Source organism: Globicephala melas, chromosome 10 (genome assembly GCF_963455315.2).
Source record: "Globicephala melas chromosome 10, mGloMel1.2, whole genome shotgun sequence".
In the NCBI taxonomy this organism is placed as follows: domain Eukaryota; kingdom Metazoa; phylum Chordata; class Mammalia; order Artiodactyla; family Delphinidae; genus Globicephala; species Globicephala melas.
Window position 1 is genome coordinate 68,437,563 of NC_083323.1, and position 72,089 is coordinate 68,509,651.

Here is a 72,089-nt window from a genome sequence, read left to right on the forward strand (position 1 = left end):
TTGGCTTCCATGTAGATAATGCTGCTATGACATTGGGGTCCATGTGTCTTTTCAAATTAGTGTTTTGTTCTCTTCAGTTATATACACAGAAGTTGTAGGAATTGCTAGATCATATGGCAGTTCTATTTTTAGTTTTTTGAGCAAACTTCCTACTGTTTTTCATATTGGCTGCACTAACTTACATTTCCACCAAAAGTGAACAAAGATTCCCTTTTCTCCACATCTTCGCCAACATTTGTTATTTGTGGGTTTTTTTTTTTTTTGGCGGTACGCGGGCCTCTCACAGTTGTGTCATCTCCTGTTGCGGAGCACAGGCTCTGGATGCGCAGGCTTAGCGGCCATGGCTCACAGGCCCAGCCACTTGGCGGCATGTGGGATCTTCCCGGACCGGGGCACGAACCCGTGTCCCCTGCATCGGCAGGCGGACTCTCAACCACTGTGCCACCAGGGAAGCTCTTGTGGTTTTTTGATGATAACCATTTTGACAGGTGTAAGATGATATCTCTTTGTGGTTTTAATTTGCATTTCTCTGATAATTAGCAATATTGAGCACCTTCTCATGTGCCTGTTGGCCATCTGTATGTCTCCTTTGGAAAAATGTCTATTCAGATCTTCTGCCCATTTTTAAATTGGTTTTATTTTTTTTTGATGTTGAGCTGTATAAGCTGTTTATATATTTTAGATATTAATCCCTTATTGGTCATATTAGTTGCAAACATTTTCTCCCATTCAATAGGCTGTTTTTTCATTTTATTGATGATCTCCTTTGCTGTGAAAAAGCTTTTAATTAGGTCCTATTTGTTTATTTTTGCTTTTTTTCCTTTTTCCTTAGGAGACAGATCCAAAAAATTATTGTCACAATTTATGTCAAAGTGTTCTGCCTATGTTCTCTTCTAGAAGTTTTATGGTTTCATGTCTCACTTTTAAGTCTTTAACCCATTTTGAGTTTATTTTTGTATATGATGTGAGGAATGGTTGTAACTCATTCTCTTTTTTTTTTTTTTTTGCGGTACATAGGCCTCTCTCTGTTGTGGCCTCTCCCGTTGCGGAGCACAGGCTGCGGACGCACAAGTTCAGTGGCCATGGCTCATGGACCCAGCCGCTCCACGGCATGTGGGATCTTCCCAGACTGGGGCACGAACCCGTGTCCCCTCCATCGGCAGGTGGACTCTCAACCACTGCGCCACCAGGGAAGCCCTAACTCATTCTTTTACATTTAGTTTTTTAGTTTTCTCAGCACCACCTATTGAAGAGGCTGTCTTCTCCATTGTATATTCTTGCTTTTATTATTGAAGTTTAATTGTCCATAAGTGTGGGATTTTTTCTGGGTTCTCTATTCCATTCCATTGATCTATGTGTCTGTTCTTGTGCAGAACCATATTGTTTTGATTACTGTAGCTTTGTAGTATATAGTCTGATGTCAGGGAGTGTGATACCTTCAGCTTCTTTCTTTTTGCTCAAGATAACTTTGGCAATTGGGGTCTTTGATGATTCCACATAAATTTTAGGATTATTTGTTCTAGTTCTGTGAAAAATGTCATGAGTATTGCATTAAATGTGTAGACTTCTTTGGATAGTATGACCATTTTAACAATATTAATTCTTCCAATCCAAGAGCAAGGGCTATCTTTTCACTTCTTTGTATCATCTTCAATTTCATTCATCAATGTTTTATAATTTTCAGAGTATAAGTATTTCACCTCTTTGGTTAAGTTTATTCCTAGATATTTTGTTCTTTTTGGTAAGAGTTTAAATGAGATTTTTGTTGTTTTGCTTTTGCTTTTGGATAGTTCATTAATACTGTATAGCAAAGAAACAGGTTTCTGTATATTAATCTTGTATCCTGTAACTTTACTGAATTCCTTTATTAGTTCTAAACAGTTTTTTGGTGGAGACTTTAGGGTTTTCTGTATATACATAGTATCATATCATCTGCAAATAGTGACAGTTTTATTTCTTCCCTTCTAATTTAGATGTCTTTTATTTCTTTTTCTTGTCTGATTACTATGGATGGGACTTATAATATTAGGTTAAATAGAAGTGGTGGGCATAGAAATGTGGACATCCTTGTCTTGTTCCTGTTTTTAGAAGAAGAGCTTTGAGTTTTGCACTGTTGAGTATGATGTTAGTTCTGTGTATGTCATAAATGACTTTTATTATGTTGTGATATGTTTCCTTTGTAACAACTTTGATGAGAGCTTATCATAAATGGATGCTGAATTTTGTCAAATGCTTTTTCTGTGTCTATTGAGATGATTGTGTGATTTTCATCCTTCCTTTTGTTAATGTGGTGTATCACATTGATGTGCAAATATTGAGCCATCCTTGCACCCCTGGAATAGATCCCACTCGATCAAAATGTATGATCCTTTTTCCATACTGTTGAAATCAGTTTGCTAATATTCTGCTTAGGATTTTTACACCTGTATTCATCAAAGGTATTGGCCAGCAATTTTCTTTTTTTGTAGTGTCTTTGTCTGGTTTTTGTATCAGGGTAAAGGTGGCCTCATAGAATGAATTTGCAAATTATTCTTCCTCTTCAATTTTTTTGGAATAGTTTGAGAAGGGTAGGTATTATTTCTTTATATGTTTGGTAGAATTCCCCAATAAAGCTGTCTGGTCGTGAACTTTTATTTGCTGGGAGTTTTTAAATTACAAATTCAATTTTACTACTAGTGATTGGTCTGTTCAGATTGTCTGTTTCTTCCTGATTCAGTCTTGGCAGATTGTATGTTTCTAGAAATTTGTCCATTTCTTATAGGTTGTCCAATTTGTTGGCTTATATCTGTTCATAGTATTCTCATAATTTTTTGCATCTCTGTGCTACTGATTGTTATTTTTCCTCTTTCATTTCTTATTTTATTTGAGTCCCCTCTCTTTTCTTCTTAATGAGCCTGGCTAAAGGTTTATCATTTTTTTTTTTATCTTTTAAAAATCAGCTTTTTGTTTCATTAATCTAATCTATTGTGTTCTTTTGGTCTTTATTTTATTTATTTCCTCTCTGATCTTTATTACTTCCTTCCTTCTGCCTATTGGGCTTTGTTTGTTCTTCTTTTTCCACTTCTTTTAAATGTTAAGTTAGGTTGCTTATTTGAGATTTTCGTTTGTTTGTTTCTTGAGGTAGACCTCTATAGCTATAAACTTCCATCTTAGAACTGCTTTTGCTATATCCCATAGATTTCGGAAAGTTGTGTTTCCATTTTCATTTGTCTTGGGGTATTTTCTGATTTCTTCTTTGATTTCTTTATTGACCCACTGATTTTTTAGGGGCATGTTGTTTAGTCTCCACGTTTGGTTTTTTCCCCATTTTTTTCTTTCTGTAGTTGATTTCTAGTTTCATACTGTTGTGGTCAGAAAAAAATTATAAATTTTGAGACTTGTTTTGTGGTCTAGTATGTTATCTATCCTGGAGAATGTTCCATGTGCACTTGAAAAGAATGTGTATTCTGCCGTTTTTGGATGTAATGTCCTGTAGATATCTATTAAGTCCAATAATCATTTGGACTTATCATTTGTATCATTTAAGACCACACTGTTTCCTTATTGATTTTATGTCTGAATTAAGTGAGGTATCAAAGTCCCCTATTATTATTGTATTATTGTCAATTTCTCCCTTTATGTCTGTTAATATTTGCTTTATATATTTAGGTGCTCCTATATTGGGTGCATATATGTTAATGAATGTAATATCTTCTTCTTGTATTGATCCCTTTATCATTATATAATGCCTTTCTTTGTCTTTTGTTATAACCTTTGTTTTAAAGTCTATTTTGTTTGATATGAGTATTGCTACTCCAGCTTTCTTGTTTCCATTTGCATGAAATATTTTTTTCCATCCCCTCATGTTCAGCCTGCATGTGTCTTTACCTCTGACATGCGTGTCTTGTAAGCAATATATAGATCGATCTTGGTTTTTTCTTTTAATTCAATCAGCCTATATCTTTAGATTGGAGCATTTAGTTCATTGACATTTAAAGTAATTATTGATAGGTATGTAGTTATTGCCATTTCACTACTTGTTTTCTTGTTTGTTTTTGTAGTTCTTCTGTGTTTTTTTCTTTTTTTTGTTTTTTTCTTTGTGGTTTCATGATTTTCTATAGTGTCATGCTTGTGTTCCCTTATCTCCAGTTTTTGTGTATCTTTTGTAGGTTTTTGATTTGTGGTTACCGTGGGGTTTATATATGTTGACCTATAACTATATCTACTTGTTTTAAACAGGTAGTTCTGCAAGTTCAAGTGCATTCTAAGAGATCTACATTTTATACTCCCCTCCTCCACATTTTGCATTGTTTTATGTCATATTTTACAACATCTTGTTTATCTCTTTACTGTTTAATGTACTTATAGTTGATTTTACCATTTTTTGTCTTTTGATATTCATACTTGCTTATTTATGTGGTTGATCCTCAGCCTTTACTATGTATTTGTCTTCAGTAGTGGGATTTTTTTCCTTTGCTCTAGATTCTTATCTCTTGTTTTAACCTTTTCTTTCCCACTTAGAGAAGTTCCTTTTCTTCTTTTAGGGTAGGTTTAGTTGATGAACTCTTTTAGTTTTTGATTGTCTGAGAATTTCTTTCTCTTTTCTTAAATTCTAAATGATAATCCTGCCTGGTAGAGTATCCTAGGTTCCAGGTTTTCCCTTTCAGCACTTTGAATATATCATGCCACTCCCTTTGGCCTGCAAAGTTTCTGCAAAGAAGTCAGCTGATAGCCTTGTGGTGGTTTCCTTGAATATGACTCTTTGTTTTTTTCTTGCTGCCTTTAGAATTCTCTCTTTAAATTTTGCCATTTTAATTATGATATGTCTTGGTGTGGGTCTGGGTTCATCTTGTTTGGGACCTTCTGTGCCTCCTGTACATGAATATGTTTCCTTCTTCAAGTTTGGGAAGTTTTCATCCATAATTTTATCAAGTACATTTTCAACCTTCATCTCTCCCTCTTCTCCTTCTGAGACCCCTATAATGTGAATGTTGGTTTGCTTAATGTCCCACAGGTCCCTTAAAATGTTCTCATTTTTAAAATTTGTTTTCCTTTCTCTGATCTGATTGGGTTATTTCCATTATTTTATCTTTCAGATCACTTATGTGTTCTATATTACCTAGTCTGCTATTAATTCCTTCTAGTGTGTTTTTCATGTCAGTTTTTGTATTCTTCAGTTCTGACTGGATCTTTTAAAAAATATTTTCTAGTTCCTTGTTAAAATTATCACTGTGTTCATCTATTCTTTTCCTTAATTCAGTTAGCATTCTTACTACTAATGCTTTGAATTCTTTATCTGGTAAACTGTTTACTTCTTTTTTATTAGTTGTTTTTTCAGGAGTTCTCTTGCTCTTTCAATTGAGACAAATTTCTCTGTCTTCTCATTTTGCTTAACTTTCTCTTCTTTGTGAAATTAAGTGAAACAGTTTCTTATGACAGTCTGAAGTTGTGTCCTTATCTGGGAGCATCCTTATACAGTCTCTGTGTGCCCAGTGGCTTCAGTGGGAGAGCTGGATTTAACATGAACGCAAGTCACATTTTTCTTCACGGTGTGCTGCCAGCTATCGCCTTGGTGGGCGGTAGGTCTGGAGAAGCAGGGGCTAAGGTCAGAGGCAGGTATGAGCTGGAGCTTTTCCTCTTCTCAGTGGCCATGACTGCCCTATTGGGGGCAGAGGTGGGTCTCAAGGTTCTGAAGCAGAAGCCATGAGGTTTGGGTCTGAACCAGGTCTGTTCCCTTTAAGAGTGTGTTCTCCCCCACCAGATTTGGCATCTTCATCCCAGAGGGGAGCAGTGCTGAAGCAAGAGGGGCTGGTGTGCGCACTCTTTGTGTGTCATGACACGGACTGTCGTGGTTCTCAGTCAGCCATCTGGAATGTTTCTGATGCACTGTCCATGTAATTGCCAGTAATGGTTTCCCCCATGCTGCTCAGATAACACTTTGGGTTTGACCTGCTTCTGTGTCTCACAGTCATGCTCCCAAGTGGAGCTCGAGCATTCACTTGGCTCGGGAGAGGCCCACCCTGGGAAGTTGTGGGAAACCTACCAGCCACTAATGCAATTTTCAATCTGCCCCCTCCACCCTTCTTTGGGAGCAAGCAAGGATATGTGCCCTCTTCATGAGTGGAGTCCTGGCTTCCCATATTCCTCCTGTTAGTTCCACAAGCTCTCTAACCCACCAACCAGGCTCATCTTCCTTGTGTCAGACCACAGAGCTGGGGATCCCAATATTTGTCTCAAACTGTTGCAACCCCAAGAAGAATCTCTACCTGTATAATCTCCCTTTTCCTCTGAGTCCTCTCCCAGGGGCACAGGTCTTGATCCAATGGCTTTTCTTCCCCTCCTACACAATTCCATGTGGATTTTCTTACAGCTTTGGTTGTACAGGAGTCTTTTTGCCAGTCTACTGTTAAGTTTTCAATGAGAATTGTTCCACGTGTAGATGTATTTCCAATGTGTTTGTGAGGGGAGTTTTGTGTCTTCCTAGTCCACCATCTTAATTGACATACTTCCTTCCCTATGTATTTTAGATGTAATTTTCAAATTCTATAATATAGCTTTCTGGGAGTCTGGCTGGAATTAAATTGAATCCATAGATCATAATAGAGATAAATGGCATCATAACAATATCAAGTCTTCCAATCCATGTACATGATCTATCCATTTATTTAGATCTTTAACTTGTCTCCATGATATTTTATCATGTACTGTATACAGGTCTTGCACATATTCTGTTAAATTATTCCTACACATTTCATATTATTGATGCTGTTCTAAAGGGTATTTAAAATTTGTAATTTCCAATTTTTGCTAGTACCTAGAAATAAAAAGGGTTTTATATTAATTTTACATTCTATGAACTTGCTAAACTCTCTTACTATTACTAATGGGTTTCTTTTGGTGATTTCCTTAGGATTTTCTACATAGATGATTATATTGTTTTTGAACAAAAATAGTTTTACTTCTACTTTCCAACCCATCTAGGAATTCCAGTACAATATTGAGTGAAAAGGCTAAGAGCTAACTTCCTTGATTTGTTCCTGATTATAGAAAAAAACCATTAAGTATGATGCTGTGGATTTATGTTTGATGGCATTTATCAAGTTGAGGAAGTTCCTTGTATTCTTAGTTTACTGAGATTTTGTATCATGAATGAGTGCTGAATTTTGCAAAAAGGTTTTCCTACATTTACTTAGAAAATAATATATATATATATATATATTTTCTTCTTCTTTAGTTTGTTAAAATGTTAAATTGCATTGATTCTTTATCAACCTATAAAACTATCCCTGGGATGAACCCTACTTAGTAATGTTAAAACTTATTCTGGATTCTATTTGCAACATTTTCTTAAGAATTTTGCAGTTAAATTCAAAAAGTGTATTGGCCTGTAGCTTTCTTTTCTGTAATGTCTTTGAATGCTATTGGTATCAGGGTATTTTGGCCTTGTAGTTTGAGTAAGGAAGTGTTCCTTCCTCTCTTAGTTTCTCATAGGATCATTTGAAGAAAACAAATTCTACTAGTACTATAGATTTAGAAATAAACAATATAAGGTGAGATTGGAATTCTGTGTTTTATAATGTTTTACAATATACACACTATAATATTTCATATAGAAGATATATATGCCATAATGTAAAATTACAGACAAACATTAAATCAATAAAACATGTTATCTAAATATTTTTGTTATTGTGAATTCTACAGAAGTGAATTATAAGTCAAAACAACAGGAAAGAGAAGCTCTCTTGTGTAAACAATTTAATAAAAATATTTTGAAAGCAAAGCTTATGTTACATCAACGAAGAATAGTAATGGGTAGGGTGTGGACAGGGAGAAAAATATATGTTGGATTTCTCATCTTATATAGGGTAGAATTAACCCAAACCTTTTCATTCCTGGCTTTCAAATTTATAAAAAACAAGATTTAAAAATGTTTTTATAGGACTTAAATTTTATTACTAGTAGAACTAGAAGAAGTTTATATAACTACCAAATTTCTGCAGAGTTTGAAGGAAAATATAAATGGTCCACATGTTGTGTGTATGTATTTGTATGTGTGAGTGTGTATGCATCCACACATACATACCAATGAGTAAAAAAAGAAAACTCAAGATGAGACCTACAATTAGAATTTGAGAGAAAATCAATTTTATTCCTCAATTAAATAAAAACATATTCATTTTTTTCAAAGAACAACAACAACAACAACAACAGCTGTTTGGGTGGGCCAAAAAGTTCGCTCGGGATTTTCTGTGCCATCATATGGAAAAACTCGAACGAACTTTTTGGCCAATCCAATATATGCTTCTTAAGCAGATTTTCTAAAGACAAAGTGTCAGAGAATGTTAAACAACAACAATCAGAACAATGATGGATGCTCAAGAATTATCAAGCAAGGACAAATAAATGAAAAACATGTGGAAGTTGGAATGTAAAGCAAAAAACTTAAGCAGGACTAGAGAGACATCAATAAAATGTATACACATAAATGAAAAAAGAACAATGACATGTATTAACAGAATGAATAAGTTAACTTCAGGATAAAGGAAAACAAACAGCAAAAAACCTTAGAAAAAAATTAACCAAACAGAGTTGTGTGAGTGACATTACACACCCATTTCAGCTTTTAACAAGTTAAACTGGCTTAAAAATAAATGAGTACAGAAATTTTAAGTTATATAGTTACTAAAGTTAAACCAAGGTGTTTATGAATATATATATGCCAACATATTTATATAAAACATATAGTATCACAAATCATAGCCTATTACTTACTTAAATATTTTAAACTTTCCATTGAATACTGTCATAAACCTCCATGTACCCGTCATTCATCTTCAGTAACTGTTAACTCCTAGCCTATATCACGTCATCCCACTCTGGATTATTTTAAAGCAAATCCAAGGCATCATACCATCCAACTACTAACATTCACTTTTTATCTCTTGTACATAATTTCAATAACATTATTACGTTAAAAATGGACAATTATTTACTAAATATGATCAAATATATTTTTAGTGATGAAATTTCCCCAATTGTCTCATAAAATTAAAAGAATCTATTTGTTAAATTTAGGAGGATTGCAAGTCAAAAAGAAACAGCTACAATCAGAATACCAACTGTACAGTCAAACACACGAGAAAAATTCTAGAAGAAAATACATCAAAATGGTAACAATATTTTTCTGTGTTTTAAATGGAAACTTTTAAAATTGTCTTTTTTCATCATCTAATAATTTTCTAAATTTTCTAGTAAATATTCAAAAGACCATTGCAGTCACTCATTATCATGATTAAACTAATGATGTGTTTATTAAATAAGATCAGCTTAATCTGGTTAAGAATGGTAATCAAGTTGTTAGCTAACTGTTGGTTGCCTTTTTTTAGTACATTAATTTCTGAAGGATTTGTCTATGTGTAAAATACAAAAAAAAAGAGGGATTATTAATTTAAAAAAAGCACATTCTTTTTAATATTATTTTGTCCCTAAATGGAATTTTAAAGCATTGTCCCCGTTAGCCATCATGCTCATTAAGCTTCCAAAAGTAACTCTCCTTAACCAAATGCATTGCATTTTCAGATTTATTACAAAGCTGAGTCCAGAAAGAGTTAAAGTGGTGTTAGTAAAAAGTATGTATATTTGTATTACTATGCTATTTATATCCAAGAAGCTCATTACAGGAAATCGTCTGGATACTCAGTGGTATGTTTGAACCATAGGTCTGTTTCATGTCTTGTCCCTGTTAAGCTGATGTTTCTGCATGAAACTAACTGCACTTAAACTCTTATATTTATTTTTCTGTCTCTGGGCCCTGGCTGAGGCTTCTTAAGATAGTTAGAAGATCTTCTATATGGACTTTCTAGAGGTAGCTCTTGTTTCTGTGGTATTAAGAGGCAGAGTGATTTGGCAGATAGCAAAATTCAAATATGTGTAGGCTGTCCCTTGCCTCCTCTTCCTCTCTGTGCATCACACACACACACACACACACACACACACACACACACCACATACACCTCTTCCTTGTTCTCTGAGGATCTCTGATAACTCCAAGGATCTGAGGACATTTCATTTTATATTGGCCTCAAAGTTTAGGCAGAGGAGAAATACTTCAGGTAGGAAAATAGAGACATACTCTGCATATTCCAACCTGCTTTCTAGATACCTAATTTTCTCACGATACTACTCTGTTGTTGGTAATCTAATGTGTTGTCTTCCCAGGTGTTTACAAATGTAAGATTTGGATTTGAATTTTCATTGCGAAGAAGACATTTAATAAAACTTCAGTTCTAGAATTTGATATTCAGTTACAAACAAGTGGGGGAAGGAGGTTGGGTTGTCATTGGTATGTTTCGGGCCAGTAGGAGAAGAAATTTCCGTAGTTCCCCCTAAATCGTGCAATATCAGCAGTAGTACATTCTTCTGGTCCCGGGTAGGACAGCATGTTAGCTGGCCTATCCTCTGGAACAATGCTCTCTATCTCCAGTACATGCACTCACCCAAAGATAGGCACCTAGTGTTCAATAGAGTTTTGAACAAAAAGGTCTGGGTGACTTTCCATAGCCTGCCTAAGCAATTGCTTATGTGTATGATTTAAGGGGCACCGATAGATTGAAGACCCCTAATCGCTCTCTAGCCTGCCTTGGTGTCTATAATAAGCACCATTAGAGTAACTTCTTTGAGTTATGGCAGTTCAGCCCTAATGGGAGGAATAACATTAACCTTTTAGAACCAGTTTAAATGTTTGTATTGCTTAGTTTAAAAGATTAGTTGACAGTCATCTAGAATGAATGGAGCACAAAACACATATGTTTCTGGGGAGAAGGAGGGAGTTTGGGAAATTGTGTGTTATCAGAAGTGTCATTGCAAAGAAAAGCCCTGCCCAACCTGGACAGCATGAAGGTGGTGGCTTTCTTGAGAGAGTGTTGTCTAATTAATTAGTTACCTCACCTTCTTCTGGCAAATTCAATTCAGTGTTGTGTTTCTCTCCAAAAAATGTTTAAGCTTTGGTCAAATTGTTCTAGTCCCATTCTCCTGATGCCTTACATTTGGTTTCTCAGTTATGTTTCTCTAACATAGTTTGTGTTCTGGTGATTTTAAACCTCAGAATATAGTTTGAACATAGAACAAAGTAAATGTCTCGGGTTGTACAGATTGTAAATATTTCCACATAAAAAATGAGATGCTTTTATGTTTTGAGTTCAAGTTATACGTAAGTTGTATAATAAGATGTAATAACCTGAATGTATAACATCCTCGTTCATACAACCGAGCTCTAAAGTCTGATGTATACAGAATACAGGTCTTAGATGAGCATAACCTCTATGTTGGCTTGTTTCTGGAATATGATTATCTCCAGTCTGTGTACCTTGAATCTGACACTCAAATAAAACCCAAAAAGAGGAGTGTGGTGAGAGAAGAAAGTTAACTCCCCTGAAATCATTGCCTCAATTTTTCTCTGAGTGCTATTTAATGCATATTCACCAAATACGTAAACCTACAACAGACCTTTGAAACAATGATTTCTAGTTTAATATGGAAAGTCAGAAATGCTGGTTCATGGCTCCAATTCCCAATTCTAACTCTTTCCCTTGAGTTCTAATCGAAACTTCTATGAATGTACATTTTAAAGACCAAAACTGGCGTCCCCCCTAGGAAGTAAAGAGGAAACAACGTGTCAAAAATCCAGGGTAAATCGACAGTAATTGTATTGTTTTTGCAGCCCATGATTATATCCAATCTTCATGATTCTGAATAGAAAAGACAGCCACAAAGGCAACATGACTCTGAGATACCGACTGTCTGCACCCGACTCTGAAAATACAGGCAGAGCCCAGCTCACACAGACTTTAATCTGGGTCATTTAAAAAAATTTGGTCTTTATCTAAAGCACAGTGAGAATCTATTGAAGAGTTTTAAATAGGAGAGAGATTTTACACTTTTAAATAATCACAAGGGCTTCAGTGTAGAGAGTAGTTTGTAAAACAGCAAGACTGTGTTCAAGACTAGGAAGGATGACAGCACTGGAGATGGGAAAAATGGAGAGTTTTAGGAAATAATCTAGGAGGAAGTAAAATGGGGAAGCCTTGAAGATTGATTGACTGTAAGTGGGTGGCAGAATTGGAGAAGTAAAAGAAGAAAATAATAAACACATGCTTAGCTGTAAGAGAATTATTTAATTTTATCCAGCATCTCTTTCTATTTAAAAGCAACAAAAATGGAAAAAAAGTCTATTAAGTAAGGAACAGAAGGAAGCTTCCTTCTAGTCATAGACAATATCAGTCTTAAAATAATAAACAAGCTCATATAGTATATAGTTTGACACAATGTAGTTTCAATTCTAAGATGCCTATTATTTCAGGATTTAATGTTTCTGAAATCAAGTGTGTTCTACAATTACAACTTTAACAATTTCCTGGTCATCAATCAGAAGACTACGTCATGTGCTATCTACGCTGTATAGAATTGCTCAGTCTCTCATTTCTCTCTTATTTCCTTTTCTACCTTAGAGAGATAAAACCCCCTTTCTAAAGTCAAATATTCCCCTGTTAGTCTCCCAAGGCTATTTTCTTTCCATTGTATTTTCATTCTTCTGTTTAATAAAGTCAGACAGACGTAGATTCAAATTCCACATGCCCTCCTTATCAGTTATGTCACCTTGATCAGATAATGTAACCTATCAGAATTTCAGTTTCATCATCTTAAAGTGGGGATGAATGAACACTTATATTCCAGAGTTGTTTTGGTTTTAGGAGGGCTTCATATGTGAAACATCTTACATTATAACTGATGAATTATAGCTGTTCAATAAATTATAGTTATTATTATTTCGCCAAGGTGCCCCTCTTTCATGATATGCTACAAAGAAGTGAATGATGTTAAATTATATTAAAATCAACTTAATGCGTACCAAACTCTACTCATATCATCACCCCCTCATTTTTTCCATGGCATCTTTATTTCCTGATTACTTTATTCCAATTCATGTTGTAGATGTTCCGTCATTCTTTGAATTCTCCCATCTCACTAGAATTCTAACATCTGCTCTGTTGCTGTCTTATTGCTTCTATCTCTAAAATTTGCTTATATTTGTCTCTGTCTTTCCATTTTCATTTATTTTTATTCGCATCTCCATCAACTCTTAACCATCAGCAACTTAAAATCACTGCAGTAGCCACCTAGACTGTGTAACCCACTTCTACTCTCTCATTATCACCTGCCAACATCTGTCCTTCCGCCCATGGCCATGATGCTGTATACTGTCTCAAAAAATTTTGGAAGTTTCCCAATAAATAGTCACACTCACCATTTAAGCTCTTCCATGTCCTGTTTACATTCAATCCTTACAATCTTACATCACATTATTCTCCTGCAAGGTGTTCGTAGCTCAACATTAGACTACCTGCTGCTACACAAATATTCTGAATTTTCTTTTGTTTGAAAATTCATATTTTCCTTCTGCCTGGACATCTCATTAAAATCAATGAATGAAATCCTCTTAAGGTTTAGCTAAAATGCTTATTCTTCCAGGATGCTTTTTCCTTCATTCAGCCCATTTGACCAACTATAAAGAAGTCTGCCTATTCTGAAACTCCATAGCACTTTAAACCTCAAGTGTACCCCTTAGCCTATAAGAACTTGCAGTATAACTTTACAATTTATGGAATATCTCTCTGACTCAGGGTTATTATGAAATCTGTAAGTGCCCTGGGAAGCTAATCATTTTGTTCTTGTTCAAGAAGACACTTTCTAGGTATGTTTTTACCATTTATTTGGAGAAGGGAATGAAAGTTGCATGGGAAATGAACAGAAGTAAACCACTATCATTCAAGATGTTCTCTAAAAATTCAGCCTTGGATCCCCACATCATATCTCACTTTGTAAGCAAATCCAATGCACTTGTTTTAAAATTAACATTAATAGTAACCTATTATTTAAGCAAGCGCCTTAAGAATGTTCCTCACCCTACACCCAGTCTGTCCTATCAAAAGTTTCTTCTGCCACTTATAAGGACTTCTGATATACACATTGTCTTCATTTTATTATATGTATTATGCCCCAATGAAGTTTTAGTACCCTATTTAGACTTGTATCCTAGGCAAATTACTTGACTATCTTATTTATACTTATACTATACTATACTTATACTATACTTATACTATACTCTGATCTCTGGGGAACTTTCAGGTGCTGAAAACAATCTTTGTAAAAAAAGATCCCAACTCTTTGAAGCAAAATAAATTATGTCATAAGTAATTGCATGTTTTTAGTTCATACTAAATCAATACCTGTTTTGTGGGGAAAATGAGAATTCAGTGGACATCTGAAGAAGTATCTGATGATAATGAATGATGGAGGGGAAAACCAATTTAACTCTGAGTACCAATTTATTGCCTCTTTTAACAATTGTAGGCCAACCTGACACATCTTCTCTCCTCACTGATAGTTACCATTTCAGTTTTTATTATTTTATTGTGACATTTAAATTTCTGGACATGAACTGTTAATAATGTCAATGTTACATGTAAGTGATAAACTACTCTGAAGGATTTTTAACACGCACACATACAAGATGTTTATTTTAATTGGTGTACTGCAGTATTTGTAGTGAGATACAAAGATGAAAACAGTTCAGATTAATGACTCTCTCATCTCTCATTTTGACAGCCCCTTTTTCAAAGCATTAGTATTACCCACTTAGAAAGTGGATCGATGCCAATGTTTAGAGCATTACTTCTTCCTTCAGCGCACCAGATGGTACTAAAAATTCAAAATATTTTCTACAACAGCTGTATCTTTAACAACAAAATTAATACTAGCCAAAATACCACTGCTATGTGAAGAGAATAATGATCAGGCTCTTAAGTTTAATATAACTAGCTCCATTCTAGGGAATAGTAAGAAACAAAAGCAACGAAAACCAAAAACATAATCTGATCAACTCTTGCTAGATGTCAATCAGGTGTGCTGTCTGGTATCAAAAACCTGAAGTGTAATCTGAGTACATTTATCACGGAACAGCTGCTCCTCTCGGAATGTGAATTACACCTTCCTCTGGAGCAACCATTAATCCATTGACACATTTTCAGCACTAAGTTTTCCCAGAGAGCATCATAATTTTATTTGATCTCTTTCTTTCTTCATTTGAGGAAATAAATCTTTTAAGGAGGATTTGACTAGAAGTTAATCTTGAAATTCTTTTTTTTATATACAGCAGGTTCTTATTAGTCATCAATTTTATACACATCAGTGTATACATGTCAATACCAATCGCCCAATTCATCACACCACCACCCCCACCGCCCCACGGCTTTCCCCCCTTGGTGTCCACACGTTTGTTCTCTACATCTGTGTCTCAGTTTCTGCCCTGAATACCGGTTCATCTGTACCATTTTTCTAGGTTCCACGTATATGCGTTAATACACGATATTTGTTTTTCTCTTTCTGACTTACTTCACTCTGTAATGACAGTCTCTAGATCCATCCACATCTCAACAAATGACACAATTTCGTTCCTTTTTATGGCTGAGTAATATTCCATTGTATATACGTACCACATCTTCTTCATCCATTCATCTGTCGATGGGCATTTAGGTTGCTTCCATGACCTGGCTATTGTAAATAGTGCTGCAATGAACATTGGGGTGCACGTGTCTTTTTGAATTGTGATTTTCTCTGGGTATATGCCCAGTAGTAGGATTGCTGGATCATACAGTATTTCTATTTTTAGTTTTTTAAGGAACCTCCATACTGTTCTCCATAGTGGCTGTATCAATTTACATTCCCACCAACAGTGCAAGAGGGTTTCCTTTTCTCCACACCCTCTCCAGCATTTGATGTTTGTAGATTTCCTGATGATACCCACTCTAACCGGTATGAGGTGATACCTCACTGTAGCTTTGATTTGCATTTCTCTAATAATTAGTGATGTTGAACAGCTTTTCATGTGCTTCTTGGCCATCTGTATGTTTTCTTTGGAGAAATGTCTATTTAGGTCTCCTGCCCATTTTTGGATTGGGTTGTTTGTTTTTTTAATATCGAGCTGCATGAGCTGTTTATATATTTTGGAGATTAATCCTTTGTCCGTTGATTCATTTGCAAATATTTTCTCCCATTCTGAGGGTTGTCTTTTCGTCTTGTTTATGGTTTCCTTTGCTGTGCAAAAGCTTTGAAGTTTCATTAGTTCCCATTTTTTCATTTTTGTTTTTATTTCCAGTTCTCTAGGAGGTGGCTCAAAAAAGATCTTGCTGTGATTTATGTCAAAGAATGTTCTTCCTATGTTTTCCTCTAAGAGTTTTATAGGTTTGGTCTTACATTTAGGTCTCTAATCCATTTTGAGTTTATTTTTGTGTATGGTGTTAGGGAGTGCTCTAATTTCATTCTTTTACATGTAGCTGTCCAGTCTTCCCAGCACGACTTATTGAAGAGACTGTCTTTTCTCTATTGTATATCCTTGCCTCCTTTGTCATAGATTAGTTGACCATAGGTGCGTGGGTTTATCTCTGGGCTTTCTATCTTGTTCCATTGATCTATGTTTCTGTTTTTGTGCCAGTACCATATTGTCTTGATTACTGTAGCTTTGTAGTATAGTCTGAAGTCAGGGAGTCTGATTCCTACCACTGCGTTTTTTCCCTCAAGACTGCTTTTGTTATTCGGGGTCTTTTGTGTCTCCATACAAATTTTAAGATCTTTTGTTCTAGTTGTCTAAAAAATGCCATTGGTAATTTGATAGGGATTGCATTGAATCTGTAGTTTACTTTGGGTAGTATAGTCATTTCCACAATATTGATTCTTCCAATCCAAAAACATGGTATATCTCTCCATCTGTTGGTATTATCTTTAATTCTTTCATCAGTGTCTTATAGTTTTCTGCATGCAGGTCTTTTGTCTCCCTAGGTAGGTTTAGTCCTAGGTATTTTATTCTTTTTGTTGCAATGGTATATGGGAGTGTTTTCTTCATTTAACTTTCAGATTTTTCATTATTAGTGTATAGGAATGCAAGAGATTTCTGTGCATTAATTTTGTATCCTGCCAACTTTACAAAATTCATTGGTTAGCTCTAGTAGTTTTCTGGTGGCATCTTTAGGATTCTCTATGTACAGTATCATGTCATCTTCAAACAGTGACAGTTTTACTCCTTCTTTTCCAATTTGTATTCCTTTTATTTCATTTTCTTCTCTGATTGCTGAAGCTAGGACTTCCAAAACTACGTTGAATAATAGCGGTGAGAGTGGACAGCCTTGTCTTGTTCCTGATATTAGAGGAAATGCCTTCAGTTTTTTATCATTGAGAGTGATGTTTGCTGTGGGTTTGTCATAAGTGCCCTTTATTATGTTGAGGGAGGTTCCCTCTATGCCCACTTTCTGGAGAGTTTTTATCATAAATGGGTGATGAATTTTGTCAAAAGCTTTTTCTGCATCTATTGAAATGACCATATGGTTTTTCTCCTTCAATTTGTTAATATGGTGTATCACACTGATTGATTTTCATATATTGAAAAATCCTTGCATCCCTGGGATAAATCCCACTTGATCATGGTGTATGATCCTTTTAATGTGTTGTTGGATTCTCTTTGCTAGTATTTTATTGAGGATTTTTGCATCTATATTCATCAGTAATATCAGTCTGTAATTTTCTTTTTTTTGTAGTATCTTTGTCTGGTTTTGGAATTAGAGTGATGGTGGCCTCATAGAATGAGTTTGGGAGTGTTCCTTCCTCTGATAATTTTTGTAAGAGTTTGAGAAGAATGGGTGTTTAGCTCTTCTCTAAGTGTTTGATCGAATTCATCTGTGAAGCCATCTGGTCCTGGACTTTTGTTTGTTGGAAGATTTCTAATCACAGTTTCAATTTTATTGCTTGTGATTGGTCTGTTCATATTTTCTATTTCTTCCTGGTTCAGTCTTGGAAGGTTATACCTTTCTAAGAATTTGTCCATTTCTTCCAGGTTGTCCATTTTATTGGCATAGAGTTGCTTATAGTAGTCTCTTAGGATGCTTCGTATTTCTGCGGTGTCTGTTGTAACTTCTCCTCTTTCATTTCTAATTTTATTGATTTGAGTCCCCTCTCTCTTTTTCTTGATAAGTCTGGCTAATGGTTTATCAATTTTGTTTAACTTCTCAAAGAACCAGCTTTTAGTTTTATTGATCTTTGCTATTGTTTTCTTTGTTTCTAATCATTTATTTCTGCTCTGATCTTTATGATTTCTTTCCTTCTGCTAACTTTGGGTTTTGTTTTTTCTTCTTTCTCTAGTTCCTTTATGTGTAAGGTTAGATTATTTTTTGAGATTTTTCTTGTTTCTTGAGGTACACTTGTATAGCTATAAACTTCCCTCTTAGAACTGCTTTTTCTGCAATCCATAGGTTTTGGATTGTCATTTGTCTCCAGGTATTTTTTTATTTCCTCTTTGATTTCTTCAGTGATCTCTTGGTCATTTAGTAATGTAGTGTTTAGCCTCCATGTGTTTGTGTTTTTAACGTTTTTTCCCCTGTAATTCATTTCTAATCTCATAGCATTGTGGTCAGAAAAGATACTTAATATGATTTCAATTTTCTTAAATTTACTGAGGCTTGATTTGTGACCCAAGATGTGATCTATCCTGGAGAACATTCCATGCTCACTTGGCAAGAAAGTGTAATCTGCTGTTTTTGGATGGAACGTACTATAAGGATCAATTAAATCTATCTGGTCTGTTTTGTCATTTAAAGCTTCTGTTTCCTTTTTTATTTTCATTTTGGATGATCTCTCCATTGGTGTAAATGAGGTGTTAAAGTCCCCCACTAGCACTGTGTTACTGTCGATTTCCTCTTTTACAGCTGTTAGCAGTTTCCTTATGTATTGAGGTGCTCCTCTGTTGGGTGCATATATATTTATAATTGTTATATCTTCTCCCTGGATTGATCCCTTGATCATTATGTAGTGTCCTTCCTTGTCTCTTGTAACATTCTTTATTTTAAAGTCTATTTTGTCTGCTATGAGAATTGCTACTCCAGCTTTCTTTTGATTTCCATTTGCATGGAATATCTTTTTCCATCCCCTAACTTTCAGTCTGTATGTGTCCCTGGGTCTGAAGTCAGTCTCTTGTAGACAGCATATATATAGGTCTTGTTTTTGTATCCATTCAGCAAGCCTGTGTCTTTTGGTTGGAGCATTTAATCCATTCACGTTTAAGTAATTATCGATATGTATGTTCCTATGACCATTTTCTTAATTGTTTCAGGTTTGTTTTTGCAGGTCCTTTTCTTCTCTTGTGTTTCCCACTTAGAGAAGTTCGTTTAGCATTTGTTGTAGAGTTGGTTTGGTGATGCTGAATTCTCTTAGCTTTTGCTTGTCTGTAAAGCTTTTTATTTCTCCATCGAATCTGAGTGAGATCCTTGGCGGGTAGAGTAATCTTGGTTGTAGATTCTTCCCTTTCATCACTTTAAATATATCATGCCACTCCCTTCTGGCTTGTAGAGTTTCTGCTGAGAAATCAGCTGTTAACCTTATGGGAATTCCCTTGTATGTTATTTGTTGTTTTTCCCTTGCTGCTTTCAATAATATTTTTTGTTTTTAATTTTGCCAGTTTGATTACTATGTGTCTCAGTGTGTTTCTCCTTGTGTTTATCCTGTATGGGACTCTCCATGCTTCCTGGACTTGGGTGGCTATTTCCTTTTCTATGTTAAGAAAATTTTCCACTATAATCTCTTCAAATATTTTCTTGGGTCCTCTCTCTCTCTCTTCTCCTTCTGCAACCCCTAAAATGCAAATGTTGTTGCATTTAATGTGTCTTCATTTCTTTTCATTCTTTTTTCTTTATTTTGTTCTGCAGCAGTGAATTACACCATTGTGTCTTCCAGATCACTTATCCATTCTTCTGCCTCAGTTTTTCTGCTGTTGATTCCTTCTAGTGTAGTTTTCATTTCAGTTATTGTATAGTTTATCTCTGTTTGTTTGTTCTCTAATTCTTCCAGGTCTTTGTTAAACATTTCTTGCATCTTCTCAATCTTTTGCCTCCATTCTTTTTACGAGATCATGGATCATATTCACTATCATTATTCTGAATGCTTTTTCTGGAAGGTTGCCTATCTCCACTTCATTTAGTTGTTTTTCTGGGATTTTGTCTTGTTCCTTCATCTGCCTTTTTATCTTGTCTATCTTTCTGTGAATGTAGTTTTTGTTCCACAAGCTGCAGGATTGTAGTTCTTCTTTCTTCTGCTGTCTGTCCTCTGGTGGATAAGCCTATCTAAGAGGCTTGCACAGGTTTCCCGCTGGGAGGGACTGGTGGTGGGTAGAGTTGTGTCTTGAAATTCTTTAAGTTGCAATAATATTATCTTTTTTATTATAAGATATAAAAGATCTTGTGAAGAATATGAGGACTTTAAGTCTGGTTTAAAATAGGGCTTGACATATATAACTTAAATCCAACAGTCTGATGAACCTATGCATCTGATTTGTGCATACCCACAAAAATATTAAACAGGTTATTAGTTAGAAAGTCATAGAAACAGAAGATAGAGATGATGATGAGTATTAGTCTGAGTGTAAAAGGAATTAACTTAAAGTATTAATAAACACCTATAGGAAGATGAAATAATAGTAATAAGGATTTTATTCTTTTCATTCATTTAAGTGAGTAAAATAACACACTAGGTAAGTATTTTATATAGTTTTAAGAAAATAAAGAATGCAAAAGTAATGTTAGGTTGATACTATTAACTTTTCAAGAGAAATTTTGCTTCAACATAAGACTAATTATTAGTTTATTTAGTGATCTGCCCTTATGATTTTAAGATATATATGTCTCTCCTGAAGTCAAAGCACAATTGTTATGGTGAAATAGATTATTTTAAAACTAACTTCTATCCAATAGAATCTAAAGAGAGAAAGTTTACTGAGGGACTACTTAAAGTATAGATTAGGAAAATGTCATTTGCACTTTTGTCATTAAGAATCAGAGAGATCAAACTCCCTCAGGTATGCTTTGAATGATAATTAAAAGGCAGTCAGGTGCTCACTTCAACAGCAGATATCCTAAAACTGGAATGATGCAGAGAAGATTAGCATGGCACCTGCACAAGGATGACAAGCAAATTTGTGAAGTGTTCCATATTTTTGAAATCAGAAAGAAAAAAAGCAGTCAGTAAAATATTCTTGATAAGGGGAATGAAGACAGCCAATTGCAATTTTAAAATCAAGGTTTCTCAACTTCAGAATAATTGATTTTGTGGATGTATAATTCTTCATTGTTGGGGAGAGAAGAGCTGCCCTGTGCATTTTAGGATGTTAAGCAACATCCCTGGTTTCTCCTCACTAGATGATAGTAGCACCCTTAATTGTGACAACCAAAAGTATCTCCAGGCTTTACCAAATGTCTCCTAGGACACAAAGTCTTTCTCATTTAAAAACCACAGTTTTAGGCTGACAATTTGCAGCCTTTAGGTATGGAATTTATTTAGGGAGCTCAAAATAATGACAAGGAATAACATCAGATGTAAACTCCTTGAGGGTGTAGACTATCATTTTATCATGACTTCTTAGTATGGCTCTTGTAAAAAAAGAGGCAACTAATAAAGGAGGAAAATTACAAAATCAAGCTTAAGGAGAATTGCAAAGAATTCTAATTTACATCAGTAAATATCTGGGGCATAGTTGTGAAAATGGATTAAAAGGATGCTAAACAAATGAGGAAAAAGCATTAGTTCAGGGTGAATTTTACATGTAGGAACACTTATCAGAGATTCCATGCACAATTTTAAACAGTTAAAAGTAGTTTTAATTTACTTAGTCTGTTGACTAAAACCTTGATTCAAAGCTAGTACTAGCTGAAGATGACAATATGATACACCAGGAATATCTCCCTACTTAGAAAAAAAATTGCACTGTCAGATGTAACTATTTTGAAACTCTAGAGCTGCTGAAGGCTTGCAACTTCCAGGGAAAAACTTGGATGGTAAGTTGTAGTTAATTTCAGTCAATTTTAGCTCTTAGTACAGTAGAAGCTACCCTTCACCTCAACCACCACCCCAAGCCACGTGGCAGGCAACGCACATACAAAAATCAGGAAAGTATGACCTACTCAAAGGAAAAAGAATAATCTACAGAAACTATCTCTGAAAGACCTAATGGCTGATATACTAGACAAATACTTTAAAACAATTATTTTAAAGATGTTCAAATAACTAAAGGAATATGTAGAGGAAGTCAAGAAAATGATGTATGAACAAAATAGAAATATCAATAAAGAGAAAATCTAAAAAGAAACCAAAAAAATGCTGAAAAGTACAATAACCAAAATGAAAAATTCACTAGAGGGATTCAAAGGCAGATTTGAGCAGACAGAAGAATCAGCAAACTTGACAATGGAAATTATCAAGGCTGAGGAACAGTAAGAAAAATGGTGAGGAAATCCAACGGAGCCTAAGGGACCTGTAGGATGCCATCACATATGCACCATGGGAGTCTCAAAAAGAGAAGAGAGGAAGACAATAAAGGATAAAGAGAATATTTGAAGAAACAATGGCTGAAAACTTCACAAATTTGATGATAGACGTGAATATAAACATCCAAGAAGCTCAATGAACTTTAAGATGAACTAAAAGACCCATGCTGAGAAACATAATAAAAATTTTAAAAGCCAAATACAAAGACAGAACCTTAAAAGCAGCAGAACAAAAATGAGTCATCACACACAAGGGATATTTATTAAGAATATCAGTAGATTTCTCATCAGAAACTTTGGAGGCCAGAAGACAGTGGGTCAATATAGTCAAAGAACTAAAAGAAAAAAAAAAAACTGTCAATGAAGAATCCTATATCCAGCAAAACTGTCCTTTAAAATTGAGAGAGAAATTAAGACATTCCCAGATAAACAAAAGCTGAAGGAGTTTGTGACTACTAGACTGTCCTGCAAGAAATGCTGAAGGGAATCATTCAGAGAAAAATGAAAAGACACTGGACAATGACTTGGAGCTGTATGGAGAAATAAAGGTAAATACATGGGAAATTATAGTTATCATTACTGTAACTTTTGTTAGTATATCTGAATCCTGTTTTACATAATTTAAGAGACTGATACATTTAAAAGGATTATTAGTTTATGTGATAGGGCACACAATATATAAATATGCAATTTTGTGACATCAACAACCAAAAGAGGTGGGGATGGAGCTGTAAAGAAGCAGAATTTTTGTATGTTATTGAAGTTAAGCTGGTATAAATTCAACTTAGAGTGTTATAACTTTAAGATGTTAAATGAAATCTCCATGGTAACCACCAAAAAAATAGCCATAGAATATACACAAAAGGAAAGGAGAAAGAAATTTCTCCCTAACAGTAATTGCTTTAAATGTAAATGAATTAAACTCTCCAATCAAAAGAAAGAGATTGGTAGGGTAGATAAAAATGCATGATCCAACTGTATGCTGTCTACAAAAGACTCACTGGCAATCCAAAGTTTTGTAGGTACCCATGGCTTACAGTGCTATCCCTTCAAGCTGTGCTCACAGGTTGTTAAAAATAATAAATGGCAGGCTAGATTTGACCTGCAGGTTGTAGTTTGCCAACCTCCAGTCTATATGACTAAAGCATGTAAAGATGTCCCCTTTAAAGTTAAGAAGTTGCTACTGTGCCATTAAGCACCATAGCAATCCATGAGTTTCTTTGCATTTTGGAGGCAAGGTGTATTACACTGAGGTATAAATATAATATTTTTACCTTTAGCCTGAAATGCTGGTTTTGACTGGGTCCATAGAAAGAAAAAGTGGTTCAGACGACAATGGATGCAGTTCTGCCACTCACCTGACACAGAGATTTCAGTGGTTCTCATGGTGTTTCTAGCAGATTAAAAGACCATGTGAAGAATATGGCATAGTGGAGGGTCTTAGGATTTCAGAGCACAGCCTTAAATTCTTTGGCAAGTATCTGCTTTCGAAAAACTTTAACCTGGTATACATTGAATACTAACTATATGACTATGTAATCCAAAGTGCCCATCATGAACTGGATGCTCTGTAATCTACATAGACATAAAGTCAAACATTCCAAGCTGTACTTCGCCAACAAGTAGAAGTAAAAAAAATGAGGTTGGAGCTGAACTGGTTCTGTAGAAACAAATATATGCATGAATCAGTTGCTTAAATTTCTTGCCTTTCTATATCTGCTTTGCCAGCCCTTATTGAACACAACTTATGGTTTCATGGGGGCATTCTCTATGATGAGAATGAAGTGAAGACGGAATAATTCATCTGGCTTATTTTACAAATATATTTTTGTGGTATTCTGGCACCAGCTGAAAATGGTCTGTGGATACATTAGAGCCCCATTAAATTATGATCATAGTAAATAATGAAGAAGTGATATTTCACCTGTATAAAAAATCAGTTGAAGTATCTCTTTTTTCTCTTATAGTGGAAGGAGATATGATGGTCTAAATCAAGGATACATATAAATATTAAGTCTGTGACTCATGAACTTTTAGGAAGAGATATGGAGATAAAACTCCTAGAATCATCTTATAATATGTCCCATGTGAATGCCCACCAAAAAGCTCACACTTGTTGACAAATTCTGTAGATATCCTTGAGCCCCATTTCACAGTCATTGACAGTGGGTTCATGGCACAGTAGCAGAAGGTCATGCATTGCAGTCTGGACTACATAGACCTCCTCTAGCTCTGGATCCAATCCAATCAGCTCAAAGGTAAAGTATTATACTTTATGTATTATACATTGCCTCCAAATGCAAAGAAATCTATTATTGTGTCTCGTAGAAACAGAGGACCTTGATGAAAAGGGTCATATTCTTAAGGATAAGTGATTTGCATGGACTAAAGTAAAAGGACTTGCTTTCACTAAGGTTGACTCAACTACTGCCATCACTGACTTCTCATTTTGCAAACAGCAGCAACCTGCCATGAATTCTCATTTTGTTAAGTTAGCTAGTTAGTTACCCGGTGGCTGGTTGATTGTAATGGAATGCTTTCTTCATGGGTGCAAGTACCTATTCCAATTTGTTCTCATTAGAAGATATTTATTCTAAATGAAGTTTGCTCCTCCTGTTTACCATACTTCTTCCAGCACCATTATCAGCAGACCTGCTAATGCTTTGTATACCATCATCATATCCTGTACCAAATGTATTCTCCTCGCTTTACAATGAAAGATTCAAGACCTAGAGCTAATGCCCATAAATTCACTGTTCTTATGAAGACTCCATTTCCCATAAGCAGCTGGCCTTACAGAATGGTTGAGTGCTTTGTAAAAGACTCATTTACCTCACCATTTGGGGACCCTGTGAGGTTGAGATGCTGTCCTGCAGGAAAGGATATATGTTCTGAACCAGTGGTTCTGTTTCTTCTGTAGCTGTAACACAAGAGTCTGAGAATTAAAAGGTAGACTTGGGGAGAATTTCTCATATCATACCAAATAACTCACTCACAAAATGTTTGTTTTTGCTTTCTGTTCCTAAAATTCTTCGCTCTTTTGTCTTATTTTTTCACCGAGTGACATAACCCAATGGCTCTATTGAACTGGAAAATAAAACTGCTAACTTATCATTTGGGAATTTTCACACCATTGACTGAATAGGCAAAAGCAGATTTAATTTATCCTTACTATCAGGAAGAGATGAGATTGTTGCTACTCAGTGGGGGCTGGAAGGACTGTGGATGGAACACAGGTCATTCTCTGGGGATACTTCCTTTTACTGCCATGTCTGGTAGTAAAAGTTGAAGACTACTACAAGAGGCTTAGATCCCTAACCAACTGAAATGTATATCAAGGATAGAGGAACCTGGAATATAAAGTAGAAAAGGGAAGTCAGATATTCAGCTAATACCTATGACAAACTGTGGAAATGACAATTGTAGTCACTTCTTATGTGTATGTGTATATATATACATACACACACACGTATGTGTATGTCTACATGCATATATAAACATGCAGATGTATGTATATATTCATGTGTGTGTACATAAGTTTATATACAACACATATGTGTATTTCATTGTTGTATATAAGGTACATATTGGGATAGTTATTAACTAGTTGATATGATTGAATCAGCATCTTGATGGGACTAGAGGAGGAATAGACATCACTTTCAAATTCTGAACATTGCCCTAATGAGAAATTGAGGTGCTCCATTTGTTGAGAGGGTGAGAGCACTTGGTTTGTATGAGCAATGTTTGCATTTTTGTTAGAAAGTCATAATTTTAAAAATTTGAAGTATGAAAAGAGGATGATTTTAATATTGTGCTAGGATGGACTGAAGTGGATATTTGTTGGCTTTTTATGGGGAGAGAGAAGTTAGTTGTCGCCTACTACAGAATCTAAAATTGCTTCCTACTCACTTTCCCAGGCCCCTGTGCAGAGATAGTGGCAAATTCCTTTGGGTTACTGATGTTAGAAGTAGTCTTCAGTTTCTAGTGGTTAAGTGACAGGAGTGTCCAGAGTTACAAAGGTGATGTCCAGGGTGTGGCATCAGCTGTACCAGTGAGACAAGCTAGACATCCAATGCTCAGTGGTGCAACTCTGTTCCCCCACTGGCTAATGGTGTGGCATGATATGCCTGGGGTTCTAGCTACCCAGCTGTCTTTGATTTGGGGGCCTAGATCTCTAGCCTTCCATACAATTATGAGTATGTCTCAAAATTGTTTAAATAAATTATTTTTACTGCTTTAACAGGCTGGAATCAATTTTTGATAGTTCCCTTAGGACCCTGGTGAGCATACCAACTTTTTTTTTAAAGATTTTTTTTCCAAATGTTATGTCATAAAAATGAAATCACAAAAAAAATGTATTTGGGTTATTTTCAAGTTTTCTAGTATAGATTTTTATTTTCTGCTCAGCTGTACTGAGCAGTGACTGTATGCTCTCTCTCAATGTAACATTCTATTCAAGCTCCATTTTGCTTCATGGTAAAAATTCTTCAAAGATAAAGGGAGTTACATACTTCGACTTAGCTTCTCTGTGTCACAAACAAGAAACGTAAATTGTGAAGTCAAATAATTTACTTAGTATATCTGATAAAACATAAATCCACTTGAAGTAAAAGTAATTATTAAGTTATATTTGGCAATTATTGTGTCATTAATCATTTTTTCTGATTTCTGGAAGTCTTGGATTCCTCATTAAAAGGGAAATAAAAATGAGCAAGAATGAATTAATTCTACAATTTAGCAATTAAAAAACATGTATTGTTTCAGTAGGTGGTCTGAGATTAAGCAAAACAAGTTATTCATTTCTGAAATTTCCTGGCAGAGTTTTTCTTTGACTGCTGCTTAGAAATATACAGTAGTTCTTTCTGTCATCTGCTTTAATGCTCTTGTTTCAGGGTCACTTTGTTGTTTTCATTGAGACCCTAACTAGTTTGTTGTCGTTGTAGCGGAGGAAGTTGTCATAACCTATCTTTGATATTAATGACTATCAACTTTGTGAGGACCTCAAAGCTGACAGCATATCAATTTTGAGATCCAGACCATTGTCATCATTCCAGACTTAATTGCTTTGCTTCAATTATTTTTCATGAACATGTAGGACCACCACTCTCAAATTTTATGGGTTTGCACCAGTGACACAAGAACAGATTGAGCACTTTCCCTAAAGTGTCCATGATAATAACACTTGCACACTGCTCTCCATCCATCCAGACAACGGGCACTTTTTACAGGCTCTTTGGGGATTCAAGACAGAGCCCCAAAGGCAACGGCCGAGGTGAAGACATTATTGTTTCTTTCTCACAGTGAATGGTATTTTATAGGGGAGGTTCAGGAGAAAGATGAAACACACACACACACACAGTCTCTTAAAACAGCTCAACAGTGAATGTATGTTCTCTCTCTATTAATCATTTTTAACCTTACTAATTTAATAGGTTATGCCTTTTATAACAAAGCAAAAAGCAAAGTTCTTTTGGCCCCATAAGAGTGTGACTCCTAAGTGAGCAGATAGTGGATATGACACCAGTGGAAATTAGTTGCTTTACTTCAACAAATAGAGTAAAGGGGAAGACATTTTACACCACCAATTTTCTTTTCAAATATTTTATTTTACCCTATTCTTTCCTGTTTTTAATCAGTTTGCAAAAATTGGTTATCATGACTACTTTAATATCTTAGGTGGGTAAGGGATTACACCATATTTTGACCAATATGTCAGAGACCAGGGCCCCAAAATAAAATGTTAGTGTCCCTGCTCAGTTCCTCATTCATCAGCTCTGCTGTAATTGTGTATGCATGTCTTTACTGTGAAGTGAAACCTTTGAGGAATTATGATATTCTGTTCCTGAGATACATATTCAATCAAATGAAGAGTTAAAGTAAGTATTGTAAAGACAGTATTTTAATAGGCCAGACTAATTTGTTATTTCTAGGTATGAGCTTACACTTTAAACACAATGGAAGGAAATCTTCATCATTCATTTAATTAGGTAGGTGAGGCTGCTGATATTGGGAATAAGCAGGCAACTACACATAACTTTCTCTGGGACATTTTTAGGTTCAATTCTGACAACAACTCTAGGAGGGAGATTTTATTAGCTCCATCAGAAAGAGACATATAAAGAGTTAAATAATTTATCAAAAATCACAGAGCTAAGAGGTGAAAGGGTCAATATGCAAACCTAGATGTAGTTGACTTTAGTTATATGCTATGTCTACTCTACCATTCTGTCTTATCATATCCTGAAAAAGTATTTTTACTCCATGCCTAAGGAACTTAATCATTGTTAAATTAAAAGAACAAAAGCACAGTTAATAGTAAACATAAAAGGTAAGATAAGAGAGGAAATTGATATGTATTAAATGGCAAGGACCTTAGGATCTGTTTTGACATATTGTTGCCTTATTTAATCTTAACAAAAATCCTGTAAGATGGATAATATTAGGATTAGAGAGTTAAAGTTACTTTCACAATATTAGATAGCTAGTAAGTAGAAGAATCATAACTTAAAGACTGAGCTCTTTCCACTTATGATACCGTTTTCATTAATTTTTTTAAAAGCAATATGGAAGAAAAATTTTCCATAGGAATTGACACAGAACCAGTGTGTAGAGAACTGGAGTAATTTGCTTACAAAGGAATCTGCAAGATGTTAAGGAAAATGTAGAGTTTTTAGGAAAGGACCAATACAAGCTCAGAGGATACGTGGTAGATTTTACCCATGTGTCTGAAATTGTTTTGTTCCACTGTGATAGGTGGTATAAGAGTGCTGGTGGTAAGCATTACAAGATTAAAGCAGAGAAATAAGGATACTCTAGTGAAGACTCAAAAATTGTAGTAATGACAATGACAGTGTATACTTTTTCCATTTAGTATTTAGATATATTATTGAGGACCTTTGACGTTCATATGTTATCACAATTAATGTTTATAGATATAATGGACAGAGAAAAACCTGATTTTGAATATCCAGTCTACTAAGTCACTAGCTTGGTGACTGGGGCAATAGAGCTACTGATTTGAAGCCCACCTGAAAAACAAGGATTATAAAAATTGGTTCAAATTTTCAGAATGGTAGTTTGGTAATGTGCATTAAAATGTAAATGGCAAATATCCATTTATGCAACAGCTTCACTCTAAGAAATTTCCCTAAGAAGTTAAGCATACAAGAGCCAAAAAATGTGTATCAGTATGAAAATGTACTAACCCAAAGGACATAATCATACCATTTTTGAAAGTAATCGCCTATCCTTTAAGAAAGGGAACTGTCTGATAGAAAATACCATAATAATTTGTTCAAGTTGAGGATGGGGAGGTACCAGTGAGAAAGCCATCTGTCACATATCAGGAATCAACAGTTGTGTGGGGATGAGGGATGGAGTAGCATGATGGGAAGCTGGAATCTGAACTTAGAATGACCAAGACATTTTTAGCAACATTAATGCATAATATGAAGCGTGGATTGTTTGCCGTGCTGTGATGCAGTTCCCTTCATCTTCCCAAATCTTCAATGCCTCACACAAATGATTTCTGTGTGTAGGAGATTTTTGGAGGATATTCAGGAAGACTGGATTTCTGACTCTGAACAGAAGAGGACGAACATAAGCAGAGTGATGAAATGTTCATTAAATCAAATCAGTGGAAAAAGGAACTCAACCCACCAGTAATGATGAAAATAAGCATCCCCTAGGAATACACAGAAATCTCTGGAGAAGCACTGAATTTCCCATAATTTGTGGAATAGAAGTTGAATCAATTATGTCTAAATCTTAACATGAAAGTTGACACCTATTGACCTTTGAATGATACATTATGCACAAAGGTGATGATCATATATATTAAAACAGGAAAAAAATCACAAACATTTTAAGTTTCCATTTGCTAGGGGTTGGTAAAGGTATTTATATTCAATATGTTTGTTGACATATTTAACATATTTTTGAGTAAAAAAAACACTCAGCATGTTAGAATACTGCATTTATAGTCTGATTCCAAGTAAAAATAGTTCTACAAATTTATCTACATATGAATGTGTACATGAATACATGGCCAAAAGATGGTTCCTCAAAGTTTTAACAGTGTGTATTCAGGACGGAGAATATAAGATAATCAATAAAGATTATTTTAATTTACATTATTTTGCACTTTTTGAAATTTTACAAACAGTATGTATTTTATTTACAAATTCAGTATAGTCATTTTCAAAAATAAAAAGAAAGGAAAGCCAAAAAAGATTTACTTCACATAGTTGGTAAGGGAATTGTATGTTAAGGGAAATACGGGACCCCAGTACCAGTGCTCAGTTCTTTATAGTTGCTCAGTAAGTGTGAATTTTCTTTGCTTTTCTCCTCTGTATGTCAGCCTCAGCTTTCCTTTCTGTAAAATGGAAGAAATCAATAGCTATACCCTGGCAAGTTATCAGAAACTTCTGGGGAAATTAAAGAGCAAACAAACTAAACCAAACATCAGCAATAACAACAGCAGCAAAAAATGTTTCCTAGGGCTATATGCCTGGAGATTCTGATTTTGATAATAATTCACATGGGGAAAATGTTGACTCTGATGATTCCTAAGATGTCATTGACCTCTAATATTCTAGAGTATATTTATTATATTGCTATCCTATTTGATATGTTCAATTATTACTTCTACCTGGTTAAGCATTATAAATTATAAGGATTCTTTGAAAACAGGTTGATATATATTAATGCCTTGGATATCCCTAATTATAGTAAATATGAACACATATAGTATATGCTACTTAAACACTGACAGAAGAATGATTACCAATTTAAAGGAGAAAGGGACTAAGCTGAAATGCAGCTCTATTTGTAAATCTATTTTGGTAATCACATATTAAACTTTGCATAAAATATGTTTTAACTTGATAGGTGTCTCTTTAGCAGAGTTTAGTATTCTGAATTAAATATAATAAATCTTTGGAAAATAATAATGTTATAATCTGGAAAACCTGTTTTTCTTAACAGTTTTATTGAATAAATGCAAATAGAACTGCTTATCTTTATAACCTTTGAAGCTTTATCAATATTGTGTGCTCCAGTGTTAGAAGTTAGGTATGGCTACGCATGAGCACCGTAGAAACTAGAGGCAATTTTTAAGGTAATTTAGCTGCCAATAAAGCAGTTCTATAAAATATTTTAAAATTTAAACAAGTAAGACTTTCATTCACTCATATTTGTCGTTTTTTATTGTAGATGCTATTATCTAAACGAGTTCATATTGCTAGGAGCATAGTAGGTGTTGTATTAATGATTACTGAATTGAGTTGTGATACACTACCTGCAGTTGATACAGTTCTAGACAAAGGAGTCACATATTAAATAATCTCCAACAAGCAGGTGCCTAATGCAAAATTACAGCAAGTATTTACAAAAGGACCCAGATTCTTGACAATTTCTATGACGTAAACAAATGCTTATGTACGAAATGCCACATTTTCTAGTTTGGGCAATCAATTGCTTTAGTCAATCAGTAAAGAAATAGTCCTAGCAAGATTGTCTCTGTAGATGACTGAAAATTCTGTGTAGCAATGATTTATACATCTCACTGTTCAAATGACCCTCCTAGCCATGTTCAGATGTGGTAATGCACATCTCGAGAAGGTGTTCTCTGATTTCCCCCTATCTGGCCTGGATTAGGATTCCCCCATATAGCAAAGTTCCAAGTATTACTAGATAGTAAGGTCTCAATACATATATAAAGGAGGGAAGGAAGGAAGGAAGGAAGGAGGGAAGCGGGGAGAGGGGAACGCCTCTTACTTCTTAACTATATGCTCAGCATAAATATTAACACTGACCTTCTGGTGTTACCTCTGTTCCTAAGAAAAGAAGGACTTATCTTAACCAGGGCTTACCATTATGTAAATAAGATTTAATGGGTTGCTGCCTAGGCTTCTCTACTTACTGCCATTATTCAAGCAGTCTGTGATTCTATTTACAGTATTTGGTGACACAGATATACGTTACAACCTATAGCCTTTCTTTAGTTCTTTATAGTCTGAGGTACATCACAGATTAGATAGATAGATGACAGGTAGATAGATAAACAGATAAATAGATGAATATAAAATTATATACAATTGTGTAAGTGGTAAAGGGAAAAAACGAATATTTCAAATGATATTTAAAGTGTTTTAAGGGATCATAACGAAGAACAAATTTAGATTGGAGAAAAAAAGATCAGGGAAGTCTTTGCTAAGAAATCATGTTAAAATGACACATAAAGGAGTAGGGTAGAGGAAAAACATTCAGACAAGGAAACAGCGTAAGTGAAGCCTCTGATGCATGAGGTAGTGGGGTGTGATTGAGACACTGAAAAAGTTTTATATAGTTGATACGACAGTCAACACCAATTGGAGAGGTAGAAAGAGGTCAATTCATGCAGAGACTTTAAGGCATGGCAGAGGGTGTTTGTTAGATTTTACGTGAAGGTAAATGGGAAGACATTACAAAGTTTTGAGCAAGGGAATTAGTTTTAGTAGCAGAAGTTCTTAATTCTTATTAAACTTAACATCTTTTTTTTTCTTCAATTTTATATGTCTTAAGAAATCTTTATTTACCCTAAGTAACAAAGATAATATCCTATATTTTCTTCTTGAAGCTTTATGTTAATATATTTTATATCTAGGCATATAAACAATTTTCAATTAATTTTTGTATATACTGAAAGATAATGGTGGGCATTCATTGTTTTCCCATATGAATTACCAGATATTCCAGCACCATTGTGAGAAACATTCCAGCCAGAAGACATTTAGGTGAGATATAGGAACATGGATTGACCTTAAAAATTTATGACTAACTCAAACAAGAAAGAATCAAAATAATAATTTTAGATCTTAGCATATGACAGAATAAGCTCTCTGAGTAAATGTCCCGATGGGAAAAACTGCTAAATAAAATATATTTTAAAGTGTTTTACTTTAAATACATAGCTGAATTAGAATGAAAAGTAATCTTCAGAAGCCAAAAATAAAGTAAAAGTTCGGTAAGACAATTAAATACCAAAGAATGCTTTTGCCTTAAGTGTTTCAGCTGAGCTCAAGAAAACGTTAGCTTCTACAACTGATAGCTGGAAAGGAAAGAGGAGAACTGATAAGGATTAAGGCCCTTGCAGGATTAAGATTCTAACTAGGGACCTCAACATAAAACTAGGGCCTAGAAGGACAATACAGTATCAGAAGTAAACAAATTGTGCAAAAGATACACTGAGGAAAATGACATTTTTTGGCCTAAATGTTGTCAGGAGGATAATACAAAGCATCCTTGAGAATTCATAGCCAGAAGCCAACCTTCAAATGAGTTTATAACCTGAATCAATACTACCTGTATGTTCTGTGAAAGTTGAGGATTAAAATTCACTTTAAAGTTATGTTCGTTTGGTTTAAAGTCCATTTTCAGAAGCAAAGGTGAATTATATTTACAGGAGCACTGTTTCTAAAGTTTAAAAAGTTCTAAAGAAAATGAACATTTTACACTCAAAAATCACAAAACACAAGGAAATAAGTCGCTGAGTTAAAGGCATTGGAACAGAGCAAAAAAATCTGACTCAAATATTAAAAATTGAAATTATGAGAGAAAGATTTACTTAATATGCTGAAAGAAATTAAAGGGAAGTATGAAAATATGAGCTCAACTTCCAGTTCTCTGTCTCTAAGTTTAACTAGCTCTTTAGCTGTTCATATGTTATTTTACCATTATAGTTTTTTAAATTTCTAGAATATTTTAGTTCTTTTCCAAATTTTCTTTGTGTTTTTGTTTGAATCTTTCTATCTTGCCTTGAATAGTACCTGGCACATAGTAGACAATAAATAGTTCCCAGTACAAAGCAGACGGTCAATACAAATGTTCTTGAGTGAATGAAAAAATGCCATAAAATTTTTTGGATATGAAGAGGAGTAGGTTTAGTAAGAGAATGATGTAGGACCAGGACTGAGTTTTTAAAATAAATATGGGAAACACTAAATGTTTAAGAAGGTTAAAGAAGCATGAGTTAGAGATTTAAAATGAAGTGAGGTCCCTGAGGAGTCAAAGGTGGTAGGACCTTGCTCATGTGGCAAAGAAATGGCCTTTGAATAGAGGAGGGAAACTCCCTTTGATTTGAAGGGAAAAAAAAAAAAATGATCAGGTACATGTTGGTGTGTACATTTGACATTTGTAGGTGAAAAGCAGGGAGGGGAAGGAACAAATTGCCAATCGTGTCTTAAAAATATGTAAGTTGGGCTTCCCTGGTGGCGCAGTGGTTTGGAATCCGCCTGCCAATGCAGGGGACAGGGATTCGAGCCCTGGTCCGGGAAGGTCCCACATGCCGCCGAGCAACTAAGCCCGTGAGCCACAACTACTGAGCCTGCGCGTCTGGAGCCTGTGCTCCTCAACGGGAGAGGCCGCAACAGTGAGAGGCCCGCGCACCGCGATGAAGAGTGGCCTCCGCTCGCCGCAACTGGAGAAAGCCCTCGCACAGAAACGAAGACCCAGCACAGCAAAAATAAATAAATAAATTTGTATTAAAAAAAAAAGTAAGTTATATGGTGGAACTTAGATTTGATGCCTAGTTGTGGCCCTTAAGTAAATTCTGTAAACTGCTACAGGAAAAAAAAAAAAAAAAAGCAAAAAACCCCCAAACCACAACGTTTTTTCCTAAGGAGTCTTTTCCAATGGGATAAAATAGAGAATCATTCTCTGGAGTTGAGGAAAGAATAGTTCATGTGCTAATTCATCTACCAGGCACTGAGAATTTGTTCCTTGGGGAGCTCAAATCTAATTATATTGGTGTCAACCTACAGTTGGTCTGGAATTCTTTATTTCCATGGTGGCAATGTGTCACACACAGAAGCAGCAAAAACATCCTTTGTACATCTCGCATAGCTCAGGCTCAAGAAACTTTGAATTTCTTCAATCACCACCCAACAAGAGAAAACTCATAATGAATGTCAGAAAATATTTTTCATCTTTAATGATATATTTGAATAAGTGTTGAAATTTGAAGATTTTATCATCATAATGATCTTTTCATGCTAATCATTTCAATTTTTTTAGATAGAATTTAGATTTCAGCTGGTTAAAATCCAAGTAATATTTTTGTGAGGAACTTCAAACTTAATCAGTTCTTTAAAAAATAAAAAAGGTAAATGATCCAGTTTGTAGAAAGTCCTGAATTTCTGTTAGAAAAGAAGTTACTGAAAGAAACCATTTATGGGACAGGTAGTTCCTCATGAATATGATTCCACAGCTGAGTGATTAAAAAGTGCACTCCACCTTGGAAAACAGATATGGAAGAGCCCTATGGAGAAAGGGTAGGGGGAAAGCTAGAAGAGAGACGTCTGCAAAAGCCTACCCCCAGGGAAAGAGAGATTTCAAAGTACAAATTTATCCAAAAGAAATGTATAAAATTATTCTGCATTAATACAGAACTCAGCAATAATTTGAAAATCTATATGCTGGTGGGTTTGAAGGATGAGTGTGGAACAAAGCTGGATGCTCTAACATATGCACAAAATATTTAGAAATTATCACTCTGTGTAGGAAAAAAATATAAATTATTAAATCAAATTTGAGGCAGGATGCAGTAATTATAAGTTGTTCTTAGGTCCTTATATACTCTGCTATGTAAAAAACGTTCTCCCTCAACTTTTTGATAATAAACTAATTTGTGATATAGGTAAAAGAAAAACATAAAATATTTTTGTTGTAAGCATTTTTGCTCTTGTTGGGTACAAAGTACCATAGGTTCTTATGTATTTGCTCTACCTTGTCAATATAGAACTAGTGGGACTCAGGATTTCCTTGCTTCCTGATGTTTTGAGTTTTTGAGTTGCTTAATATTAATAAAAGTGCATATTCAAGCAAAGGTCAATTGTATCATGCTCATTTATTTCAGTCCATTCATAACTGATATCTGTTTTGGTTTATTTATTGTTTTGAAAAAACATAGATGTGACAGATCGAAAATACAAACAGACAATGGCCAAATCACATATCAAAATAGAACTCTGATTCTTCTAGCACCAAGAACTTCTCCTTTAAAGGTGTTAAAATTGGAGGCTTCCCTGGTGGCGCAGTGGTTGAGAGTCTGCCTGCCGATGCAGGGGACACGGGCTCGAGCCCCGGTCTGAGAAGATCCCACATGCCGTGGAGCGGCTGGGCCCTTGAGGCATGGTCACTGAGCCTTCGCGTCCAGAGCCTGTGCTCCGCAACGGGAGAGGCCACAACAGTGAGAGGCCCACGTACCGCAAAAAAAAAAAAAAAAAAAAAAAGATGTTAAAATTGTTTGAATGAAATTAATGTCAATCTCTCCTACTATATTTTAAGGTTCCCAAGGGCATATTTTGCTCACCATTGTATTCTGAGAGCCTAGCCTCCACATAGTAGACGCTCAATAAATATTTGCTGACTTAAATGAAACAGTGATTCCTACACTACTACTTCGTAAAAGAAATATACCACTTAATAATATGGTCTTAGAAATGGTTAACTCAGGATGCTCCAATATTTCTGAACCACATACATTTTATGGTTAAACCCATGAGTTTAACCCCTCTCATATATTGTCCTATTGGAAATTTTCCTCACTACCTCCTCTTAATCCCCATGAGTACCTTCATCTTAGGTATTGGACAAACTCCTCATTTAAGACTGTAATAAAAATGGTACTCGCTCAGATAGCTTTGATGCCTCAAGACTGATTGGGGTCCTCTGTGGTCCCCTTACCTTATTCATACTTCTGTTTTACTGTAATTATTCATTTACATCTTCTTCCCTTCAGACTCTGAACTTCTCAAAATAAAAGCCTATATATTCTATTCATCTTCCACAAAAAGGAAGCACTACATACTTATTGTTGAATAAATTACTGACTCACGACAAGTGATTAGTTTTACTGTGTGCTAACCAGGTACCACGAGAACCTGCTTGTTTTATTTATCCTCAAAACAACCCTGTGAATTAAATAGTATTACCTGCCTTTTGTAGGTAAGGAAGATGAGTCTGAGATAGGTGAAGGGTCTTGTTGAAGTCACACTTTAAGTGAATAGCAAAGGTAGATTTTGAATTCTATGTCCTACTCCAGATTCTGAGATCTGAACTCCATGCTAAGTTACACACAGACTCTATTCAATTCAGTTGCTTAAAGTCCTAATCTTATCTAATTTTCTCTTTGCCATATAATATAGTTCCTGTTTATCCCTGAAATTCTCCTTTCATTGTCTGCGGACACCATGTTTAGGGAGCACACATAAATTCACCAAATGAAATATTCAATCCTATGTCATCCTCTACATTTACATTAAAAGTATTACTTAAAATATAATTATTTTAAAAGTTGCACTCTTTTTTAAAACATAAACTGTCCTTCCTTAACATTCTGATTCCTATAGAAATTTATTTACGTTTAAAATGCATATACTAAATACTGCATTTTAATCCTTTTTATATTATTCTGCATTTTGTAATTTAGAAAGTAGAAGTTGCTAGTCAGTAAATCATTCTCAGATTTATTTGCCTAAATTCTATATGATGGTTCCATGGTAAGTTAAGGCCTTAGAGGTGATTTAACACCATAACACATCAAAGCTCACTGTTGACATTAATGTGATGAAATAAAAAGCAGCAATGTCTGACCTGTTCTCAGTGTACTATTTGCAAAATGTAAAATACTCATTAAATGTAACCTAGAGTTTATAAATTGATTTATGTCAACACATGAACCCAACACTACCATTTACTGCTATGTGCTTTTTATTAAACACATCATGAGATCAAAATGGCCTTTCTTAGTAAGTGGAAATATGAAGCTGTTGCCTGTATTTAAGAAGGTAATAACAGGCATTTTGCATTTATTTTGTAAGCACAGTACATCAGCTAGAGCTCAACTAGTATCTCCTACTAAAAATAAACATCAATATGAAAGGGGAAGAGGCAAGGAAAAAACAACAGTGCTTTCTTCTTATAGAAAATTACATTTCTTGCACTCCCTTGTCCTAAGTAAAATGAGAATCATGTAGATTTTGTATTCTTCCCTTTATATATTGGAACTTTTAAGTACATTTTAACTCTTTCTCCCAATTACTTTCTTAGCATAGTGGAATTTATTTATATATATTTTTTCATTTATGTAGTTTTAAGCATATGGTAAGGGTTATAAAGAAATAGTTTATACAATCCTCAAAGAAAAATAGACTGAAAGTAAACTAGAAATGTATTCACTAGCCAAAGATGTGAATGCCAGACAAAAGCACCTTGGTGATACTTTCCCTTTTTTCTTTTTCTTTTTTCTATTCTTCATTTTTTTCCCCATGATTAGAACTAAAGTCAAAGACCAAGTATCTGCATATATGCAATATATAACATTTGGCACACACTGTATGCTGTCCAGAAGTGAAGAATAATGAGATGTTTTGTTTTCTGCTTACTAAGCCCTTAAGTAAACTACCATAATAATGACTTGGCCACTGTGCCCAATGTCCATGTTTTAACATTTTCATTGTTGAGAGGAATGAAATAGAAAACCACTGGAGGACAGAGTAATGCAAGGAAGATGTTGTAAAAAAAAACTTTTGAGTCCATGATCCCATTTGGTAACAGATAACTCAAGACAATAGAAGGTTTTTCTTGACCTAAACAGTGTTTTGTGATTTTAAAACAGAAATTTTCACATCCTTAATTTCATTGAATCTAAGAAGACACATCCTAATTTCAGAGTTGTTAAAGTGTGAAAAAATGTTTTAGAAACAATGAAATATGGTAAATATCTGGATTTCTGGCTTCTTTCAGAAAATTGAAATATTTGACACTCTAGGGCTGTGAACCCAGGTGGCAACAATAGCTCTGTCAAGTAGTGGCTGTTCCATCTGGTCTCCCTTCCTTTTCTTTGTTTTGTTTTGTTTTGTTGCGGTATGTGGGCCTCTCACTGTTGTGGCCTCTCCCGTTGCAGAGCACAGGCTCCGGACGCGCAGGCTCAGCGGCCATGGCTCACAGGCCCAGCCGCTCTGCGGCATGTGGGATCTCCCCAGACCAGGGCATGAACCCGCGTCCCCTGCATCGACAGGCAGACGTTCAACCACTGCGCCACCTGGGAAGCCCTCCCTTTTCTTGATTCCTCCCTCTCTCTCATTTTCTTCCTTATTTTGTCATTAATTTCACACATATTCAGTTAATGTCTACCAAGAGCAGGACATAAACCTAGGCTTTGGGGAGACATTGGTTAACGAAACAGGCAACATTCTTGCTTTCAAAGAGCTTACCTCTCAGCTAGGAAAGATAGACTGTAAATGAGTAAATCAGTATGCTAATTTCGAAAGTAGAAAGTGCTATGAAGAAAATAAAACCAGAGCATGGAATAAAAAGTTATTGAGGAGGTGTGTATATTATTTTTGATGATGTGATGAGATAAGACCTCCTTGAAGAGGAGACTTCTGACCTAAGCATTTGGTAATGGGAAGGAACCAGTTTTGTAGAGATCTTCTCCTACCTTTCTGGCGCATCTTTTTTTGTGTGTTTATTATTGTTTCCTTTGGAAGCCCCTTTCTTTGCACTGACTTCTTAATATCCCCAAGCTTTTCCCTTGATCCTCTTCTCATTTTCACTGTTTTTTGATGATTTTATCAAATATTTAACCATGACTTAAACTTCGAGGATTTTGGTATTTTTATCTTAAATCTAATCCTCTATCCTGAGCTCTAGAACCATTTTTATAACTGTGGAGAAACGGCCATTCTGCCTGGAAAGTTGACAAGCACCACGCACTCCAAGAAGGCTCAGATTGACTTAATTACTTGTCTAATCCTTATTAAGTTTCTCCTTCTTCTGAATTATAGTAATGATTATATTGTGTGCACTATATTATTTTAATGAACACTTTTACTGTTCTTACTATGTAGCTGAAAGTATTCCAAATGCTTTGCAAATACTGTATGAGATTATATATTCATTGAAACAAGGGACTGTGTTTTTTTCATTACTTTATTTCCTGCTCTTTGCATAAAAAGGACAATTCAATAAAAGCTTGGTGAGGCAAAAAAAAAAATAATAAATCAGTAAATGAATACAATGAATGCAATTATAGAGATTTAGCTGTTATTGAGAGGATTGAAAAAGATTGCTTATCAGACACAAGTTACATGATTGCCAGGCAGCAGAGGGTCGTGGTGTTTGTGCTCTGAATTTGTAGAAGTTCCAATTTACATAGTTATTGCTGTTCTCTCTGTATGCATATAAAGAAAACCAATGAGTGTAGCATTGATTTAAAGTCAGATTTTGTGGAGTGCACATGGTGAAAAGATAACAGCACATGGGAATAGCAGGAACTGGAGAAACTGGAGGTCAGATCATTCCTGGGTTCAAGATGAGTTGAAAGGAAGCATCAAGATGACTGATAAGGAGAAATAGAGAAATAAAGAGAATTAAAAGAAATAAAAGCTATGAGCTCAGAATAGGATAAGAAGATAAATGTGAAATGTGTATAACACTTATACACATATACATTCTTTTTTTTAATTGAAAACTTAAAAAAAAATTCTGATACTATTTTTTATTGAAGTATAGTTAACTTATAATGTTTCAAGTGCACAGCAAAGTGCTTCAGTTATATATACATATTCTTTTTCAGATTCTTTTCCATTATAGGTTATTATAAGATATTGAATATAGTTCCCTGTGCTATACAGTACATCCTTGTTGTTTACCTATTTTATAAATAGTAGTGTGTATATGTTAATTCCAAACTCCTAATTTATCCCCCCCACACCCATCCCCCTTGGTAATCATAAGTTTATTTTCTATGTCTGTGATTCTATTTCTGTTTTGTAAATAAGTTCATTTATATCATGTTTTTTAGATTCCACATATAAGTGATATCATGTGATATTTGTCTTTCTCTGTCTGATTTACTTCACTTAATATGATAATCCCTAGGTCCATCCATATTGCTGCAAATGGCATTATTTCATTTTTTTATATGGCTGAGTAGTATTCCATTGTGTATATATATATCACATCTTCTTTTTTTTTTTTTTTTTTTTGCAGTACGCGGGCCTCTCACTGTTGTGGCCTCTCCCGTTGCGGAGCACAGGCTCCGGACGCACAGGCCCAGCGGCCATGGCTCATGGGCCTAGCCGCTCCGCGGCATGTGGAATCCTCCCGGACCGGGGCACGAACCCGTGTCCCCTTCAACGGCAGGCGGACTCTCAACCACTGCGCCACCAGGGAAGCCCTATCACATCTTCTTTATTCATCTTTTGATGGACATTTAGGTTGCTTCCAACATACATACATTCCTAATCATGTAGTAGTTCTCTGGAATAGCACTATCCATAAAAAATATAGTGTGAGTTACATATTTAATTTTAAATTTTCTATTAGTTATACTAAAAAAAGTAAGAAGAAACAGGTGAAATTTGATAATATACTTTATTTAACCCAATATATTAAAATATTATTATTTCAATATATAATCAACATATAACAATACATATAATATGTAACAATAATGAGGCATTTTATATTCATTTTTCATACTAAGTCTTTGATATCAGGACTGTATTTTACACTTTGCAATCCTCGATTAGAGCCAGCCACATTTCTAAGCTCAGTAGCCATATGTGATTAGTGGCTATCACATTGGACAGAGGAGATCTCCATCTAAGGAGGTCAGGGAATGGTGAAGTTAGGGTATTGCCTACAAGGTTGCTAAAATCTCCTTGGATCTTGATGTAACACAAATATCACACAAGAAGACTATGAAAGATTTTGACCTGAAGGAAGGAAGGAGATTAAAACAATCAGGTATGCCTCCTGGTCTTTTAGAGGGTTATTGAAAAAGGATGTTGTTTCTATTTATATAATTTGTCTTCAAGATATTTATATCAGTAGAAGAGCATAAGTACATATAGGGATTTTTTTTTTACAGGTTTTTCAAGGTATTTTTTTGGGAACTAAATATTACAAATGTCATTTTGTCTTGTTCTAACCACCTCAAGATTATAAATTTACCTTTTGCTATAAGGAAAACATTGTAGAAAAACTTCTGCTGTTAATTTTAAAAAATGGTCTCTAAGCATTTCCACATATCTGAAGGGTTGTGCCCCTGCTGTCAACACAAAAGCCTCATAGAAAGGTGTGACTGTGAGAACACATCTGTCTAGTGAATAGGACACTCAAACAGCTTCGTCTTCTGTACCTGTCTACTACCATCAATCAATGTGATGCCATTTTTCAGGAGAAAAATAAATGTTGTATGGCCAAGTGTATTTAAAATTGGTTTTTGGTATATGGCTACATCCACTTATTATCTTCCAGAATAAAAGCAATAACCTAAGCTCCTTCAGTACAGAATTTCAAATGACTCTGGAAGATGAAAATGAGTTCTGCTTCCTCAAAACTACAGTTACGATGCTGTAATTTTAAAATGTCTTGGTCATGCTGCCAACTGCAGGTCATCTCCAAAAAAAGGGTATTTGTTTGGATGTCACATATGAGGGTTTTCATGTCCTTGTTGTTTATCATTGTATCTCTGATGCCAATAATCAGTTCTAGGCCCTGTGATCATAAAGGGAACTAAAACTTTCTAAAAACACTTTTTAGATGACAGCGTCCATAAATTAACCCTATTCAAGAAAGTGTGCTGATTCCAAAAACAAAGACAGGTCTACTAAAATTCTACCGTCTTTTTCTCTTCAATATCTGATCATTGCTGAACCACTTCATTGTCTACTGACGTCAAAAAAAAAAGACAAAGCAAAAGCAAAACAAAAACAATAAACATTAAGAGAGATTTGGGAGACGTTAAGCAGGTACTGGCTTCTGGTTCTGTGCTAGACATTATGATAAATGTTAACTATTATTTGTTACCACTGGTATTTTGCCTTATGGTGTTGCATCTGTGTTTAACCAGAGAATGCCAGATGGCAATGAGAAACCGATTGCTCACTATGCAAGAACAATGATGTACATTACACATACACTAACAAAGCTCCAGCGATTATCAAGGGAGCCCAAAATTCCCACAACCACTTTTGTCAACCTTTAACAATTAATGGAGTACAGACTCCTTTGAATATTCTTTGACGATTCCTCTCTAAGGAAATCATACACCTTTAATTATGTAAACAGAAATGCAACTTGAATTTTTCTTGCCACCTACCTCCAAGCTTTGAAGAGCATAATTTCTAAAGCTCCTTCTCTGGTCACCAGCTATTGCTTTCCAACTATGTTGTCTTTCTCCCATAGAGTGGTAGAAGATAGTCCTTTCATACCACTTCGTGACTATGAAATGTGAGTAGAATAACTACCCAAGGAATTCATGCATGTTATAATTTTTCACTGATTTTCCCACTCATAACTGAATCTGTTTTTTGGAAAGTCTTTTTTCTGTGGTTCTAAGAGGTGATTTTTATGTTAGCTTGGATATATTCAAACAACATATTTAGAAACTCTTTGCATTAAAAATTGATTTAGAATTAGGTCTGGTGACATACAATAGATTAAGATATTTAAAAGTGATCTAAATGTTTGTAGTATATGGCACATGATCACCCAATAAAAACATATTGGTCAATGACTTTGGCTTTCCCTAAATCGTTCCAAAGAAAAAACATTTATTATTTTTATAGATAACTTTTTCTATCATCCATTGTAAACCTGACACCACCAACAACAGGTTCCTGACAATTATTTACGGCACTTGAATTATCAAACAACCTTATGTTGGGCAACAGCCTTTCACATACTTAAATTGAGTTTAAATAATTTTTCAAAGATTTCTGGTCATGGTAGTACTATGAATTTAGGTTTTAAAATCTCTCCATCCAAACCCAAACATATAGCAATGATAAATAAATTACTAGAACCAAAATGAAAAGAGATACAGGTGTATCTTTAAGTTAATATCTCTTTGAACCAGAAACAGAACAAACACAAGCTGCATGGAGGATGAAGCCATGGGCTTGCTGGACCCTAGGTCTAAAAGAGCCTGGGAGGTGGATTCCTACAGGGTAACAAGGACAAAAAGCACCATATACAGGTTGGGGAACTGGATCCAAGTTCATGACAGGAAACCTGGGGCTGCTGTAGGACTTTGCTACCCTTGACAAGAGATCAGAGAATGCTGCGACTGTTGCCTGGGGCCGTGGCTTCTGAAAGCTTCTGGAGAAAGAAGCAGCATCTAAGCAAGCAGCACCTGGGCCAAACCACCTGCTGATTCAGTGACTAAATCTGCAACTTCTCCAATGAAACCATGGGACAGAGGCCACCAGTAGGCATAAAAGGGGATGGGGAGGAATGGAATGGTAAGTAGTTTCCACCAATTATGAGCCCAAAAGTGAACTTTCCAATCACGTACAGAAGATGTAACATTAAGGAAGAGGAGGAACAAAATCGATAAAAAGGAGTCGTATTCACTTTTGACAAAAATGAAAGTAATATAGAATTTTAAAATGGCTTAAACGTATGTTAATCATCAAACAGGTAAAGAAAGGAAAATAACCATAAAAATGAATTATAAAATACTGGTAGATAGCTATAAATTAAGGTAAAAAGTAACAAGTTAGAAATCCTTGTAATAAAAAAGATAGCTTTTGGATTGGAGAGCTCAATAGATAGGAATTTTAAACTGGATCTACTCACTGAAAAAATATGATAGTACTTAAAATTCAGCCAAAATGAAGCACAGGGAGATAACAAGAAAAACAAGGAAACTGGAGAAATGATGGTTAGATGGAAAGGCTCCAGTATAGTTCTAATAAAAGTCCCAAAAGTAGAAAATAATGGAAAGTGTGAAGAAACTGTCAAAATGATAATGGCTGAAGATTTCCAGAACTGGAAGAAAAATAAATTCTCAGGCAGAAATAATACATAAAGAGAAGGGTAGAATGAATAAAATCTAAACAAAGACGCATCCAAATGAAATTTCAGAACATCAGGCATCAAGAGACCATCTTCAAAGCTATCAGAGAGAAAAGACAGGTGCCCTATAAAAGGTCAACAACTAGACTGACAGCAGATTTCTCATCAGCCAAAATATACGTCAAAAGTACTTTGACATCAAGTTTTGTTTATTTTTTATTATTAGTGACTTCATTTTTTTACAACAGTTTAGGTTTCCAACAAAATTGAGAAGGAAGTACAAAGATTCCCCTGCCCACACACATACATAGTCTCCACCATTATTGACATCATTCCCCAGAAAGGTACATTTTTTACCAAGGATGAATGTACAGTGACACATTATAATCACCCAATGCCCATAGTTTATCTTAGGGTTTGCTCTTGTTGGCTTCTTTTACTTAGTAGAATTCATTTAAGGTTCTTCCATATCTTTTCATGGCCTGACAGTTCATTTCTTTATAGCTCTGAATAATATTTCATTGTCTGGATGTACCACCGTTTATTCATCCATTCACCTGCTGAAGGACATTTTGGCTGTTTCCAAGTTTTGGTAATTATGAATGAAACTGCTATAAACATCCAGGTGCAGATTTTTGTGTGCACATAAGTTTTTAATTCCTTTGGGCAAATATCAAGGAACATGATCACTGGATCGTATGGGAAGAGTATATTTAATTTTGTAAGAAACTTTCACGATCTTTCAAAGTTGGCTGTACCATTTTGCATTCCCATTAATGTATGAGAGTTTCTGTTGCTCCACATTCCCACCAGCTTTTGGTATTGTCAATATTTGGGATTTAGTTTATTCTAATAGGTGCACAGGGGTATCTCATTGTTTTGATTTGCATTTCCTTGATTACATAGGATGTGGAGCATCTTTTCATATACTTATTTGTCAGCTGTGTGTATTCTTTGGTGAGCCGTTTGTTAAGGTCTTTGGCCATTTATTAAATTGAGTTTTTTGATTTCTTACTGAGTTTTAAGAGTTCTTTGTATATTTTGGATAACAATATTTTATCAGATGTCTTTTGCCAACATTTTCTCCCAGCCTGTGGCTTGTCTGTTCATTCTGCTAACATTGTCTTTCACAGGAGGTGAGGAAGCATGTTATAGTGCTAGGATTAGGTATCAGTGTTTTAGTGAGCCTATGCTCCCGGGATGTAAACTTCACAGGTGTTTCTTAGTTTTTTTCTTTCTCCCTCTAGGTGGGACAGGATGGCTGGAGTGGGCTGGAGTAGGGTCTTTCCCCTCCCCAAGTCACGTAGGCTCTGGTAATACTCCAGCAGGTTAGGTTCTAGTTAACTAGTTTCCCCTGAGAGCAGGCTTTGTTAAGAACAACAGAATGCTTTGGCATGTTTCAAAATGGTTCCTTTTCCCCTCACCTTCCAGAGTGGGAGGCGATTTTTCTCTGATATTTACTGTGGGAATCAGGTCGAGCATCTGGAAGTAAATTTCACAATTTTGTGGCAGTCTCTTTATGACTGGGTACCCCAGCAATTTTTAACTCTCAGACTTGTCCACACTGAGCTTCCAGCAGTTCATCAGTGACAGTTCGGGTTTTCCTACCCCAGAAGGCTTTTGCTCCCAAGTGTCTGCTCTGGTATGCCATGACTCTGTGCTCCCTTCTGACTCTCCAATATTGGGAGCAGTGTTTTGCCTTGTGTCCTCCCTTGACTTATGGATCCAAGAAGAATTTATTTTCCAGTCTGTTCAGATTTTACGTGTTAGGACAGAGTGGCCATTTCCAAGCTCCTTATAAGTGGACTGGAAACCAAAAGTCTGAAGTCAAGTTTTTGTCCCAAGAGGACTGGGCAAAAGTAGTGGCATCTTGGTGCAAAATCAAATAAGCCAGGCACAAAGGGTGGCAGTTGAAAGGACGGAAGGTTTGAGGTGGTCAGTGATTCTGGAATCATTTCTGAACTGAAGGGCAGGTAGTTAAGGCAGATTTAATTCAGTTCCTGCTGCTATGAATATTGGTGTTCCATAAGTGACTCCAGGCAAATTCCAGAAGTTCACTTCCAGAGCAGCATTTCCCCAGCCTATCCTATGGAACATGATGAATGAATAAAAATCTCTGTTAAATGAACAGAAAGGTTCCACTGTCAGATATGATTAGAAACTGCTGGGTGAAACAAAATTAGGTTTCTTCACAAAAGAATTTACCAGAAACTTCATTATATCAATACGCCCTGTGAATCTGTAAAACGGGTGTTTAGAATGCAGGGTGCTTAGATTTTCAAACTTCTTTGAATTTAGATTGCTATTTCCTTAGAAGAGCTAATGAGATAATCCACCACACATGCTTTGGAAGAAAAGCTTCTTTAGATTTATCTAGTCTTAACATTTTCACGGTATTGTCTGACAAGTCTCTGGAGACACAAAGTAAAGTAAGCAAAAAAGCATTCTCCAGTCACTATAAAACTCACCACAAAATGCCCACCCCTGATGATTAAAGACCATGTCAGTTAAGGTGGAGTCTTACATATGCCAGATTGCCCTGTGGTTCAATCATACTTTTGTCCATTTTGCCTTCCGGTCTTCTCTGTTTTCGCTGATTCAGGGTGGAGTAGTTTTTGCAGCTACAAAGGTCACTTGTTAAAGGCCTGGTCCTTTTTTTACCTGTTTTATTGCTTCAGGAACCTGCTAAGAGTGTGACTTAAAGCAATCCCAGAATCATGTGTTAAGCTACACACAACTGGTTTGTTTAATAACACTTTGTACCACTACTGCACAGAGTCCACAAATAACAGAGAATTCATCTGGTCTTCTTGTTCGGGGCCTAAGAGGTGCTTCCCTTGAATAAACAGCTAAGTGCCTCATGGAAATGAACAAAATTTTGATTTGTTATCATCTTAATGACAAATGGTATTTTATGCAATGGCAACACGTTTGATCACCAGTGAAAAATATGCTCGGTTAGGGTAGCATTCTATTAGACGGACCACGCCTATGATCTACCCATTCTGGCCTCTAGAATAACAACTGCGAAAGTCAGGTGGATAAACCAGTCTAAACATCCTCATATTATTAAAACCACAATAAAGAGTAAAAACTAAGTCCACCTTTCCATGTAAATAACAGTGATAACACCTAGCACTTATATAGTGCTCACCATGGCCTAGATGTCTCAGCACTTTGACACCTGAACACATTTAATCTCTCTAAAAACTCCATGAGACAGAGAAGGTGACCTTAATATCTGGAAACACAACAGACATTATAAATGACTTACAGATATCACATTAGAGCATATGATATGTTTTATGTGCTGTGCAAAGTTGTGATGAACGTGGTACATTAATTCATTTCCATCAGTACTTGCTCGTGCATCTGTGATGTGTTGCCTCAAACGATCTCTGCTTTTTCACTGAATAAACCTGTAAAGTAAATCAGAGGGGTTCAAAATATATTTAAAAAATAATAACATAATAACATCTCTGCTGCTGGATCTTATAGCTGCTGTGTACTATTATCTCCATTTTAAAGATGAGAAGGCTCAGAGAAGTTAAGCCATTTGCCCAAGGTCACAGAGCTAGAAGTGGTGGAGAAATAATTTAAATCAAGGCCATCTGACTTGAGAGTCCATGCCCTTATTGGGACCATAAGTAAATAAAACAACCTATAAATAGTATATAGTAGGGTTTGGAAATGAATTTGTGTTCTCTATGCTGGCCCAGTGCAAATTTCTTGTATTTTATTTTCCAAATTATTTATTTATTTGTGTCCCATTCTGTTCTATAGCAAGGAAGTCGTTTCTCTATATCAAGGCTTTTATTTCTTACAGTTGTAAAATATTCTCAGACTTTCTCAGTTCCAGTCCTAAGGATGTTTGTAGCTCAAAATGACCACTACAAATTACTCATGAGTGAGAGTACTGGCCTCTCCTGCTACTTTGCAAGCTGCTACAGTAGTATTCATTTTGTATGGAAAGAATAACTTCCAACGGGGGGGGGTCCACGCTTAGCAAGAACTGAGTCTGTGTGGGTTTAATTATACTTTCTGTTAGACTCAATTAAATGGCCACCAAGTTTCTGATATCTTAGGTATTAGGTTGACTATTAATTTCATGACTGCTGCCATGAAGGTCGGTCTCCATGTCATTATATTCATGGTTATATACATATACATCTATGGAAAGAATTGCCAACAGAACAATTTTCTGGTTTCCTTTCATATGTTAACATGACTTCCCAACTCCATTTTTTTTTCCTAAAGTGGTAAATCCCTGAATGATCTCCCTTTTAAGAATGATGCCTCAGACCAAAAATGAATGTTAACGGCTCATAGCCTTCAGAGTGAAAAGTCAATTTATTAGGAATCTGCTGTTTAATATAGGATTTGTTATAGGTCCATGTACAATCAGGTGATTATTACAACCAGCCATTAAATTATTAATGGTAGACAGTTTCCACAGAAAGTGTCATAAAGTATGTAAAGTCTAAAGGGAATATGAACTGATACAAGGGATGAAGGAAGGAAGGAGAGAAGGAAGGGAGGGAGAAAGGAAGGGGAATGAAGAGAGAAAGATTGAGGATTTAGGGAGGAATTGATGAATGTCCATCTATGAACTGGGGGTTGGGAGGACAAAGGGAGTATCTGGCCATAATAGGGCACATATAGTTAGAAAAGCAGAAAATAGGGGTATTGTTCTGAATCCATCTACATTTTTTATTGGTTTATGAAATTCAATATCTGTGTCCAGAGAAAATTTACTACTTTGAATAAGACAGACTGATGGGGCTGGATCATCTCTGACAGTGACTTGACAGACACACTCCTAATTATCAGGAATGAGTTTTCTGGAATAGAAGGCAAGGGAGTGGGTGTCCTCCAAGGAAGGTTACTATTCATGTTCAGATAACCTGTTCCAATAGCCTATTCTTGGATAAAAAAGAATCATCTTTTTTTTTTTTTTTTTGCGGTACACGGGCCTCTCACTGTTGTGGCATCTCCCGCTGCGGAGCACAGGCTCTGGACGCACAGGCTCAGCGGCCATGGCTCACGGGCCCAGCCGCTCCGCGGCATGTGGGATCTTCCCGGTCCGGGGCACAAACCCGTGTCCCCTGCATCGGCAGGCGGACTCTCAACCACTGCGCCATCAGGGAAGCCCAACAAAGAATCTTAATAGAATTGAACCTATAATATTTAATGCTCTTTTAACTCACATATTTGAAACTTTTGAGTTTAGTGGCTGAAAATTTGGAAGCTAATACATTTCTCTATATCTAGAGGAAATAAATTCTATTAGAGGATAGCCACACAAAGCTATGTCATGTGTTTCTGATTTTAAAAGCCCTGAGTCTAAGGAATCGGTCAAATGTCTAAAAAAATCGTACATGGAAAGTTTTACTCTGCGGCTTGAAAATAATGAACTATATCTCAGCCATTAAAGTAGCAACTTAAACTCATTTGCTTTTTTTCATTAAGGTGAAAGACTCATAAGAAAAGATCCTATGGAAAAGCAGAAGAATGGAAGCTTAGAATGGCAAGCAGCAGTATAATATTTTAAGAAACGAGCATATTACCTCTCAGCATTTGTTGTGCTATAACGATGTGGCTAATTCGAAGATGGAAAATAATTTAAACCAGAAATCATAGCAGTACTATAGTAACTGCTTCTCTGGTTTTTTCATTGTTATTGTTGTTGCTTTTAATTTGCTTCTGTGCCCCTACGCTCTATGATGTTACATATAACTTGTAATTTTTGATGTATAGGCATTTAGAATTGGACTTTGACTTATTTGATCAGACAGTATATATATACATATAGCTGATTCACCTTGTTGTATAGATGAAACTAACACAACATTGTAAAGCATTTACACTCCAATAAAAATGTAAAAAAAAAGGAAAATAAAAGACAATACATAAAAGGAAAAACTAAAAAAAAAAACTACTTGAGAGGATATTTTTCTCTTAGCTTGTGTGAAATAATTAGGTTTTACTTGTGTGATGTTATAGAACTCATTTAAGATCTTCCTACTGACTGACTTGCTTTCTTTGGTTTATTCAGAAAATCAGAACAGAGCACTAACTGACACTTCAAAATCCTTAGCTTGACACTGATGATACCCCATCAACATTCGGTCATCTGTACTTTCTGAAAACCCTATAGATACTACACCAGTAAAAAAAAAATTTCTTTGATTCTCCCAAACTCTGAATCCCACTAAAAGTAATGGTTTGTGGTAAACTGTCCTCACTCTTTTCCCTAATCCTATGACAAATGGGACATAGTACATTAAGAGATACAAAACTGTTACTGTGCACTCTTTGCCATATCATAGTTTCCATTTTAGGAATGGAGATCACGAAGATGTGTCTGCTTTATTCACGCTGTGGCTTGACTAGCACCGTGTGCTTGAGATTCTTAATACATGCTACTTGGTGACTGATTTATACACTCCGTTTACAAGGTGTTAATGTAAAAAATGGCCAAATTCAATCTCATGTCTCCAAATTAAAATAGTTTTTACATTTTTCCAGTAGTATCTTTTATAAACAACACTAAATATTACTTCAAATTCGACAACAGCTCTTTATGATTAGTTGAAATTCTACGGCAACAGAATGTACATGAAGTGTACAAATAAATACATTCTCTACTAGACAAACAATACACAGATGGCTTTAAGTTTTTACTGTGGATTTATGGCCTGTGTATTTTGTAGTATTATTTGTTGCAACTAGTCTGGAGAGTTATTCTGAGATATTGAATATGGAAAATAAAATTTAACAGAACTTCAGAAAGTAAAAGGATAAGTAGAAACACTATGTTTCATCAATGCAGCAAAACTGTTACTTTTTTCTAACGCATATGTCCAGTGTTCATTGCATGCACTAGAAATTAACATATTTTAGGGTAACAAAAAGTGGAGAAGCCCCATTACAAGCATTTACTATATTAACAATTATTTGAGAGTGAACCTTTTATAAGACAAATTCAAGTGATTTTCCAGGGTTAGAAACATGGGAGACTGAAAATAATGTGAGCTTTTGAACCTATCACACTTATAAACATGTCTCTATCGCTGTGATTCAGATTTGTCATCTGTAAAATGGAGGAAATATCACCTACCTCAAAGGCTTAAAAGATAGTGAAATGAGATAAATTATTACACATGGATAGTGAGATTTCAACAGATTACATGAGATATCCATAGGTCCTCAGTAATGATAGTTCTTATTATCACTTTTATTATGTCAGTTTTCCTCCTTCTAGGTGTGTGAACCAGCAAGACAAAGGCATGGGAAACAGAAAATGTAAGAAGTTAAATGCCAGGGTAAGAAATTTGGAATTTTATTCAATAGTCAATAAGAGACCATTAAAGATGTTTCAAGAAGAAAAATTAAGCTTATTTGGACTCTGCTTTACAATAGTAGTATTCAGATTTTAGGGTGCATAAGAACCCTGGGGGTGATTGTTAAAAATGCAGATTTGAGGACTTCACCCTGAGAAGTTATGACACATTAGGTCTGATACGGGATCCAGCCGATTCTGTTACAGAAAGTCCTGGAGCCACGTTTCATGAAAAATGCCATTTTAAAGAAATTAACCCAAATGCAATATGATGGGTGTCTTGGAAGGGGAAAAACTGGACACAGAGAGGTCACTTAGATGCTTACTACTCAAAGTGGGGTTGGCCAGCTCACAGCATTGAGAAGACCCTGATACTCAGTGGAAATGGGGAACCTTGGGCCAGATGCAAAACCAATGAATCGGAATTAACATTTTTTTTTTTTTTTTTGCGGTACACGGGCCTCTCTCACTGTTGTGGCCTCTCCCGTTGCAGAGCACAGGCTCCGGACGCGCAGGCTCAGCGGACATGGCTCACGGGCCCAGCCGCTCCGCTGCATGTGGGATCTTCCCGGATCGGGGCACGAACCTGCGTCCCCTGCATCGGCAGACGGACTCTCAACCACTGCGCCACCAGGGAAGCCCCAGAAGTCACATTTTTAAAGCTTTATTGAAGTATAATTGACAAAGAAAAATTCTATATATTTAAAATGTACCTACAACATAATGTTTTGATATATATATATATATATATATCATTATATATAGTGAGTCACCACAATCTAGCTAGTTACATCCATCACCTCACATAGTTACCATTTTCTTTTCTCCTTTTCCTTTTTCTCCTCCGTCTTTTTTTGTTGTTGTTGTGAAAACTCTTTATATCTATCCTGTTAGCAAATTTCAAGAATACAATACAGTATTTAGTCACATTGCACGTTAATAAGATTCATGGGTAATTCATCTACATATTAAAATATGAGGGGCTTCCCTGGTGGCGCAGGGGTTGAGAGTCTGCCTGCCGATGCAGGGGACGCGGGTCCGTGCCCCGGTCCGGGAGGATCCCACATGCCGTGGAGTGGCTGGGCCCATGAGCCATGGCCGCAGAGCCTGCGCGTCCAGAGCCTGTGCTCTGCAAGGGGAGAGGCCACAACAGTGAGAGGCCCACGTACCGAAAAAAAAAAAAAAAAATTAAAATATGAGATGACTGGCCTATAATGCTGACAGTACAGATGGAGGCCCATCAAAGCCTGAAATTTGGCAGTGACAGACGGAGAAGAAATGAAGCGTTAAATAAGAGGGGATGTACTAGTTAACCTTATAAATTGTAGACCTAAAAATTCAGGCCAGAGGGGCCCTCCGTCTCCATAACTCTGGTGGGTCAGGCTCTGTTCCTAGTAGAGAACTCACTGGATTTGTAAGAAGGAATAAATGCTCACCTTGGACCGCCCACTGCTGCTCCTGCCCACAGCAGACGTGGAGATGGGTTCTCTCTTTCTCAGCCTTAAGAACAAATTTTGGAACAGCTGCAAAGCCGGCTGAGACATTTTCAAATAACCATCTGGCCTCACTTCCCATCCTGGTGTGGCATAAACATGGAGATGACAGAAGAGGGGTGATTATCAGATTCAATCTGGGAATGCAGGACTGGATATCAGAGGGTAAATGAGAATTTAGTAGAATGCAGGTATGAGATGTTGGACCCTTTAAAAAAATGCTTTCTCAACACAATCGCTTCACAGAAGGTGACAAAGGTATTCACATCTCTTCCTTTGACCCTTGAGTGATTCTCATTTTCCTAATTGAAGAAAGTTGCCTAAGTGCTGGAGGTGCCAGTATGTTGTTTCTATGATGATGAAATAGATTACTGCCCACTGAGTTGAGCCCAGAAGTTTGTAGCTGCACAGCTCTCCTAATGTGACAGAGGGAAAAGCACATTGTAATTTTGATGCACAATCATTTCATGAACACAGCATTAGTGCAGAGCTTCAGGGGTGCCTGTATAAGCCAGAGAGTGAGGCTGAATTAAGTATGGAGTGATTCTTGAGCTAGCAGAGGTGTTCTATTAGCTGAACGGCAGAGCATGCAATTTAGAAGCTGTAGGCTCTGAGTTTTCTCTCAGCAACACTGTCTAAACATAATTAATCAGTTGCTTCTCACAGTAAGTGACACTAATTACTTGCACTCTAATTGCTATGTACAGAGTAATGTTACCCCGTTCTAAGTGCTCTGTAGAGTAGCGAATGAGATCTTTAATACATTATCATGGATTTCATGTAATTACAATTCTTTCTAATGGAGCAAAAGGAAAATATTGTAGGCTACTTCATCAGGAATCAATAAATAACTTCTATTACCACTATTAAGAAATAGTAATTGAACCTCTTCCTTATTATTAGCATGTATGTGATTAGAACTGTGTATGGTTGTAAGTGCCAGCCCTTGGAACTGAAAATTTGCCCTTTGCTGGCTATGTTCTTGCTAGATGATTTTCTCTTCCAAAGAAAGTGATTCTAATTTATCCTAAATTTTATTAATTTCTTAAAATCAGAGGCTTTGAATTGACTAGATAGAGAAAAAGGAAATATTAACTTCTAATCTGATTTCATCTTTAGGTTCTGTATCTCTATCTGGTTTTATTCTTTATCCTTTACACTATATTTTCCTCCCTTGTACAAGATTGACTTGTTATTTTATAGATTTTAGTGCTTAAGTATTTGAATTAGCTAAACAGTGCTTGAGCTTCTTTCTAAAACTCCTTACAAGCATTCTTGGTTCTAGAAGATTGTTCTCTAAAGACAATTTTAAATTATAGCTGAAAAGGAAAATGTTCTTGAAAGGACAACTCTAAGTTTCTTGACAAAGACAAGTTTCCTAAAAGGGAAGATTCCTTGAGTTTAAATCTTATAAGGTAAATAACATCATGTGTGCTCTGAAGAAAGAAATGTGATGCAGTAAAGGAAAGGAAAATAACAAAGGAAAATAGGCCTCTCTTTATAACGTGCTAAGTATTAGAATGAAAGTAGGGTTCAAAATTGTATGTCTTATACAACTTATTGTTTCTTCTCTTCTGACCGCCTTACGTAGATTTTAATTATTCTGGTTTTGTATGGATTTAATTTTCTCATTCTTTTGAATAATTATTTTTCATTATATGATTTATGTTGAAGAATTCCTTAGTTATTTCTCTGGGGAGTATAATTGTCTTTCTAGTGTGGTTTTTTTTTATTCTGGTGTTTAGCAGCTTTTTCTTTAAGGAAACTCTAGCTCTTCCTGTATTTGTTAAGTCATTCTGTAGGTTTGAGAACTTTTCTTCAACTCCTAAGTTTATGCTATGTACAAACTTTAGATTGCCTCCAAAGGAAAAAAAATATGACTAGTGAAGTACTTGGTATAGGGGCTAATTTAAGGATATTTCCCTATAAGGACATCCTGTGGTTTATACAATTTGTTTATTGGGCATATTTATTCCTCTCTTCGTTACAAATATAAATGACTGAAGAAACTTGCAAATTGAATTTTATTTTCTAAAATGTTTTTAACTTTTGAAAGAGGAAAAACTTGTTGAAATTATAGGCAGAAAAGAAAAAGTTTCCAGCTTCTCCTATTCCTATCATTAATGTAAATATTTAAACAAAAAATAATTTTAATTATTTCCTTGTCTACTATGTAATGCTGTTTCTAGATATGCCCAATGCTTTTTTTAACTTCAAAAACGTGCTTCCAGATCTTCAGATTTCTATTAGTAATTGAATATATTTACACCAAAGTTAATTTTGTGTCCTTTCTTAATCACTACCTGTATTGCATATGCTCCTTCTAAGTGCTTTACCTAAAATGCCTTCTTTCCTCACCACCCTTCTAAACTGCCCCCATCCTGCATCACTTCGTTACTCTTCATGGTACCATTACAATGGAAATAGTGTGGGTTTTTTTTTTTTTTTTTTTTTGTGGTATGCGGGCCTCTCGCTGTTGTGGCCTCTCCCGTTGCGGAGCACAGGCTCCGGACGCGCAGACTCAGCGGCCACGGCTCACGGGCCCAGCCGCTCCGCGGCACGTGGGATCTTCCCGGACCGGGACACGAACCTGTGTCCCCTGCATCGGCAGGCGGACTCTCAACCACTGCGCCACCAGGGAAGCCCTAGTGTGTTTTTTTAAAAAGACAACATCAGCAATATAACCGACGCCTAGGAGGAGGAGATATCTGGCCTGAAGTCCTCACTGCGTCAATGCATGTCACTTTCAGTTTCTTCATCTGAAACATGGACATAAAACCTGAGTGACGTGGATAATTTCCTAACACGGTAATTTACCAAAACTGACTCAAGTAGAGAGAAAATTGAAACAGTCATTTTAACAGGAAAAAAGTTTTTTTGGAGCAACCTATATAAAGTTTTAGGGGATAATTTGATGAAACCTTTAAAAAACAGATTTTTCAATGCTATTCTAACTATTCCAGAACATAAAAAAGAAGGAAAATGTCCCCAAGTTGGATAAAGACTGAATAAAACAGGATATATAATTATCACGTTAAGTTTAAGAAGACATCCATTGCCTCATGTGGTCATCACTTTTGTGTTTGTGTGTGGTGAGAACACTAAGGGTCTACTCTCTTCACAAATTTCAAGTATAGAACATAGTATTACTAATTATAGTCATCATATTTTACATTTGATCCCCAAAACTGATTCACCTTATGACTGAAAGTTTGTATGCTTTGATGAAGTTCTCCCCATTTTCCCCACCCGCTAGTCCCTGGCAGCCATCATTCTACTCTCTGTTTCTGTGAATTTGACATTTTTTTCTAAAAAAAGGATTCCATGTATGAGTGAGATCATATGTATTTGTCTTTGTCTGACTTATTTCACTTAATATAATGTTTTTCATATTCTTCCATGTTGTTGTAAATAGCAAGATTTCCTTTTTATGGCTGAATAAGCTTTCCTTGTATATATAGATATACATACCACACTTTTTTCATCCATTTAAATATCAACAGACCTCTTGTCTCTTTGATAATAGCCATCCTAACAGGTGTAAGGTGATATTTCATTGTGGCTATGATTTGCATTTCCATGATAATTAGTGATGTTAAGCACATTTTCATGTGCCTATTGGTCATTTGTATGTCTCCATTAGAAAATGTCTATGCAGGTTCTTTGCCCACTTTTAAATAAGATTTTGTTGTTGTTGTTGAGTTGTATGAGTTTCTTATATATTTTAGATATTAACCCCTTATCAGATACATGGTTTAGAAATATTTTCTCCCATTCCATAGGTTGCCTTTTCATTTTGTTGATTGTTTTCTTTGCCATGCAGAAGCTTTTTAGTTTGATGTAGTCCCATTTATTTATTCTTGTTTTTGTTGTGTGCATATTTAATGTCATATCCAAAAAGAGTATTGCCAAGACCAATATCAAGGAGATTTTTCCCCTATGTTTTATTCTAGGAGTTTCACAGTTTCAGATCTTACATTTAAGTCCTTACTCCATTTCAAGTTAATTTGTATGTGGTATAAAATAGGAGTTCAGTCTCACTCCTTTCAACAGCACATTAAAAGATTATACATCATGATCAAGTTGGATTTATCCCTGGGTTACAAGATGGTTCAACATATGAAATCAATCAATGCGATACACCACATTAACATAATAAAGGATTCAAAATTTCTCAATACATGCAGTGAAAGCATTTGACAAAACTTAATATTCTTTCACAATAAAAACTCTCAATAAACTACATATAGAAAAATGTACCTCAACATAATAAAGGTCACACATGACAAGCCCACAGCTAACATAATACTCAATGGTAAAAAAGTTTAAAGCTTTCCTCTAAGATTAGGACCAAGGCAAGGATGTCCATTCTAACCACTTCTATTCAACATAGAACTAGAAGCCAGAGCAATTGGGTAAGAAAAATAAATAAAAGGCATACAAATTGGCAAGGCAGAAGTAAAATTGTCTCTGCAGATGGCATGATCTTATATATAGAAAACCCTAAAGACTCCACCAATAAAATGTCGGAATTAATCAATTTAGTAAACTTGCAGGACAAAAATCAGCATACAAATATTAGTTATGGTCCTTTGCACTATCAACAAACTATCAGAAAGGGAAATTAAGGTCTTCCCTGGTAGCACAGTGATTAAGAATCCACCTGCCAATGCAGGGGACATGGGTTCGATCCCTGGTCTCGGAGGATTCCACATGCCGCAGAACAATTAAGTTGTGTGCCACAACTACTAAGCCTGCATTCTAGAGCACGTGAGCCACAACTACTGAGCCCAAGTGCCACAACTACTGAAGCCTGCGTGCCTAGAGCCCGTGCTCCGCAACAAGAGAAGCCACTGCAATGAGAAGCCTGCATACCACAACAAAGAGTAGTCCCCACTGGCCGCAACTAGAGAAAGCCCGTGTGCAGAAACGAAGACCCAACGCAGCCAAAAATAAAATAAATTAATTAATTTTTTAAAAAAAGAAAGGGAGATTAAGAAAGCAATCCTACTTACAATAGTATCAAAATAATAAAATACCTAGGAAGTAAAAGACCAGTACACTGAAAACTATAAAATGTCAATGAAAGAAATTGAAGAAGACACAAATAAATGGAAAGATATCCTGTGTTCATAAACTGCAAGAATTAATATTGTTAAAATGTCTATATTTCCCAAAAAAATGTATCCCTATGAAACCCCTATGAAAACTTCAATGGCATTTTTCACAGAAATAGTAAAAACAATCCTAAAATTTATATAAAATCACAAAAGACCCTGAATAGCCAAAGCAATCTTGAGAAAAAGACAAAGCTGAGAGCATCATACTTCCTGATTTCAGACTCTATTACAAAGCTATAGTAATCAAAACAGTATGGTACTGGCATTAAGAAAAGACACATGGACCAATGAAACAGAATCCAGAGCCAGAAGTAAACACACACATATACAGTCAGCTAATCTTTTATATGGGTGTGAAGAACATATAATGGGGAAATGATAATCTCTACAATAAATGGTATTAAGAAAACTGAATATCACATGCAAAGGAATTATTGATTTATTTTATTTCTTTGTTTCTTTGGAATGGTACAATCTGATTCCAAAGATTTGAAAAGGTAAACAAATAGCCAGAAAAAAATCTGTAAAAAAAAGCAATCTAAGAATTCCTTTAGGGCTTCCCTGGTGGAGCAGTGGTTGAGAGTCCGCCTGCTGATGCAGGGGACACGAGTTCATGCCCCAGTCCGGGAAGATCCCACATGCTGTGGAGCGGCTGGGCCCGTGAGCCATGGTCACTGAGCCTGTGCGTCCAGAGCCTGTGCTCTGCAGCGGGAGAGGCCACAACAGTGAGAAGCCCGCGTACCAGAAAAAAAAAAAAAAAGAATTCCTTTATAACCCTGTAATGAAAATAGCCTTTCTACCTTCTGAATCAAAATCCAGATGTCATAAAAGAAAAAAATTGACAAATTCAAATACATAAAAATAAAAATGCATGGGGCAAAATAAACACCAGAGCAAATGATAAGCTCAGAAATAATAGTTGCAACCCATATTACTTGAAAAAAAGCTAATTTTCATATTTCAAGCACTCTCAAAATCCATAAGAAAAACTACTGATTCTTGCCCCAAAAGGACAAAAACTTTAAACAGACATCTGAACAAATGACTTTTAAACTTATAAAAAGAGACTCAACCTCACTTATGGTAAAAGACATGGAAAATTAAAATTGTAATGAAATATATATTTTTTAAAAATTTCACATAAATAAAAATCCAAAAGTAGACCATACATTCTGTTGGTGAGATTGTGGGAAATAGGTATTCTGCTACATTTAATGAGAGTTTACATTAGTTCAACCCCATGAAGGACAGTTTCACAATATTAATAGACATTACAAATACATATATTTTTAGCTCCAAATTCTACTTTGAATATTTGGGCTACTGTTGTACTTGAATAACTGCCAAATAAAGCATATGCAAGATTATTCATTGCAATACAGTTAAGACTGGAATCCATCTAAATGTCCCTATGAAGGTGACTAGTGAGAGGGTACACCCATTCTAATAGGTAAAAAGGAGCCATAAAAAGAATATGGGAATTCTCTATAATTTGATATAAATATCTAATTTATATTCTTAAGTTAAAAAAAAGCAAAATGTAAATGCTGTATGAAGTATGCTATCTTTTGGATACAATAATAATAAATATTTATATTTATTGTGTAAAGAAACCCTGTATATACATAGAAGAAAGTAAATAACAAGGGTTACTTTGCTGAGGGTGACAGTGGGGATGTACAGCAGGGTATGAACTAAGCAGAACTGTGAGCCTCAGATGGGAGTGAGAATTTTTACTCTAGACTTTTTAGTATGTTTTTAGTTTTAAAACACGTGACTGTATTAACTATTCAAAATTATATGAAAATTTAATTAACATTATAAAATATTTACCATAAAGGAAAGAATGTTTTAACTCAGTTGTGCAAAATAATAATAGCAAGACACTTTGAATGAGTCAAAGTGATTATATCAAGGAGCTTGCCTGTGACTTTGTAAATGCTAGAATCTTCTTGGCCATGGTTTTCCCCATTTTCGTCCAGTGGCTGTTGGAGCCCAGAATGGAGATGAAGTTTGTATGCAGAGCCAGGCCAGGCTACATGGAGAAAGAATTGTCATGGGACTGGAATATCTGAAAGAAAAGAGTAAGAGGGTCTTCCACTCAGAAAGAGCAAGGAGAGTTGTTTAATGTGTTTGTTTTGTTTCACTGAGCTATGAGATACCTCTTGGGAACTTCTTCTACATTGGTTCCTTTAGGGTAGGACTAGATAAAACAGATTTGCTTACAGTTACGGTGACCTCTGTTTTTAGTGTCATGCTCATATCGCATGGCTTAGTTAAATCTGGATTATCAGCTATTGGCATAATATGTGGCAGCAAAGAGGAGAGAACAAATTTACCCATCAAGGTCTGAGGACCAGAAAAAGTCCAAGGTTCAGAGTCTGAAGCTGCTCAGAGAGGTTTTTGTTTTCTTTACACGATGAAGATCTATTTACCAAGAAGGCACAGATGATTCAATTGAGACAATCTGTTTAGTTCTATTTGACTTTGTAGACAAGGGAGGGAAGCAAGTGTGGGGTGGGGGAAGTCCTTGTTTTTCTCTTTTTCCTTGAAATGCTCATTTACTCCCTTCCATTAAATTTGTATCCAGATCCCGGTCTTATATCTTTCCTTGAAAGTCTTCTCATCTCTTATTTATCCTTTTTCCAACTACTTGATTTGGACTTGGTCTTCTATGGAGGATGTGTGGCAGTCATCAAGTTTTCTAGGTATACTTCTCCAAAGGACAAGTCTCATAAGTGAAGAATAATAATTTATGTGTACATGAGCATCTTCGGTGCATATTATTGGCTCTCGATAAAAGGCAAATAGTAATGATAAACCTTGAAATATGCCTTTCGAAGATACCAGACAGCAAACTGCATGAGCCATTTTGAAAACAGATTCAAAGGGAGATGACTTGAACTTTCATTTCCCGTCTGCTGGGTTTCTTTGAAGTGAGAGTTAACCTTGACATGAAACAGCTCCAGAAACTGAGCCATGCCCAGTTGTTTTTGGCCTGATAATTCCACCCCTACTGATGATTCCCACACGCAACTGGGTGCCTTTGATGACTCACTCTTCTCCTCTTGGAGATAGGCCTCCAGACTTTTATGCACTTCCTATACAGCCTCCTTGGAAGAAAAAAGGAATAGCTTAACTTAACAAATAAAATCAAATGAATTATCTGCTCCCTCTCTAAGCCAAGCCCTTTCTTACAGAACATTCCCTCCCTTCTTTGTTCTTGTTTGTAGTAAAGCTCTTCTAATTCAGAATCTGCTATTCAACTAAAATACAGACTTCATCTCCCGGGTGGCAGAAAGCAGAAGAAAGATGTTGTATAAATAACCCAAGAAGAGTGATTCAAAGCTGTTTTTTATTTTTTTGAGGACAAAATAAGAAAAAAAATATTTTGTTTGTAAAAACTATGGAATTTGGTGAAATGTCTTTAAGACTAAAACCTATTTTTATGCAACCTTGTTGAGGGCTGAGGTCCTGAGGTAGAATGCTGATTTGAGAAGAATCCTCAAACTACCTCTTTTTTTTTTTGGCCACAAACACTATTCTATAAAAATTCTGCTTACCTCCTGCTTGGAAACGACTAATCCTCAAAAAGCAAAACATGTTTCTATAGGGGACTCTCTTCTGAAAATTATTTTAAATCAGGGTCAAAGTGATTTCCTATAGGAGAACTAAATGACTCCCTTTTGAAATCAATTTTTATTTTCTTCTATTATTAAAGAGTGAATTTTTAGTACCAAAAAAATCAATGAACATGAAGTTTGTATATTAAAGTTATATTTCCATCATGCACACCAGGAGCTCCATCTTCTCATTTGTCTCAAATGCATAAAATGGATATATTATTTTTAAAATATGTTTATTTTTCTCTTTTTTTTATATCCACACTGACTTTATGGAGCTTTTATACATGTGCTTTATTTTATTTGGCAATAGGCAAGGAAAAAATACTTACTTTTTTTAAGTGAAGAAATTCAGTTTCTCAAGATATAGGTCCTATATAGTCAAATATAGTCTAAAAGTCCTATAAAAATCTCTACAAATATTCCAGTTCTGTATTGTTTTATGTCTTTGGCCATTAAGACTGAATAAATATTTAAAAGATTCTTCTCTTGGGAATTCTCTGGAGTCCAGTTGTTAGGACTTAGCTCTCACTGCCAGGGTCCCAGGTTCGATCCCTGATTGGGGAACTAAGATCCTACAAGTCATGCAGCCAGAAATAAAAACAAACAAACAAACAAACAAACAAACAAATAAATAATTCTTCTCTCAAATGAAATACTGGATTTAATGTGGCAGGTTGTTACATAACCATCTATATTAACATACTGTTATATACCTACTAATAAATAGTTATTTGATGCACACAATTGACTTATTCTCTAATCATTTGATGTATTTTATGTTTGTTTCCCCAGTAAGATGATAGCCCGCTGCGGTCAAAATGCCATGTCTTATGCTTCTGTCTCTTAGAGTACCTGACATAGTGTTGAAGAGCAGAAATTGAATAAACACAGAATCACGATACCTCTGTTCAACCCGTAATACTGCCCTTTATTACCATTCAGATTCCTTGACTCTAAAATGGAAATGCATATCTACTGCACAGGGTTGATGAGACTGTTGATGTTAAAGGGCTTCATGAACTGTAAAGTTCTAAACAAATGTTTTGTTGACACTCAAAGGGTGCGTAGCTGTCAGCTAGATGAAAGCTTCGAAAAAGAGGGGCATCTGGGCAGCAAGCGAAAGAGAAGGAAGTGACCAACTTCAGCTCTCAGCCCTTAGTGTTTCCCGACAAGTTCTTTCAAAGCTAGGTCCCTGTCTGAGGTTCATGCTGTTGCTCTGGCCTCTGCTTGAAATAACATCCCTTTGTCTCCATGGACTAAAGCTATGGGCAGGTTACTGTTGGTCAGTCTCCTCATCCTAGAACGTTGTCAGACTCAGTGTTTTGCAGGCGTCTGTGTCTCCTTTTGCTTCTTCTTCAGCCTCATGCACAGGCGGTGCTGCTGCTCATTTGAATATTTCCATAGCTATTCCCTCCTTTCCTTACTCACAGTTACCATCTTAGCCCCAAATCTTGACACTTCATATAGAGAATAGAAGAGATTCCAGAAGAATAGAAATAAGCAAATGTCCTCCCCCCATAAAAGAAGTAGAAAGAGTCATAAACAGAATTTGGTGATGTTAATGTCAACTCTACTCCCAAAGTTCTAGAATTTAGTATTAGAAAATTAGTGAGTAGCCACCTAAAAAGAGAAATTATCTGATGTTCTTCCTAACACTACTGGCTGGCGATGTGTGAGAGGCTGTGGGTGAAACCATATACACATCCCTGTGTCCCCTTCCTTTGAAATAAAAGCTTTTTGCCTTAGTTTCCCAGGCCTCCCTTGAGTCTCAAAAGGCTGACTCAAAAGTTAATGATTGCGAAATGTGAAGATGTAGAAACAAAGGATAGCTGTTGAGCTAGTAACAATTTAGACTATAAACCCGCCACGAATTTAGACTATAAACCTGCCATATAGCAGAAACACCGAACTCACAGTTCCCTGAAAGATATAGATAAAGGCCTGGCACCCATTCCTAAGTGGTTTTTACAGGAAGCAGACTCTCTCCAGATGAAAACTGATGACTGCAAGAACATGACCCCTAGACTGGTTGAAACCAGAAGGCTGATGATGCTTGACACTTCACCTTGATGCCAACCAATCCAAGAATTGTGCAGGAGCTGATCATGAACCCTGCAGCCCCCTCCTTCACCTTGCCTTTAAAAACCCTTCTCTGAAAGCCACTGGGGAGTTTGGGTCATTTGAGCTTGAGCTGCCCTTTCTCCTTGCTTGACTCCCTGCAATAAATGCTGCACTTTCCTTCCCCACAACCTGGTGTCAGTAGATTGGCTTTACTGTGCGTGGGCGAAGGGACCCAAGTTTGGTTTGGTAACATAGGCACTTTGTATGTGAACTCAGCATTTGACAGAACTCATTCTCTCAAATCACATGAATTAAATACCTGCTGTGTGTTTTGCAGATATAGAGGTCAATACATTCTTTATGCTTAATAGGCTCACAGTCTAATGAGAAACAGATTCATAACATGTAATATGCTGCAGATGAATGTAGCATGATATGAAGAGTTTCAGGGAGTGATATTTCAGGGAGGGGTGTGTGATATTGTAGGTACCCAGGAGAGAAGTTTACACTGCTAGGGCCAGGGATCAGGGAAGATTTTCAGGTAGAGGGGTTGCCAAAAGAAAAGTAAGAATTTGTCAGAAGAATGGATGTGGATGAAGAGAGGGTATTCCAGCCAGAGAGGGGAGCATAACCAAAGGCAAGGAGGCAGTACACATTCTGGTGTGGGCATACAAACTATAAGCAATTCAGTGTTCCTGGAGTCCACAGTTCCCAGCAAGGGAACACACCTAGTGGGGCGGGCAGGAAAGGGCTTACTTCTTTCATGATACTCTGAAGTCAAAATGGAAAGACACAGACTACAAGTGAGAAAAATAGAACGGATTAGTATCCTGTAGAAAATCTCTGTTAAAGATTAATGGCAAGGACAGACAATTTTGTGGGGATACACTACAGGACAGTTTTTAGCTCTGTTGATATGTGCGTTGAATCAACAACTATTTACTAAGCACCTAGCATGTACTAGACCCTGAGATTAAAAAGGTATGGAAGAAAGAATCCTTACCCTCAGGGATTTAAGAGTCTAGCAAGAAGCCTGTTCAATACAGTTTGGCAGTGATTTAAATTGAACTAATGAAGGCAGGTAAGTAAAACTGGAGGAAGTAATTTATGTGACAGAGCATCTCTGGTGTCCCCAAATGCCCTGATAGGCTGCGCTGACAGGCTGACTCTAATCAGGCAGTTAGGAATAACAAGTGTTGACTATTTCTGACCAATGGAACACTGAGCTCAATCTGAAAGGCCCTCTTTCCACTAAAATATTAGGACATAGAGAACTCCTTTAGTCTCTCAGCAAGAGACACACAGGGACACCATTCATACAGCACTCAGCGAGGCACTGAAAGCTACTAGAGAGAAAGAAACCATTTAGGGTCACATTCTTATTATCAATTTTTATCCAACATAATAATGGTTTATAATGATGGTTACCACTTATCTAAACTAGAAAATATAACATGACTTTTAGTTAAACATAGCAAACTGTATTGAGTTGTTTTAGTCCCTCTGAAAACTCTGCTAAAGTAATAAAAAGTGATAGGCCAGAGACAGGGAGAGAGTAGGGTATGGGACCGTTGTTTCTTTTTTTAAGCCTTCAAGAACTTTTGATATTTAAATTATATGCATGATATAAAACCGAAAACTAAGTAATAAAAGAACATATTAGCATAATGCCAGTTACATTATATCTTTTCTTCCCGTGTTTCTTCTCTTCTTCCACCAAGGAAGGAACAGAAGTTCATAGAATAGGAAGTTCATAAAATTATTTTAATAAGCTGTTGGTAGGTTGGATGCACAGGCCAAATAATGTTATTTTCCTCCAATTTTAATTATTAAAATGTAGCAAGTAATATCAAATATTAATCAAATGTAATAACATTAGCATGTAGCCATTATTATTAAAATTCCTCTGGTTTTACATCAGTATGTATACACACATAAACATGTATGTGTGTATGTTTATACACTTGGATATATTCAATATTAGTACATTTTACTCTGATTGATATGTTGTGGGGAAGCACTTGGAATCTAATATTTAACACAGCCCTTAGGTTATTTCTATACAAGTAACCTGTGTTACTCATTTGGAGAAATACTGCTTAGGAATTATATCCTGAAGGCGAACTTGTTTCAAAATGAGTCAACAGCATGAAATTTTAGTTATCTATTTGTTCATTAATTTGTTTATTATTGACACAGAGTTATATACAATAAAATGCACAGAGCCTTGGATGTTCAGGTTGATCAATTTTGTAATTGTACAACCCCATGTAACTATCACTAAATAAAAATATAGACATTTTTCCTTCCCTCAGAAAATTCCTTTCAATCAGTTCACCTTACCACCCCTGCTTTCTGATTTTTAAAAGCATAGATTAGTTTTGCCTATTCTTGGGTTTAACATAAATGACTCATACAGTTTTTTTGTCTGACTTCGTAACGTGTATGAGATTCATCCATGTTGCTGCAAACAGCTGAAATTTAAACAATTTTTTTAATTACTGAGTTTTATACCACAATTTGCTTATCCATTTTCTTATTGATCAATATTTGGGTTGGTTTCCAGTTTGAGGTTGTTGTGAATAGGCTGATATGAACATTCTTGGGTCAACACCTAGATGTGGAATTTTTGAGCACAGTATTTAACTTTACAAGAAACTGTTAAACAGTACTCCCAAGTGATTGCACGATTTGTATATTCTACCAGCAATATATGAATGTTCCAGATGGTCCAAATCTTCAACAATATTTGTTACTGTCAGTTGTCTTAGCTCTGGCTGCTATAAAAAAAGTATTGTAGACTCAGTGGTTTAAATAACAGATATTTATCTTGCACAGTTCTGGAGGCTGGAAGTCCAAGATCAGGGTTCCAGCATGGTCCAGTTTTGGGTGAGGGCCCTCTTCCTTGCTTGCAGTTGGCTGCTTTCTTGCTGTGTCCTCATGCAGTGGAGAGAGAGAAAGCTCTGGTCTCTCTTCCTCTTCTTATAAGGACACTAATTCCATAATGAGGGTTCCACTCCAAAGACCTCATCTAAACCTAATTACCTACAAAAGACCTCACCTCCAAACACCATCACATTGGGGGTTAGGGCTTCAACATATGAATTTGGGGAGAACACAACCATTCAGTCCATAACATCAGTCTTTTTGATTTTAGCAATTTGTAGTAAATTGCTAATTTACTACAATTAATTTGTGTTTTAGTTTGCATTTCTCTGATGGCTAATGATGTTAGGCACCTTTCAATAGCCTTACTGGACATTCTTTTATTTTCTTTTGTAAAGTATCTTTTCAAGGCTTCTGCCCATTTTTTTACATTGGATTTTTGTATTTTATCACTGACTTACAGGAGTTCTTTATACATTTTGTATAAAAGCTTTTGTCAGATAAATGTTTTGGAAATATTTTCTACTAGTCTTGGTGAAATCCAATCTACCAATTATGGTTGCTGTTTTCTGGTGTGTGTGTGCACGTGTGTGCCTGTGTGTGTATAGTCTAAGAACTTTTTGCCAACCTCAAGGTTGCAAATATATTCTATTTATCTTCTTTTAGAAGCTTTGAGCTTTTATTTTTTACATTTAGGTCTACGAGTCATCTCAACTTTTTCTGTATAAAGTGAGGTAAGGATTGAGATTTATCCCTCTTCCCCCCATAAAGTTAATAAATTGTTTCAGAACCATTATTGGAAAAACTTATTTTATTGAACTGACTTGGTGCTTTTGATGGTAATTAAGAGAGAGTATATGTGTGATTCTATTTCTAGTTTCTTTATGTCTTCTATTGACCTATTTGTCTATCCTTATGCCAATATCACATTATCTTGGTTACAACAGCTTTAGAGTAAATCTTGAAATCAAGTAGTGAATGTCTTCCAGTGTGTTCTTCTTTCTGAAGATTACTTTGGTTAATCTAGATACTTTCTACTTTCATAAAAATTTTAGGATAATTTTTAGTAGATATTTTATTGAGGTATAGTTGATATACAATATTATATATGTTACAGATGTACAACATTGTGACTCACAATTTTAGTTATATTCCATTTATTTTTTTAAACATCTTTATTGGAGTATAATTACTTTACAATGGTGTGTTAGTTTCTGCTTTATAACAAAGTGAATCAGCTATACATATACATATATCCCCATATATCCTCCCTCTTGCATCCCCCTCCCTCCCTCCCTATCTCACCCCTCTAGGTGGTCACAAAGCACCAAGCTGATCTTACTGTGCCCTGCGGCTGCTTCCCACAAGCTATCTATTTTACATTTGGTAGTATATATTAGTCCATTCCACTCTCTCACTTTGTCCCAGCTTACCCGTCCCCTTCCCTGTGTCCTCAAGTACATTCTCTACATCTGTGTCATTAGTTATTATAAAATATTGGCTATATTCCCTGTTTTGTACTGTATATACTTATAGCTTATTTATTTTATACATAGCAGTTTGTACCTCTTAATCGTTACCTTATTTTGCCCCGCCCCCTTCCCTCACCCCACTGGTAATCACTAGTTTGTTCTCTGTATCTGTGAGTCTGTTTATTTTGTGTTGTATTCACTAGTTTGTTGTATTTTTTAGATTCAACATATAAGTGATATCATTCAGTATTTGTCTTTCTCTGTCTGACTTATTTCACTAAGCATAATACTTTCTTGGTCTACTCATGCTGCTGCAAATGGCAGAATTTCATTCCTTTTTATGGCTGAGAAGTATTCAATTTTGTGTGTGTATATGTGTGTGTGTGGATACCACATCTTCTTTATCCATTCATCTCTTGATGGACACTTAGGTTGCTTTCATATCTTGGATATTGTAAATAATGCTATTATGAACATTGGGTGGATATATCTTTTTGAATCAGTGCTTTCATTTTCTTCGGATGCATACCCAGGAGTGGAATTGCTGGATCATATGGTAGTTCTATTTTTAGTTTTTTGAGGAGCTTCCATACTGTTTTCCATACTGGCTGCACCAATTTGCATTCTTACCAACAGTGTACAAGAGTTCCCTTTTCTCTACATCCACACCAACATTTGTTATTTGTGTTCTTTGTGATGGTAGCCATCTGACAGGTATAAGGTGATATGTCATCGTAGTTTTAATTTGCATTTCTCTGATGCTTAATGAAGTTGAGCATCTTTTCATATGACTGTTGGCCATCTGTCTGTTTTCTTTAGAAAAATGTGTTCTGCCCACTTTTTAATTGAGTTGTTTTTTGAATGATGAGATATATGAACTGTTTATATATTTTGGATATTAACCCATTATTGAGCATATCATTTACAAGTATTTTCTCCCATTCAGTACATTTTGTTCTTTTGTTGATGGTTTCCTTGGCTGTGCAAAAGCCTTGCAGTTTAATTTGGTGCCATTTGTTTATTTTTGCTTTCATTGCCATTGCTTTAGGAGACAGATCCAAAAAAAATATTGCTAAGATTTATGTTAACTTGTATTCCACTCATGTTTTCTTCTGGTTTCTGGTATTATATTTAGGTCTTTAATCCATTTTGAATTTATTTTTGTTTATGGTTAGAAACTTTTAAAATTTCATTCTTTTACCTGTAACTGTCCAGTTTTCCCAGCACCACTTATTGAAGAGACTGTCTTTTCTCCATTGTATATTCTTACATTCTTTTTCATAGATTAGTTGACCATAAGAGTGTGGGTTTATTCCTGGGCACTCTATTCTGTTCCATCAGTCTATGTGTGTGTTTTTGTGCCAGTACAATGCTATTTTGATTACTGAAGCTCTGTAGTATAGTCTGAAGTCAGGGAGTGTGATAACTCCTGTTTTGTTCTTTTACTCAAGATTGCTTTGACAATTTGGGGTCTTTTGTGATTTCATATGAATTCTAGAATTATTTGTGAAAAACGTCATGGGTATTTTGATTGGGATTGCATTGAATTTGTAGATTGCTTTAGTATGCTCATTTTAAAAATATTAATTCTTCCAATCCATGAACATGGTATATCTTTCCATCTGCATCATCTTCAATTTCTTTCATCAGTGTCTTATAGTTTTCTGGGTACAGGTTATTCCAAGGTATTTTATTCTTTTTGATGAAAGAATACATTTTCAAATTTCTACTAAAAATCTGCTGGGATTTTTAAAATTGGGATTTTATTGAATCTCTAGACTAATTTGTGAGGAAATGATCAATGTATCACCATTGAATATGATTTTAACTGTAGGTTTTTCATAGATGCCCTGATCCAATCAAAAACATCTCCTATTCCTAGTTTGCTTAAAGTTTTTATCATGAATGGGTGTTAAACTTTGTTTCATGCCTTTTATGCATCTATTGAGACAATCACATTATCTTTCTTATTTATTCTGTTAATGTGCTTAACTATATTGATTCATTTCTGAATGTTAAAGGAACCTGGCTTACCTTGGAAACACTGCTAGACTGTGCTAGAGATATATATATATATATAGAGAGAGAGAGAGAGAGAGAGAGAGAGAGAGCGCTTGATAGGGTTTTCTAACATTTTCTTAGTTTTCTTTTGCCTCTATGTTATGAGAGATATTTATCTGTAACTTTATTTTCTGATAATATCTCTATCAGGTTTTTCTTTATATAAATATGCTGGTCTCATAAATAAGTTGGAAAGTGTTTTCTACCTTCCTATTTTTGAAAATGGTTTGTGTAAAATTTATATTATATTTTCCTTAAGTATGATAGAATTTACGAGTGAAGCTTCTGAACTTTGAGTTTTATTGCAGGAAGGTTTTTATTATGAATTCAATTTCTTTAATAATATAGATCTCTTTTGCTTTTCTAATTATTTTCATATCTATTTTGTTTCATTATGTTTTTCAAGAAATTTGCCCATTTCATCTAGATTGCTGAGTTTATTGCCATAAAGTTTTCAAAATATCTTCTAATTATATTTTTAATACTTGTAGGATCAGTAGTGCTGTCCCCTCTTTCATTCCTGATATGAATACATTGATTTTCCTTGATCAGTCTTGATAGAGGTTTATCAGTTGTATTAATATTCCCAAAAAAAGCAAATTTGAGCTTTGTTGATTTTCTTTGTCTGTTTTCTAGTTCATTGATATTCAATCTGATGTTTATTTCCTGTTTTCTATGTACTAGGGATTAATTTGCTTTTCTTTTTTAGTTTTTTTAATGGTTGTATATGGTTCACAAATTTTCTAAAGTGAAAGCTAAGAGAAAATTTCCCTCTAA

General features: G+C 35.6%; 1 non-coding gene across 1 annotated transcript; it reads left to right on the forward strand.

Annotated features, from left to right (window-relative positions):
• Nucleotides 1-20,965: 20,965 nt before the first annotated feature.
• On the forward strand, nucleotides 20,966-21,072 carry LOC115841453 (U6 spliceosomal RNA). Its single transcript, XR_004034825.1, has one exon. It is a non-coding gene; the product is annotated as a U6 spliceosomal RNA (small nuclear RNA).
• The last annotated feature ends 51,017 nt before the right edge of the window (nucleotides 21,073-72,089 follow it).